The following is a 72089-nucleotide window of genomic DNA, read 5'->3' as shown; positions in this document are numbered from 1 at the left end:
CTTGTAAGATAATAATAATAATAATAATAATAATAATAATAATAATAATAAAACAGACTACATGCTTCTAACATACAGTGGCACAGATGTACATCACCATTCTAAAGGAAGAATAGGGACATGGTAAAGAGCTACTGAACCAAATCAAGACAAAAAAAGAGCAATGAAATAAAACAAACAGATGAAAACAAAGCAAAGCAAACAATAATAACAAAAACGACAACAATGAAACAGGACAAACTCCAAATCGAGTAACTCTATGTCTGATGTGAAAGAACTTAAAATGCTCCACCATTCCATCTTTGCTGACTGCAACGTAATTCTCTCTCTTGGGCTATTTCCCACTTGCTTAGCATTTCTCCTTGGCAGGTGTCACCTTGCTCTGGCAACTCTAATAACTTGGAGCCTCCTATGCAATTCAGGTTTCACCTTCACAGCTTTAATCAATGGCCTGTCTTTGTCTTCATGCATGGACTCTTCCTGCTGCATGTCTGAACTCAGCACTTTTCCTTAAACTCAAAGGGAGAGTCCACAACCCCTTTGTTTCAGTTTCCTTCTTGGCTATAAATCCAAACCCATGCACCCTAAGCTGCCAAATTGTTCTGCTTGCTAGAGCTGGAATACGACCCACTTCCTGACTTGAATTTGCCTAAGCTTTAATTTGTTGGTGATTTCCTTTGCTGCTCAAGTTTTAATTTAATTGCTTTCCCCATGTTGGAAGCTTAGCTGGTGTGTCCTTGTGCGGGGAGCACCACTCTCTTTACTCCATTTTGAATCAGGTCTTTATTTAAACATTTTATCTCCTTAAGAAAAGAACTTGGTTCTGCCATTGTAATTCCTGGTTAACTCTTTCTCTTCAAACAGAACACTTTGTATTTCTCTTGGCCATGCTTGCTCCCTTTTATTGTAGATAGTCATAAGAATGATCACTAATAACCATATAACACTTTTAATACTTGGCTGTCTTTAACTCTCCTCTGCCAATAACATTAACCCAAAACTCTTTAATTTAGCTTTGTAGATTTTTTTTTGAACAAGCAGAAAAATCAGTCACATGTTTTGCCAAAATATCACAAGAATATTGTCTAGACAAGCTGATAATAGTCATTACCTTTGAACATCATGGACTAGGCTTGCATAGTCCAAATATTCCCAGCATGACAGTCTTCAATGTTCCTACTAGAATAACCCATTAACCCCACCTTAAGGCATTCAACTGCTTTTCTTGTCCAAATTTGCAGTCTTTTATATTCCTCCAACAAACAGCATGGTCAATAACCAATTCCTGGTGCCAACTCGATCTTAACTTCTGCTTTATGAAAAGGCAACACGACTAAGGAAATGTTTATCAAAGAGAGCATTAATCTGGGGGGGAGTGTTTCAGTTTTAGAGGGTTAATCCATGATCATCATGGCAGGAAGCAAACAAGCATGACAATGGAAAAATATGAGAGCTTTAACCCGAATATTCAGGCATCAAGCAAGAAGACAGAAAGCATGCTTGGGTGTAAGGTGGGCTCTTGAAATCTCTAAGCCCAAGCCCCTGTGACACACGTTCTCCAACAACCGCATACCTCCTAAACTTTCCCAAAACAAGGAGGAACAAATTCTTCAAATATATGACCTCATAGAGGTCAATCTCATAAAATCCACCGCAAGTATACTTACCCTTAAGATATATGTATTTGCCCTCCATAAATAAAAATTCATCAGGCTAACAGTAAGAAGTTTCAGGCTAATTGAACACCTTAGTTCTTCCCCTTTCATCAGTAATTGGAAGTTAGTATCTTAAGTGTATTAATTTCAATCAAAGTTTGCTTTCAAAAATATTTGATGATGATCAAATAAGAAAGCTACTTTCAACCTTGCATTCTACCAAGTTTCTCATTTATTTTATCCTTTTAGCTTTTTAAAGTTAAACCTATTGGAACCAAAATGTAAGTACACATAAAGCCAACCAGGTGATAGCACAAATCATGTGTTTTCAATTAGATGCCCTGAGTCTGCAAGTTAATTTAGTTAGACCAATGTATCCACATCATCAACAAAAGTATTCATCATCATTATCACTTTTCAGCTGGCAGAAATTAGCAGCAGATGTTATGGAAGGTTTCCATGTTTATATTCGGAGATGTTCAGCATCCCCCTGTGAATTCAAAATAGGAAAACACAATGAATCATGTTACCCTGTCATAGCAAACCATATTTTGTATCATAATAACCATTTGTCTAACTAAATTCTGCTCAGCTTTGTTTCTCATCAAATGTAAGGGAGCCACAGAACAGTTGGGTGTCAGTACAAGCCACTGCTCAGACTCAAAAAGAGAAAGTGAATTTGTTTATAAAATATTCTGTGGAGTCCAATAAAATAGAGGGCCTAAAATTCACATGAGTTGGCTGTTCCAACATTTTATTAATGTTTATTTATTGTTTATCATATTTTATTACTAGACCTTTCCAAATTAATAACCATGTTTTTTTTAAACCACCCCAAAGTCTTAGCCACTGAAGATGAGCTTGAAACTGTATTGTAATAGCAATAGTTTGCTCACAGAAAGGCCAAAATATGCTCCCCTTATAAGCAAATTGTTTTTCTCACCATCTATTTTAAAAAGCAATTACTGCATTGGTCTTTGTATAAGAAGATGTGACATGGTCAATGTCATTTTCTCCTAAGTTTACTGTTGAAATAAAATCTTTTTCTAAATGATGTCAGTTGCATTGGCTGGAAAAAATGTCATTTAATTATAAGCCTTAAACACATTGGAAACAGTGGCTCTATTATACAGAGTTTATAAATTTCTAGTGGTGTGTATGAATAGATTAGTCATTTTAATGTGTGAGTTCTAGAACAGATTTCCAGAGCCATTCCTTCAGGAATCAAGTCACCATGGCCTTCTTTCTTTAAATCACTGTGGCAATATCATTCCATTTTCTGATGATTGTTGAAAAGTCAGCATAGTATCTGCTGGGGTATTGTGATTAAGATACATTACATAACTGTTATAGAATGTGCTCCTCTGGGCAAAATGGTCCCCATTTCAACAAAGCATCTGTGCCTACTGCAAGCATCCATCATAATCAAGCTTATTGCCATCCCTTTTCAGAGGAGGATTGAGAATGGTCATTGGACTATATGCTAAGGGTCTAGCTATTCTTCCTAACCATTTGTGTATAATTGCCCTAACTGGTCTCAGGGTTTTGGAAGATCCTCAATGATGTAAGTTATACAAGATTGGTTAAAAGTGGGTTCCATGTATACAGTTAAGGAGACTCAATCATCCAAGTTTAGTGCAGACTTCCCAATGCAACTACTTTGAGGCCTCACAAGTTCCCCTACTAACCCTCACCCACACTTGGTCAGTAATCAAATAAACTCACTGGTTCCCCAGGATGCAACCTGATCGAGACCAACTATGTCAGGCTTGGTGGCCAGAGATTTTCCAACTGAATCATCAGGCTGTAGCCACTTTGTCTGCTTTTGGTACATCGTTTTCAATCATCCTCCAACACTTAAGTTGTCTCCCTATAATAATGTACTGACTATCTTCATCTCTGGTGTTTGACGTGAGTCTCCGCAACAATCATTGAAATGATGTAAACTTGGTAAGGAAGTAATAAATCTATGGTTCCACACTTGGTGTGCTGCTAAGTCTCCTTGGAAGAGGCTTGGGATGAAATGGATGCAGACTGAAGTACTACTTAATGAGGTCGTAGTGAGCCCCAAAATGTATGTCCCCCACTATGATTATGTTCATGCACCACGTGATTGATTCTCAGTTCTTGCTATTATCTTGATTAAATCGACACTGGCATTTGTTATTCTTTGTCTATAAATGTCATGTATTTATTAATTTTACAATCCAATATTAGCCCCTCCTCTTCTCCCAGCACCACCTTGTGCAAGGCCTCCCTCATTCCTCCTTCCCCTTCTCTTTTGAGCAGGGAAGTCTCTCTCTGTATGTCACTCCCCCATACCCTCTCTGTCCCCACTCCACTGCCACCTCACAGACACACATATCAATTTGCTGCTGGACTAGGCACATGCTCTTCCACTGAGGTCAGGCCAAGTCGTCATTTATGACACAGGATCCACAGGCAGGCAGGCAACGGGCTCAGGGACAGCTCCTCCACAACCTCCAGTTGTTGGAAGACCTGCATAAAGACAAAACTGCTCATCCACACAGGTGTAAGAGACCTAGGTCTTCCCCATGCTCACTCTTTGGTTGGTGATTCAATATCTGGGAGTCCCCAAGGGTCCAGGTTATTTGACCCTGTTGGTCTTTCTGTGGAGTCCCTGTCCTCTTTGGGTCCTGCAATCCTTTCCCCAACTCATCTGTAAGACTTCCTGAGCTCCATCAAATATTTGAGTGTGAGTCTGCACCTCAGAGGACAGTTATGCTAGGTTCCTGTCTGCGAGTATAACAGAATATCATGAATAGTGTCAGGGATTGGTTCTTGACCATGGGATGGGTCTCAAATTGGGGCAATCGTTGGTTGGGCATTCCCTTAGTCTCTGCACTAATTTGAGGCTACACATCTTATAGGCAGGTCACAATGTGGGTTGAAGGCTTTGTTGGTGGGCTGCTGTCATTTCTCTCCTCTGAGAGTCATATCTGTCTATAGGAAGTGGCCATTACAGGATCCATATCCTCCACTGCTATGAGTCTCAGCTAAAATTGTCACCATAGAGCTCTGATGCTTCCCCGATCTCAGGTCTCTGACATGTCCTGGAGACTGCCCTCCCTCTCCCCAAGGTCTCCCTTCCCTCTCTTCTTCCCACCCACATATGATTGTCCCTCAATTCCACTCCTTCCTCCCACTTCCTTCCTTCCATAGACCTCTACAATTTACTTTGTTTCCCATTCTGAGGAAGATTCAACCAACCTCCCTTGGGCCCAACTTGTTATTTGGGTCTGTTGATTATAGCATGGTTATCCTGTTCTTTATGGTTAATATTCATGTACAAGTGAGGACATACCATGCATGTACTTTGGGTTACCTCACTCAGAATGATAATTTCTAGTCCTATCCATTTGCCTGCGAAATTCATGATTCCCTTGTTTTTAATGGCTGAGTAGTATTCCATTGTGTAAATGAAACACATTTCTTTTATCCATTCTTCACGTGAGGGACATCTAGGATCTTTCAAGTTTCTGACTGTTACAAATAAAGGTGGTATGGATACAGTGGAGCAAGTGTCCTTGTGGGATGAGAGAGCATTTTTTGGATGTGTGCCAAGTTGTGGAATAGCTGGGTCCTGGGGAATAACTACTCCCAATGTTTTGCTACACTTCCAAATTGATTTCTAAAATGGTTGTACAAGTCTGCAATCCCACAGGAAGTGAAGGAATATCCCCCCATTGTTCTGCAACCTCACAAGCAGGTGCTCTGAGTTTTTGATCTTAGCCATTCTGAGTATAAGGTTGAGTTGGTTTTTTGTTTTGTTTTGTTTTGTTTTTGTTTTATTAACTTGAGTATTTCTTATATACATTTTGAGTGTTATTCCCTTTCCCGGTTTACGGGCAATCATCCCTCAATCCTTCCCCCTCCCCTTCTTTATGGGTGTTCCCCTCCCCATCCTCCCCCCATTGCCGCCCTCCCCCCAACAATCACGTTCACTGGGGGTTCAGTCTTAGCAGGAACAAGGTTCCCCTTCCACTGGTGATCTTACTAGAATATTCATTGCTACCTATGAGGTCAGAGTCCAGGGTAAGTCCATGTATAGTTTTAGGTAGTGGCTTAGTCCCTGGAAGCTCTGGTTGCTTGGCATTGTTGTACATATGGGGTCTCGAGCCCCTTCAAGCTCTTTCAGTTCTTTCTCTGATTCCTTCAACAGGGGTCCTATTCTCAGTTCAGTGGTTTGCTGCTGGCATTCGCCTCTGTATTTGCTGTATTCTGGCTGTGTCTCTCAGGAGCGATCTACATCCGGCTCCTGTCGGTCTGCACTTCTTTGCTTCATCCATCTTGTCTAATTGGATGGCTGTATATGTATGGGCCACATGTGGGGCAGGCTCTGAATGGGTGTTCCTTCAGTCTCTGTTTTAATCTTTGCCTCTCTATTCCCTGCCAAGGGTATTCTTGTTCCCCTTTTAAAGAAGGAGTGAAGCATTCACATTTTGATCATCCGTCTTGAGTTTCATTTGTTCTAGGCATCTAGGGTAATTCCAGCATTTTGGCTAATAGCCACTTACCAATGAGTGCATACCATGTATGTCTTTCTGTGATTGGGTTAGCTCACTCAGGATGATATTTTCCAGTTCCAACCATTTGCCTACGAATTTCATAAAGTCATTGTTTTTGATAGCTGAGTAATATTCCATTGTGTAGATGTACCACATTTTCTGTATCCATTCCTCTGTTGAAGGGCATCTGGGTTCTTTCCAGCTTCTGGCTATTATAAATAAGGCTGCTATGAACATAGTGGAGCACGTGTCTTCGTTATATGTTGGAGCACATTTTGGGTATATGCCCAGGAGTGGTATAGCTGGATCCTCAGGCAGTTCAATGTCCAATTTTCTGAGGAACCTCCACACTGATTTCCAGAATGGTTGTACCAGTCTGCAACCCCACCAACAATGGAGGAGTGTTCCTCTTTCTCCGCATCCTCGCCAGCATTTGCTGTCACCTGAGTTTTTGATCTTAGCCATTCTCACTGGCGTGAGGTGAAATCTCAGGGTTGTTTTGATTTGCATTTCCCTTATGACTAAAGATGTTGAACATTTTTTTAGGTGTTTCACAGCCATTCGGCATTCCTCAGCTGTGAATTGTTTGTTTAGCTCTGAACCCCATTTTTAATAGGGTTATTTGTCTCGCTGCGGTCTAACTTCTTGAGTTCTTTGTATATTTTGGATATAAGGCCTCTATCTGTTGTAGGATTGGTAAAGATCTTTTCCCAATCTGTTGGTTGCCATTTTGTCCTAACCACAGTGTCCTTTGCCTTACAGAATCTTTGCAGTTTTATGAGATCCCATTTGTCGATTCTTGATCTTAGAGCATAAGCCATTGGTGTTTTGTTCAGGAAATTTTTTCCAGTGCCCGTGTGTTCCAGATGCTTCCGTAGTTTATCTTCTATTAGTTTGAGTGTATCTGTTTTGATGTGGAGGTCCTTGATCCACTTGGACTTAAGCTTTGTACAGGGTGATAAGCATGGATCGATCTGCATTCTTCTACATGTTGACCTCCAGTTGAACCAGCACCATTTGCTGTAAATGCTATCTTTTTTCCATTGGATGGTTTTGGATCCTTTGTCAAAAATCAAGTGACCATAGGTGTGTGGGTTCATTTCTGGGTCTTCAATTCTATTCCATTGGTCTATCTGTCTGTCTCTGTACCAATACCATGCAGTTTTTATCACTATTGCTCTGTAATACTGCTTGAGTTCAGGGATAGTGATTCCCCCTGAAGTCCTTTTATTGATGAGGATAGTTTTAGCTATCCTGGGTTTTTTGTTATTCCAGATGAATTTGCAAATTGTTCTGTCTAACTCTTTGAAGAATTGGATTGGTATTTTGATGGGGATTGCATTGAATCTGTAGATGGCTTTTGGTAAAATGGCCATTTTTACTATATTAATCCTGCCAATCCATAAGCATGGGAGATCTTTCCATCTTCTGAGGTCTTCTTCAATTTCTTTCTTCAGTGTCTTGAAGTTCTTATTGTACAGATCTTTTACTTGCTTGGTTAAAGTCACACCGAGGTACTTTATATTATTTGGGTCTACTATGAAGGGTGTCGTTTCCCTAATTTCTTTCTCGGCTTGTTTCTATTTTGTGTAGAGGAAGGCTACTGATTTATTTGAGTTAATTTTATACCCAGCCACTTTGCTGAAGTTGTTTATCAGCTTTAGTAGTTCTCTGGTGGAACTTTTGGGATCACTTAAATATACTATCATATCATCTGCAAATAGTGATATTTTGACTTCTTCTTTTCCGATCTGTATCCCCTTGACCTCCTTTTGTCTGATTGCTCTGGCTAGAACTTCCAGAACTATATTGAATAAGTAGGGAGAGAGTGGGCAGCCTTGTCTAGTCCCTGATTTTAGTGGGATTGCTTCAAGTTTCTCTCCATTTAGGTTAATGTTAGCAACTGGTTTGCTGTATATGGCTTTTACTATGTTTAGGTATGGGCCTTGAATTCCTATTCTTTTCAGGACTTTTATCATGAAGGGGTGTTGAATTTTGTCAAATGCTTTCTCAGCATCTAATGAAATGATCATGTGGTTTTGTTCTTTCAGTTTGTTTATATAATGGATCACGTTGATGGTTTTCCGTATATTAAACCATCCCTGCATGCCTGGGATGAAGCCTACTTGATCATGGTGGATGATTGTTTTGATGTGCTGTTTGATTCATTTTGCCAGAATTTTATTGAGTATTTTTGCGTCGATATTTATAAGGGAAATTGGTCTGAAGTTCTCTTTCTTTGTTGGATCTTTGTGTGGTTTATGTATAAGAGTAATTGTGGCTTCATAGAAGGAATTCGGTAGTGCTCCATCTGTTTCAATTTTGTGGAATAGTTTGGATAATATTGGTATGAGGTCTTCTATGAATGTCTGATAGAATTCTGCACTAAACCTGTCTGGACCTGGGCTCTTTTTGGTTGGGAGATCTTTAATGACTGCTTCTATTTCCTTAGGAGTTATGGGGTTGTTTAACTGGTTTATCTGTTCCTGATTTAACTTCCGTACCTGGTATCTGTCTAGGAAATTGTCCATTTCCTGCAGATTTTCAAGTTTTGTTGAATATAGGCTTTTATAGTAAGATCTGATGATTTTTTGAATTTCCTCTGAATCTGTTGTTATGTCTCCCTTTTCATTTCTGATTTTGTTAATTTGGACACACTCTCTGTGTCTTCTCGTTAGTCTGTCTAAGGGTTTATCTATCTTGTTGATTTTCTCAAAGAACCAACTTTTGGTTCTGTTGATTCTTTCTATGGTCCTTTCTGTTTCTACTTGGGTGATTTCAGCTCTGAGCTTTATTATTTCCTGCCTTCTACTCCTCCTGGGTGTATTTGCTTCTTTTTGTTCTAGAGCTTTTAGGTGTGCTGTCAAGCTGCTGACATATGCTCTTTCGTGTTTCTTTCTGCAGGCACTCAGCGCTATGAGTTTTCCTCTTAGCATAGCTTTCATTGTGTCCCATAAGTTTGGGTATGTTGTACCTTCATTTTCATTAAATTCTAAAAGGTCTTTAATTTCTTTCTTTATTTCTTCCTTGACCAGGTTGTCATTGAGTAGAGCATTGTTCAATTTCCACGTATATGTGGGCATTCTTCCCTTATTGTTATTGAAGACCAGTTTTAGGCCGTGGTGGTCCGATAGCAAGCATGGGATTATTTCTATCTTTCTGTACCTGTTGAGGCCCGTTTTTTGACCAATTATATGGTCAATTTTGGAGAAAGTATCATGAGGAGCTGTGAAGAAGGTATATTCTTTTGCTTTAGGATAGAATGTTCTATAAATATCTGTTAAGTCCATTTGGCTCATGACTTCTCTTAGTCTGTCTACGTCTCTGTTTAATTTCTGTTTCCATGATCTGTCCATTGATGAGAGTAGGGTGTTGAAATCACCTACTATTATTGTGTGAGGTGCAATGTGTGTTTTGAGCTTTAGTAAGGTTTCTTTTACGTTTGTAAGTGCCCTTGTATTTGGGGCATAAATATTTAGGATTGAGAGTTCATCTTGGTGGATTTTTCCTTTGATGAATATGAAGTGTCCTTCCTTATCTTTTTTGATGACTTTTAGTTGGAAATTGATTTTATTTGATATTAGAATGGCTACTCCAGCTTTCTTCTTCAGACCATTTGCTTGGAATGTTGTTTTCCAGCCTTTCACTCTGAGGTAGTGTCTGTCTTTGTCTCTGAGGTGTGTTTCCTGTAGGCAGCATGCAGGGTCCTCGTTGCGTATCCAGTTTGTTAATCTATGTCTTTTTATTGGGGAGTTGAGGCCATTGATGTTGAGAGATATTAAGGAATAGTGATTATTGCTTCCCGTTATATTCATATTTGGATATGAGGTTATGTTTTTGTGCTTTTCTTCTCTTTGTTTTGTTGCCAAGACGATTAGTTTCTTGCTTCTTCTAGGGTATAGCTTGCCTCCTTATGTTGGGCTTTACCATTTATTATCCTTTGTAGTGCTGGATTTGTAGAAAGATATTGTGTAAATTTGGTTTTGTCATGGAATATCTTGGTTTCTCCATCTATGTTAATTGACAGTTTTGCAGGATACAGTAACCTGGGCTGGCATTTGTGTTCTCTTAGGGTCTGTATGACATCAGTCCAGGATCTTCTGGCCTTCATAGTTTCTGGCGAATAGTCTGTTGTGATTCTGATAGGTCTGCCTTTATATGTTACTTGACCTTTTTCCCTTACTTCTTTTAATATTCTTTCTTTATTTTGTGCGTTTGGTGTTTTGACTATTATGTGACGGGAGGTGTTTCTTTTCTGGTCCAATCTATTTGGAGTTCTGTAGGCTTCCTGTATGTCTATGGGTATCTCTTTTTTTAGGTTAGGGAAATTTTCTTCTATGATTTTGTTGAAGACATTTACTGGTCCTTTGAGCTGGGAGTCTTCACTCTCTTCTATACCTATTATCCTTAGGTTTGATCTTCTCATTGAGTCCTGGATTTCCTGTATGTTTTGGACCAGTAGCTTTTTCTGCTTTACATTATCTTTGACAGTTGAGTCAATGATTTCTATGGAATCTTCTGCTCCCGAGATTCTCTCTTCCATCTCTTGTATTCTGTTGGTGAAGCTTGTATCTACAGCTCCTTGTCTTTTCTTTTGATTTTCTATGTCCAGGGTTGTTTCCATGTGTTCTTTCTTGATTGCTTCTATTTCCATTTTTAATTCCTTCAACTGTTTGGTTGTGTTTTCCTGGAATTCTTTCAGGGATTTTTGCGATTCCTCTCTGTAGGCTTCTACTTGTTCTCTAAGGGAGTTCTTCACGTCTTTCTTGAAGTCCTCCAGCATCATGATGAAATATGATTTTGAAACTAGATCTTGCTTTTCTGGTGTGTTTGGATATTCCATGTTTGTTTTGATGGGAGAATTGGGCTCCGATGGTGCCATGTAGTCTTGATTTCTGTTGCTTGGGTTCCTGCGCTTGCCTTTCGCCATCAGATTATCTCTAGTGTTACTTTGTTCTGCTATTTCTGACAGTGGCTAGACTGTCCTATAAGCCTGTGTGTCAGGAGTGCTGTAGACCTGTTTTCCTGTTTTCTTTCAGCCTGTTATTGGGACAGAGTATTCTGCTTTCGGGCGTGTAGTTTTTCCTCTCTACAGGTTTTCAGCTGTTCCTGTGGGCCTGTGTCTTGAGTTCACCAGGCAGGTCACTTGCAGCAGAAAAGTTGGTCCTACCTGTGGTCCCAAGGCTCAAGTTTGCTCGTGGGGTGCTGCCCACGAGTTCTCTGCGGCGGCAGCAGCCAGGAAGATCTGCGCCGCCATTTCTGAGAACTTCAGTGTACCAGGGTTCCAGATGGTGTTTGGTGTTTTCCTCTGGAATCAGTAATGTGTGCTGAGTGCAGTCTCTTCTGGTTTCCCAGGCGTGTCTACCTCTCTGAAGGTTTAGCTCTCCCTCCCAAGGGATTTGGGTGCAGAGAACTCAAGGTTGAGTTGTTTTGATTTGCATTTCCCTGATAACTAAGGACTTCAAACATTTTCAGCTATTCAGTATTTCTCTGTTGAGAATTCTCTCTTTAGCTCTGTACCCCATTTTCATTTAGGTTATTTGGATTGTTGGTGACCTTCTGAAGATCTTTATATATTTTGCATATTATCCCCCATCTGATGTAGAGTTACTGAAGATCTTTTCCCAATGTATATGTATGATTTTGTTCTAATGATGATGTTCTTTGACTTATAGATAGTTTTTAGTTTCATGAAGTCCAGTTTATTAATTTCTGACATTAATGCCTGAGCAATTGATTTTCTGTTCATGAAGTTGTCTCCTATACCACTATATTGAAAGCTATTCCCCACTTTTTGTTCTATTAGATTTAGCGTATCTGGTTTTGTGTTGAAGTCTTTGATCCATTTGGCTTGAGTTTTGTGCAGAATGAGAAATATGCTTCAATATGCATTCTTGCAGACATTATTAGCCAACGTCAATTGTTGAAGATGCTCTCTCCCTTTTCCATTGTAGGGCTTTGGCTGCTTTGTCAAAAATCAAGTGTCCATAAGTGTCCATAGCTTTATTTCTGGCTCTTCAATTAGACTCAATTGATCCACCTGTCTGTTTCTATATCAATATCATGCAGCTTTTATTAATATCTCTCTATAGGACAGCTTGAAGTCAGGGATAGTGATATATCCAGAAGTTCTTTTATTGTTCAGGATCATTTTAGCTATCATGGACTTTTGTTGTTGTTGTTGTTGTTGTTTATTTTGTTTTTATCATATGAAGATGAAATGTTCTTTCAAGATTTGGAAAGAATTGTATCGGAATTTTGATGTGGATTACACTGAAGAGTGGTTTTGGTAAGATGGCCAATTTCCCAGTTATTCCTACCTATCCATGAGCGCAGGAAATAGTTCCATCTTCTGAAATCTTCAATCTCGTTCTTCAGAGACTTGAAGTTCTTGGCACACAGATCTTTCACTTGCTTGTTTAGAGTCACACCAAGGTTTTTTTTTTTTTTTTTCATTATTTGTGACTATTGTGAAATGTGTCCTCTCCCTTATTGCCTTCTCAGACTGTTTATCCTTTCGGTAGAGGAACGCTAATGATTTGTTTGAGTTAATTTTATATCCAGCCACTTTGCTGAAGTTGTTTATCAGGTTTAGGGGTTCTCTGGTGAAATTTTTGGTGTCACTTGAGTATACTATCATATCATCTGCGAATAGTGATATTTTGACCTTTTCCTTTCCGATTTGTATTCCTTTGACTTCCTTTTGTTGTCTGATTGCTCTGGCTAGGACTTCAAGTACTATATTGAATAAGTAGGGAGAGAGTGGGCGGTCTTGTCTAGTCCCTGATTTTAGTGGGATTGCTTCAAGTTTCTCTCCATGTAGTTTGATGTTGGCTACTGGTTTGCTGTATATGGCTTTTACTCTGTTTAGGTATGGGTCTTGAATTTCTGACCTTTCCAAGAATTTTATCATAATTTGGGAAAAGATCTTTCCCAATTCTACATCTGATAATGGGTTAATATCCAATATATACAAAGAACTCAAGATAGATTTCAGAGAATCAAATAATCCTATTAAAAATGGTGTACAGACCTAAAATTGAATTCTCAACTGAAGAATATAAAATGGCCAAGAAGCACCTATAGAAATGTTCAACATCCCTGATTTGCATCAGGGAAATGCAAATCAAAACAACCCTGAGATTCAACCTCATACCAGTCAGAATGGCTAAGATCAAGGACTCAGGTGACAGCAGATTCTGGCCAAGATGTGGAGAAAGAGGATCACTCCTCCATTGTTGATGGGATTGTAAGCTGGTATAACCACTCTGTAAATCAGTCTGGCGGTTCTTCAGAAAATTGGACATAGTACTACCTGAGGACCCAGCTATACCACTCCTGGTCATATACCCAAAAGATGCTCAAACATGTAACAAGGACACACGTGCCACTATTTTCATAGGAGCCTTATTTAAAAGGGCTGTTGGATTTTTGTCAAATGCTTTTTTGGCTTCTTCTAGTGAGATAATTATGAGGGTTTTTTTTCTTTAAGTTTGTTATATCATGGATTATACTGATGGATTTTCATGTATTGAACTACTATTGCATTCCTGGGATAAAGCCTACTTCATCTTGGTGGATTATATTGTTGGTGTTCTCTTTGATTCAATTTGCAAGAATTTTATTGAGTATTTTTGGATCAATGATCATAAGGGAAATTGGTCTTAAATTTTCTTTATTGATTGTTTGTGTGGTTTTAGGTATCAGGGTGATTTTGACCTCATAGAATGAGTTTGGCAATGTTCCTTCTGTTTCCTCTCCCACGCCCCGAACCCCACACCCCTGTTCCTTCTGTTTCGTTTTTGTGAAAGAGTTTAAGGTATATTGTCATTAGCTCTTTTTAGAAAGTCTGGTAAATTTCTGCACTAAACCATCTGGTCCAGGGCTTGTTTTTTTGTTTGTTTTTTGTTTTGTTTTGTTTTGTTTTTCTGGTTGGGAGACTTTTTTTAATGACTGCTTTTACTTCCTTGGGAGTTATAGGAATATTCAGGTAGTTTGCCTGACCTTGATTTAGATTTGACAATTGGTATATGTCTAGAAAACTATGCATTTCATTTTGATTTTCCAGTTTTGCTAAGTATAGACTTTTGAAGTAGAACTAGAAGGTTTTTTTGTTTTTTGGGGTTTTTTTTGTTTTGTTTTTGTTTTTGTTTTTTTTAATTTCCTCACTTTCTGTTGTTATGTGTCCTCTTTAGTCTCTGATTTTGTTTATTTGGATGTTGTCTCTCCACCTTTTAGTTAGTTTGGCTAGAGGTTTATCTAGTTGATTTTCTCAAAGAACCAGCTCTTTGACTCTTTGAAGTATTTTCTTTGTTTCTGATTTACTTCAGCCTGAATATGATTATTTTCTGTCTTCTCCTCCTGGGTGTATTCAGTTCTCCTTTTTTTCCTAGAGCCTTCAGTTGTAGATTTTATTCATTAGCATGAGAATTCTAGATTGTTTTATGAGAGTGCTCAGTTGCTTTTTTCTTAGTACTTCTTTCATAGTGTCCTTTAAGTTTGGCTATGTTGTGCCCCCATATTCATTGAATTCTAGAAAGTCTTTAATTTCAGTTTTTCTTCTGTGACCAAGTGATCCTTGAGTAAAGAGTTGTTCAGTTTTCATGAATATGTAGGTTTTCTGTTGTTTCTGTTGCTGGTGAAGTCCAGCTTTAATCCATTGTGATCTGATAAAATGCATCTCAATCTTTTTGTATCTAGTGAGGCTTGCTTTATGACCAAATATATCATCAATTTTGGAGACGTTTCCACGAGCTGCTGAGAGTAATGTATATTCTTTTGTGTTTGTGTGAAATTTTCTATAGATATGTTAGGTCCATTTGAATCATTATCTATGCTAGTTTCATTGTTTCCCTGTTTAGTTTCTGTCTAGATGACCTGTCCATTGGTGAGAGTGGGATGTTGAGGTCTCCCACTACTTGTTTTTTAAAGTTTATTTAACTTTACTTATATGAGTACACCATTGCTGTCTTCAGACACACCAGAAGAGGGCATCTGATCACATTACAGATGTTCGTGAGACACCATGTGGCTGCTGGGAATTGAACTATGTACCTGTGGAATAGCAGTCAGTGCTCATAACTACAGAGTCATCTCTCTAGCCTCTTAGGTCTCCTACTCTTAATGTCTATGATTTGATGTGTGATTTAAGCTTTAGTAATATTTATTTTATGAATGTATGTGCTCTTGCCTTTTGGACATAGATATTCAGAATTGAGATGTCCTCTTTGTGGATTTTTTCTTTGATACATATGAAGTATCCTTTCCTATGTCTTTTGATTGCTTTTGGTTGAAAGTATATTTTATTGGATATTAGAATGACCATTCCAACTTGCTTTAGGGGTCTGTTTGCTTCAAAAACCTTTTCCAGCCCTTTATATGGAGATAACGACTATCTTTATTGCTGAGATGTATCTTTTGTATACAGTAGAATGATGGATTCTGTTTATGTATCCATTCTACTAGGCTATGTCATCTTCCTGGGGAAATGAGTCCATTGGTGTGGAGAGATATTAATGACTAATGATTGTTACTTCCTGTTATTTTGCTGTTGGTGGTGAGTTGATTGTGTGTGTGTGTGTGTGTGTGTGTGTCTTTCTTTTCTACTTGTTTTAATGCTGTGAAATTATTTATTTATTGCATGTTGTTTAGTGTAATTAGAGTTATTGGTCTGGAGGCTTTCTTCTAGTATCCTTTGAAAATATTGTTTAAATTTGTTTTTGTCATGGAACATCTTGGTTTCTGCATCTATGGTCATTGAAAATTTTGCTGGGTATTATACTCTGGGTGATATATGTGGTCTCAGAGTTTGCAAAACCTCTGCTCAGTCCCTTTTATCTTTTGGAATCTCAGTTAAGAAATCAGGTGTAATGCTGATCCACCTGCCTTATATGTTACTTGGCCTTTTTCCCTTGCTGCTTTTAAAATTCTTTCTTTATTCTGTATATTTAGTGTTTTGATTATTATGTGGTGGGAGAATTTTCTTTTCTGGTTCAATCTGTTTGGTGTTCTGTAAGCTTTTAGTAACTATATACATATCTCTTATTTTAATTAAGGAAAATTTTCTTCTATAATTTTGTTGAAGAGATTTTTCTGGGCCTTTGAGCTAAAAATCTTCTCCTTCAGTTCCTATTATTGTTAGGTTTGGTCTTTTCATAATGTAGCAAATTTCATTGATGTTTTGTGTTGTGAACTTTTTAGATTTTTGCATTTTCTTTCACTAATATATTGACTTCTTCTATCATGTCTTCTATACCTAAGATTCTCTCTTCCATTTCCTGTATTCTTTTGGTGGTGTTTACATCTATAGTTCCTGTTCTCTGTCCTAAGTTTTCAATCTCCACGATTGTCTGTTTGTGTTTTCCTTATTGCTTTTATTTACCTTTTCAGGTCTTAGACAGATTTATTCATATCTTTTAGCTGTTTGTTTTTTCCTGAAATTTTATATTTACTTGTTTCCTATTTTAATTCCTTTACCTGTTTGAATGTATTTTTTCTCTATTTTCTTAAGGGATTTATTCATGTCCTCTTTAAAGTCCTCTATCATCTTTATAAGATTGAATTTAAAATCCTTTTCTTGTGCTTCAGTTTCATTTGGATATCAAGGGCTTGCTGTAGCAGAATAGGTAGGCTCTGGTGCTGCCACATCAGCCGTGGTATTGTTGATTGTGTTCTTATGCTGTCCTTTGAGCATCTGGTTTTCCCTTGCATTGGCTGGATGGTTCTGATAGCAGCAGGACTTCCTGGGAAGGGAGGAGAAACCATGGGCCAGACAATGGAGCTCAGGATACCAGATTCTGCTGGCTGTGCAGACCCCACTCTGTAGGCTGTGTTACAGTTTTACCCAACTGGGATGGTGGGTGATTCTGACTAGGATGGTATTGGTGGAACTGGTTAGTTTTGAGGCCTGCAGAGGTTTTCATGGGGATGCAGGATGCTCATGTCCTGCAAGGCTCCTCCAGACTGAAGAGCAAGCTGAAAGATAGACAATGGGGCTCAGGGGTTGTTGGGCAACTCATCCCTGCAGGACATCCAGGCGGTCCTACTTGCAATTCTTGGCCTCCCATGGTTAGAAACTCTGTCTTATACTTTGCAGGCATTTTTGTATTTGTTTTTATTCATTTATTTACCTTGTTTTTTATCTTTTCATGTATGTATATAACTTTACTCCTTTTCACCCCGCATTGTCCTGTCTCACCCTCCCTTTGTCTAAAAGTGAGTCTCTTCTTAGCAAGGCCCCTCTGCTCCTTTTGCATTCCTTGTGTATATAACTACTTAGCATGTACAGGCCAGCCTGCAGACATGGGGTCAGAAGTTATTTACAGGAAAAAGGCCTCCATGTGCACTTTTGAAATTTTTGTGGGCCCCTTGAGTTTAAACAATGTCCAAATACAAGAAAAACTCAGGCTGACTCAGGTATCAGATTTTATATCTATTCCTTTTCCATTATCAGTCAATTCTGCAGTGATTTTCTACAGCCATACAACTTTTATAATAAAGTCTATATGATTATATTTATATAGTCATCTTAAACAGAAATCAAATATATTATCTCTTTCTCAGAGACATCTCTTTTTCTGCAATGTGACCCATCTGAATCTTTATACTTCTTTAGGTGTCTTCCCAGTCTACACTGGTGCCACTCTGACTTCTCTCACAGGTGTCTCTATAACATATTATTCTAACCATTTTTTTAACATTCATTCACTGTGGGTGTATGTGTATGTGGGTCATGGTAGTGGTGGTGTTGGTGTATGTCCATGAACATATTCCATAGCACATATGCAGTATGTGTGTTCATACATGAACATTGAACATATATAGGGTGTGTGTGTGTGTGTTATGTGTGTTTGTATACATGAAAGTATGCCATGGTATACATGCAAAGGTCAAGGACAATGTGCAAGAAATGATTCTCTCCTCCCACAAGTGGGTCCTAGGGGAAAAACTCAGGTCAACAGGCTTGGAGATAAGCACTTCTACCCACTAAACCATTTCAGTAGACCTTATTAATCATTCATAATTTCTTCCCTTCTCTTTTTTTCTGTTTCTCATCCAAATTTCCTATAATGTACATGTGATTCTCTTGTTGTTCTTGCAGGGAATCAGTATAGTGTAACCTTTAAGATGGTATCACTAAGTTGGGTCTTGTGGTATGCTGGACATCCTAGTAATATCATATTGCAAAATTAAAACTGCATAAAAGAAACACCTAGAAATGTAGCTCATTGTTAGAAATACACTCCCTATGTACATTATCCTAGATCCAATGCCCTATACCAAAAAACCTAAATGTTATAGTCGCATCCTGCTGCACATTATATAATTTATTCATACTTATTAACTTTAGAAATGTGTCAAATTAGCTCCAATATCTATATGATTTGTAACACAAGAGCTTTGCTTTGTTTTATTTCCTAGAACAGAAGATAGCAACTTAGACATAATATATACACATGCTATATTATATATATATTATATACACATGTATACACATATGCATATATACACATGTATACACATGTATATATGCATATATGTAAGGATATATAGTCATATGCAAAAAGTGTATAATATATGTAATATGTACATAATATAGACATTATACACATATGTATATATACATATATTAGATAATATATGCATATATCATATATATGTATACATACACACATATACAATAAAAATGTGGCATTTTCTTAACTATACTGTAACAGTAATGGATCAATTTCCATATTAGAACTATGTCAATACAACCTCTTATGCTACCTTAACATATTAGCTGAGCTATGTTTTCTCATGTTTCCCTGGCTTTCTTCAAAAAATAGATCTATTGCATGAATCTAAAACAAGACAAAGTATAATTGTATAAAGCACAAAGATTTAATTTCACACACATATGCACATATAATTACATGTTGCGTCCTGGAATATAAGTTTTTATATCATAGGTAATTCTTCCTCCTTAATCTCTTAACATTGTAGTATAAAACAATAAGCAAGTGGATACTTAACAAATGGTCTTAATGAAAAATGATAATTATATTATTTAGGGTAAAATAACTCTCACTGTAAACAACAGTCAAGTTAACTTCAATCAGTGAAGCTGCAATCCCAAGGAAAATGGTTATGATGCTATTTGCTGTCACGTTTTACTCAATAAAATTTTATTATAGAAAATTGCTATAATACAAAAATTTAAGTCAACATTGCAACAGATTACTTCATTGAATTTATGTTAGTAAGGAAATATCCAATAGGATTGTGACATTAAATTTTTAGAGGTAAATCTCAAAACTATTTATCACAACCTCCCCCTCACCCCTTCTAACCTTTTGGCTTTATTTGCCATAATTCCAGTGTTGGTTGCACAATAGTACAGCCACATTCTTCATTCACCAAGAAATCAGTTCAACTAAGAGTAAGAGAAACTTGGCAATGGTAATAACAGAATGAGCTACGTTCTTAGAAGAACAATGGACAGTTATCCATCAGGGAAGCACCTTAATGGACCCCACTTTGATCTCTCTTGGTTCTCTTTAGACCTTAATTAGGATGTTAGGCATTGCACTTCTGACTGTGCTCTTTTCATTTCAGATGTTTGAAAAGTCGTAAGTCTTCGAATACATATTCCATGTTGGATGAGGACGTGTTCTGAGTATGATTAAGGCAGGGGGAACAACAAAAGGAAAGGCCGATTCCTTTCATTTATGAGATAATTTAGATATACCAGGATTCTTGCCTACCTAACATTAACATAAGCCTTGACAACTCACTCCTTTTAGTGCATTTCTACTCAGTACTCTTGTGTAGACCATGAACTCCACTTTGAGTGACATATTATATACTATGTCTTTGAAAAGCATAAGTAATATGTTCTCAGGTTCAGAGACAGGACTAAATGGTATCATGAGGTATTTCTCACGAGGAGTAGACTATGTTGGTTTTTTATCAACTTCTATATACTTATTCAAAATAGATTTTTGTGTTTAATTGAGCATTCATTCTAAACTGAATTATGAAATGGACAAATAAAATTAAAGAGTCACACAGGCACTAAGATATTACTACAAGAACGTATAATTTACATGGATATATAAATGTGATTAGAAATATTTGGAGATGAAAAAAAGGAAGAATGAATCTCCTCAGAGAGTTTTTGCAAAATCAAGACCATTCTCACTTCTGAAAAACAGTGGTTAAAATACACATATGTAGACCTGGAGAAGTGAAAGAGTACTTATAGAGCCCTTTGATAATCTGTAAATATGGCATTTCTCTGTCTGCATCTCAGTAGTGGCATAGCTTAAGCAAACTTCTCCACATTGGTAAGACAGAGCTTTTATTCTCCAATATATCTACCTTTGATGAATTTTCCCAAGAGCACAGTTACTAACATCATAAAATATCATTCTTGAAGAAAACCTCATAACATTAAATACATAGGTTAGACAGGAGGGAAAAAGGAAAGAATGCTGGAGCTAGAGAGGAAGAGCAAGAGACAGGGAGAGAGAGGAGGCAGAGAGGGAGAGAAGAAGGAAGGGAGGAAAGAAAGAGGTGGGGGGGACTGAGACATCAGAGGCCTCTGAACATCTCTTGGCTAGTCTCAATTTCACAATGAGTCTGAAAAATTTGGCCCTAATAACCTCCCTTTTTTTCCCTCTGTTCCAATAGAGTAAGAATGTGCCTGGATATTGCTAAAATAAGCTGGACAGAGATTTAGAAAAGATGTTCATTCTGGGAAGATAGCAGACACCTGGGAGCAGAACTTGAGTGTTGTAAAGAGTGTCTAGTTGTGGAACAGTGTGAACTGTGTTTGAACTCGCCTCAGCACAACTTCAGTGAGCACCATTTCTGGGCCTTTAGGGACTAGAAAAGACGATGCTCAATCTACAGTCTGACATTTATGGGAGCCTCCACCATTGCACTCTATGACCCAGTTGGCAGAAACAAACACCAGAAAAAGAAAGTATATTTTCTCTCTGGGAATATGTTATGTTAGGAGATCTGCAGGCAAAGGGCACAAAAAACTTAACAGGGAGTTTTGAGAAATATAAAGTATGACGTAAAAGCCATAGATGACAGAAAGAGATCAATGAACATAAAGAAGACAGTAAGTATATTGAGAACCACACATTTATTCCATTGATTTTGAATAATATCATGAACCATCTAAAACCATGTACCAAAACAAACAGTAAATACAATAAAACAAACTAAAATGAGTTCAGTCTCACATGGAAATAGTAGGAGTAAAAGCATGTATAGTTCTTTTATAATGTTTACTTTTATTTATGTGGGGGTGAGGTCTATGTGCCACCTGTGCACAGCAGTTGTTCAAAGATGGCAGAAGCCAATGCATTCCCTAGAGGTGGAGTAACAGGAAGTTACACTTGATGTACAGAATAGTGAGCTGTGTCAAACAGAGTATAATAGGAGCTCCTGAACACTAATAACATTTCATTTCTTTATCTGATTCTTAAATATAGTCATGTTTGTGAACACTTGTTGACACACCTATGATATATATATATATATATATATGACTTTATAGATATATTTATACACAAGATCATTTTATAATCTTAAACACATAAGCATATAATCTTACAGACAGATAAAGAGTGAGAAAATTATTTGTCTCACAAAGGGAGAGTAAGAGCTTATGCATGGCTGGTGGGGGAACTCAAGGTAATCTTTAGAGCTTTCTCCCCAAGATCATGTCCTCTCAGCCAGGCCTCAGAGCCCAGGTATTCTTTCCTTTTAGAAGTGAAACAGCTCAATTATTTTCTCATTTCAGCATGAAAACAGATTCAAACAAAACCAGTGTTTTCAGAATGAATATATCTTAACTGTCAAATATGCAGCTCTAAAATTGTTAAACTACTTAATTTCATATTATATTAAAAAGGAAATAAATGTTGGTTTTACTGATCTCTGGAGATACAGAGATAAGCCCTAAGTGAGTGTGGTAAACAAATATGCTAAATAGGAGAAAGGTAGAGATCACTGTAAAACAGTGACAACAGGTAATATCAATTCTCAATTGTGTCAATGGCTTAAACAGCCTTTCTCTTTTTACATAGGAAATAAAAGAACACAAAGGGAAAGAAAACGAACAATTAACCTCTCTGACACCATCAACCACACCATTTTCTCCATCTAAAAATCTCTTTACTGTTTCCAGTTATGAAATGGTTGGGAATGATTGCATAGGAGAGATGCACAGAAAGGGCAATGAAGTAGGTTACGGAGGTGGCAAAGCTATCCACAGACGCCCACATGGGTCCATCCCACCTCAAATGCATTTCCTCAAGGATTTCAGGAAATGGACTATTCTCGGCGTGGGTTTAAATAATGAATCTAGGCATTTAGATATCACTGGGCAGATCAGAAGAAATGGAGTGTATCTTAACTGTCACTCTACTCTTGGTTTCTCTTAACAACATGATTAGTAGGGTATTTTTTTTTGTATCCCTAAATAAGCATAGTCATGGAATCTGAAAAGAGATGTTGGAGCTTTGGTGATTTTGCATCACCCCACCAAAATAGATTTCTGAGTAAAATCTTGTTGCTTATGCCAGTTTTCAGTCAACAATACTTTTAGTGTTACTCTTATTTGTTAAGTAAAATTTTCTTTTTATAAGTTGTTATAAATTAGTGTAAGTCTACTACACCTATAAGGAGGTTTATAAAATAATATATTATTTTGTTGACATACTTGGGTCCCTTTGTTACATTTTCAATATTTTTTGTCTTATCTTCCACCCTGTTTGTGTGTCTAGAGAGAAGTTTCCAACAAAAGTATACATTAATTATATAAGCAAATTAATCTACTTATGAATTCTGGTTTCTCAGATATCAAATCATATCATGTTTTAAACTAGTTCCTACAGAAGTCACCGAATATCAATTATCAAGCTCCTAAATATTAGCCTAAGAATTTTTTGTTACTTTATTGATTATAACTCTAATGTGTGTAGAAGTTTACTGGTTTTGTTTTTAAGGATAAGAATGCATTGACTTCATATTGTGTTTAGGGTATCTGTTGTCATAATCCATTTTTTATTAATCTCTCACTCATATTCATTTATGTTTGTATCTGGATCTATTTATTGAGTCTTAGTACTCTATTATTGATCTGGGCTGTATAATGTCACCTATTTGTTTCCATTAGTTTGAAACATTTAGTATCCCCCTTGGTAATGCAACCCTAATCTTTTAGCATTTTACATGCAAAATACATTCCCATGCTTAATATTAAATAGGATTAAGGGCATTTTCCTTTATCAATAGACTTAGAAATATGGTCTCGCTTGTAGACATAGTTTGAAATAATAAAACATGATTCCCACTTTCAGTAACAAATCACAAACTATTGGAAGTTAATGTTGGATATATATATATATATATATATATATATATATATATATATTCATTTTTTGACCAACAAGCTAAATATACTGTTGTGACAAATGCACTATTGGTCATAAAACAAATAAATTTGCCTTTTCTGCCTTTCTGTTGTCTTATTTCTAAAATACTTAAGTCTGTGATTCTTTTCATTTTAAAGGCATTGCTGCTCTTCCAGAATCTTCCTTCTCATTATTAAAAATAATGACTGAAACATCCACACTTTGGTATGATCTTCTTCTCGAGTTTCAGATAGTCTGTGAGTTGTATCTTGGGTATTCCAAGCTTTTTTTTGGCTAATATCCACTTATCAGTGAGTACATACCATGTGTGTTCTTTTGGGACTGGGTTACCTCACTCAGAATGATATTTTCATTTTCTATCCATTTGCCTGTGAATTTTGTGAATTTGTTGTTTTTAATAGCTGAGTAGTACAGAGTGTGGATACTACTCAATAGGGGGAAGAGAATAATCTCTGGGAAGTAGAGGGAGAGAGGGATCTGGGATGGAGAGAAAGAAGGGGTGTAAGGAGGGGACAGTTCAGATATGGGAGGAGATCGGGGAGATGTACAGATGACTGGGAATTTGAAAGTAGGTGTGTTAGCAGTCAGGGAGGGGGAACTGCGGGTAGCCACTAAAAAAAAATCCCAGATGCCAGGGACCCAAGAGGTTGGCAGGACCCAACAGGGGGGACTTTAGCCAAAATACCCAACAAAGAGGAGATAGAACTTGTAGAGACCATATCCAGTAGATAGGGCATGGCCCTCAGTTGAAGGATGGGGCCACCTATCCACCTCAAAAATATTAATCCAGAATTCCTCCTGTTAAAAGGAAATGCAGAGAAAAAGAGTGCGGTAGAAAATGAAGGAAAAGCCATCCAGACACTGCATCACCTAGGATCCATCCCATCGTGGATGGACACCAAACCCAGACACTATTGCTGATGCCAAGAAGTGCTTACACTAATGGGAAACCAGTATAGCTATCCCAGGAAAGGCTCTGCCAGAGCCAGACCAATACAGGTGAGGATGTACACAGCCAAACATTGGACTGAGCATGGGAACCACAATGGGGAATTTAGGGCAAGGACTGTAGGAGCTGAAGGGGTTTGTAGCTTCATAAGAACAACAATATGAAGCAACCAGAACCCCCGAAACTCCCAGGGACTAAACCACCACCAAAAAGTACAAGAGTACACGAGGGTATCCATGGCTCCGGCTGGCTATGTAGCAGAGAATTGCTTTATCTGGTATCACTGGGAGAGGAGACCCTCAGTCCTAGGGAGGCTTGATGACCCAGGATAGGGGAACGCTTGACCGCTGAGGCAGGAGAGCGTGGGAGGGTCGGAGAGCACCCTCATAGAGACAGGCGGGAGAGAGGAGGGGATAGGTGGCTTATGGAGGGGAAATTGGAAGGAGGATAACATTTGAAATGTAAATAAAATAACCAATAAAAATGAATAATGACTGAAAAAGCTTCCCAGTCATTAACAGCACTTGATGCTATTTCCAATTATCTGAGGATCCTCCAGATTGATTCCCAGAGTGGTTGTACCAGTTTGCAATTCCACAAGCAGTGGGGGAATGGTCCTCTTTCTCCCCATCCTCACCAATATGTGTTGTCACCTGAGTCTTTGATCTTAACCATTCTGATTGGTGTAAGGTGGAGTCTCGGGGTTGTTTTGATTTACATTTCACTGCTGACTAAGGATGTTGAACATTTCTTTAAGTGTTTCTCAGCCATTTGAGATTTCTTTGTTGGGAATTCTTTGTTTAGTTCTATACCCCATATTTTGATTGGGTTTATTTTGGTTTCTCAGGTGGTTAGTTTCTTGGATTCTTTATATATTTTGGATATTAGCCCTCTATCAATGTGGGGTTAGTGAAGAATTTTTCTCAATCTGTAGGTTGTCGATTTGTCCTGTTGGCTATGCTCTTGCTTTACAGAAGTTTTCCAGTTTCATGAGGTTCTGTTTATCAACTCTTGATCTAGGAGCATGAAACATTAAAGTTCTGTTTAGGAAATTTCCCCCTGTGCCAACAAGTTTGAGGCTCTTTCCCATTTTCTTTTCTATTAGATTTAGTGCATCTGGTTTTATGTTGAGGTCCTTGATCCTCTTTGACTTCACTTTTGTGCAAAGTGAAAAATATGGATGTATTTTCATTTTTCTACATACAGAATGCCAATTAGACCAGCACCTCTTTTGTCCATTGTATATTTTTAGTGTTTTTTTTGTCAAAGATCAAAGTGTTCATAAGTCTCTGGTTTTATTTTTGGCTTGTCAGTTCTCCAATGATCAACATGTCTATCTCTGAACCAATACCATGCAATTTTCTTTATCACTATTGCTCTGTAATACTGCTTGAAGTCAAGGATAGTGATTCCCCCAGTTCTTTTATTGTTAAGAACTGTTTTCACTATTCTTGGCTTTTTACTTTTCCAGATTTGAGAATTGCTTTTTCCATGTCTTTGAAAAATTATTTTGGGATTTTGACGGAGATTACATTGAATCTGTAGATTGCTTTTGTAAGATAGCCATTTTTACTATGTTAATTCTGCCAATCCATGAGCATATAAGATCTTTCTATTATCTGAGACCTTCAATTTCTTTCTTGAGAGACTTGCCCCATCATGCCACAGGGCCATGTGTTCCACTATGTTCATAGCAGCCTTATTTATGGTAGCCAGAAGCTGAAACCAGCCCAGATGTCATACAACAGAAGAACGGATAGAGAAAATGTGGTTCATTTACATAATGGAATACTACTCAGCTATTAAGAACAAGAACATCATGAATTTTTCAGGCAAATGGATGGACCTAGAAAATATCATCCTGAGTGTGGTAAAGCAGACCCAAAAGGACACGCATGGAATGTGTTCATGAATACGTGTATATTAGCCCCCAAATTACAGAATACCCAGGATACAATCCACAGAACTCAAGAAGGCTAACAAGGATGCTTCAGTCCCACTTGGGAGGGAGAAGAAAAAATTCATAGGAGGGGATAGTAGGGAGGAAGGGACCTGTGTGGGAAAGGAGACAGGGAGGTTAGAGGGGAACATGATCAGGTATAGGGCAGAGGGAAGAGGACTGAAACCCAGCAGAAAGAATGCAAACAGGCAACCTCTGGAGGTAGAAGGTGGGAGGACCCTCTAGAAGAACCGGAGATCTGGGAAGTGAGAAACACTCAGGACTCAGAAGGAGGGACCTTAGATTAAATGCCCTACATTGGGGAGAGGGAACTTGTAGAGTCTACTTCCAGTAGAAAGAAAACATGTCAAGTGGAGGGATGTGATTGCTTTCCCACAGTCAAAAACTCTGACCCATAATTGTTCCTGTTTGAAAGAACTGCAGGAACAAAAGAGGAAAAGGAGGTCCAGTGACAGGCCCAAATTGGGATCCAGCTCAGGGGGAGGCCCAAAGATCGGCCCTATTATTGATGCTATAGTGAGCTTAGAAACAGGAACCTATGCTGATTGCCCTCCAAAAGGCCCAACAAGCAGCTCAAAGTATCAGATGCAGATATGTATATCCAATCAATGGACAGAAGCTGGTGAGCCCTGGGTTAAATTAGGGGAAAGCTGGAAGAAGCTGAGGAGGAGGAAGACCCTATAGGAAGACCAGCAGTCTCAACTAACCTAGACCCCCAGGATCTCTCAGACCCCGAACCACCAACCAGGCAGCATACACCAGCTGGTATGAGGCCCCAATACATATACAACAGAGGACTGCCATGTCTGGACTCAGTCAGAGACTATGCACCTAACCCCCAAGAGTTTGGGGACCAGCAGGGAGTGGGGAGGTCTGATGGGATAAAGGGGAGGAGGAAATCCTCTTGGAGATGTATGGGAGGAGGCGGTGTGGGATATAGAACAGTGGGAGGGTAAACTGGGGGGGGGGATAAAGTCTGGACTATAAAAAGATTAAAGAATAAATAAATAAAAATTAAAAGAGTATTTGGTGCTCTTGCAAATGTGGGGTTCAGTTCCCAGCACTCACACAGTGCTCACAAACATCTTCAACCACAGTTTAAAAAATGGAGGGAGAACTGACACCATATTTTGACATCCACGGTCATAAGACACATTCATAAAGGCAACAAAACAGTCATGTGCATAAGATTATGTATTAGTAGAAACCAGTATTGTGCATGTCCTTTAGAAGTTGCTCAGACATCCTAAACCATCTAACATAAAAGACTCGTTACCCACATTGGTTTGCACACTGGCCTGAGAACCCAGGTCTTTCTTGCATCTATAAGCTCCAGTTTCATTTGTTTCATTCTTTTCTTTTCTAAGAGATTCAAGATACTTTAAGCACTGTTTGCCTCTACACATGTTAATCACATATGATAAATTGGATCGTTCTACTGCACGCCATTAGAAATCCCTCCTTTATGTTTTGTGCTCTGGGCAGAGTGCTCTGTAGCTACTCTAGTATATCCATGGCATCCCATAATTGTGAGTGAGGGGACAGTGTGTACAATGAACACATGAGTGACTGGGGGTCAGCTCAGTGGGACACACAGGTGACCTAATCTCAGATCTACAACGTAGAACACAGTAAAGAGAAGTACTATGTTAGTTCATGAGATGACACCAAATAAGAACTATACCATTTACACTTTTATTTAGCACCAATCAAATTGGCATTTATCTCTGCTTTTCTTTTCTGTATTTGTTTTCAGTTCCTTGTAATTTTGGAATCAAAAATGAAGTAACACAGGAGGAAAAACTTTCTGAGAATTTGAAAATTACTCAAATGTAGTTGGCTTCTTATAACTGACCTTTCCTACCACTTGTAAAGATAAAAGGCATAAAGACACTTTTTGGATTTCCTCATCATATAAATGAATTTAAACAAAATATCCTCAGAATGAAAATTTTAAGACAGCAAAAAGGAAAAGTGAAACTCAAAAGAATATGTCTTGCAATCAGCTTGTCTTGATCTTGATTTACCGGTCTTATTACTTTTATTTTTACTATGTAATGCTATCAAAGTTGAAATCAAATATTATATTTAAATTTATCTTTTATGGCACAAAGTGTATTACATGTTATTTATACACAGCATATTTGACTGACCAAAGTCAGTACTTACCATTTTACTACAGTATATTACACATTCCATTTATACATTTTTCACATAAGTATTTCATTTATTTATTTTAGGTTATGAGCACTACAAACCAATATCCTCTACTGCACTAGAAAGCGGGAGTGTCTTGACGATTGCAGACATAAGCACACGTGTACCAGACCTTCAGCAATTCTGATAAATGGACCCGTGTGGTTTTAGGCTCTGTTTTGTTTTGTTCTTTTCTTCTCTTTTCTTTCTTTCTTTCTTTTTTTTTATTTTCTTTTTTTTTCCAAATCAGCTGGGACAGGCCAGGTGACAAATGATTTCCATTAGCTTCAGTAGAATGGAAACAAAACAGATCAATACGAATGATTTGCAGCAACTTAAGATCATAAATTTCCACCCACCTTCATACATCATTTTAATATAGAAGCTTTTTCTTCTCAGAGCAAAGGAAAAAAAGTCACTAGGGAATTGCAAATTCTGGTTACAGAACACTGTCCCTGATTTAAGGTGAGATCATTTTAATGCACTATTAATTTTATTCCAACGGTACACAACAATATTATTTTAAAATATGGCAAACACTAAAAATGTTAATGAGCCATGTTCTAGAAAATTAATTTAACCTGCAAATAAGTTGTGTAAAAAACACCATAAAGTGCCTAAGTCTACAGTGTGAAGTTTTTGTTGCTATTTTAGTTTAAGACTGTCATTGTTTGTGGGAAATTGTTTCTGTAATTATTTTTCTTCTTAAGTATTTTTTATTATAATGTTTATCTGAGAAAAGTACTTTCCATTCTTTGTTCCAATAAATGTGATTTGCATCATGTGACATGGCTCAATAGTACAAAATTATAGAAGAAAAGAAAGGGATGGAGGGGACCAGGAGGATAAAACAAATCGAACAACAGAAAAGTCAATCAAAATTATTCTACAATTGTCCCTAACTGGTTTCTGATGTGGTTGTGACAAACTACAGAGACTCACAGAACACCTAATGATCACCAAGGGAGGCAGCTAATAAAATTATTTATCTATAAGATCTCTAGGCCCATAAAAATCTGAACATAAAACTGTCAGTCGTGCTCCATATACTGTAGACAGTGCTTGGTTGTACCCACAGAAAATGACAGAGCCTCATTGTGCATTCACAGGACCTCCCCAGCTGCTTTTAAAGAAAGACACTTATATGGGTGGTTCAAACCCCACACCATACTCTGAGAGACCACTAGAGAAAAGCAGCAGGGAAAAAAGCAGATGTGGGGTCTAATCAGATGGATAATACTGCTCAAATGAACAAGAAAATAAGGGGCTGACCCCAGCTTCTGCAGAACCCTAATATACTTCCTAATCATAGAACCTAGATTCATTTGAAAGAAGCCTCAGCTAAGAAAGTTTTTTGATCAGACTAACCCGTGAGCATGCTTGTGGAGAACTTTCTGGATGTTTAGTTGATCCAGGGGGGCCTAGTTCTATTCTGGATGGTAACATCCCTATATCGGGGGTCCGGAGCTGTGCAGAAAGCCAACCAAGCATGAGTCCATGAGACAGTCTGGGACAGATCCAGCAAACAGTGTTTCTCCATGGTTCAACCTCTTTGATTTTTTTTTTTTTTGCCCTGACTTACCTTAATGGTGGGCAATGGCCTTGAAATACAGGCCGAATATACGTTTACTTCTTCTAAGTTGTTTCTGATCAGAGTGTTCGATCACAGCGACAGGAGAGAAGCAGAGAGTGACAACTGATCAAAATGCTGAGAGCAACTACTGTGGGATGTTCAGCTCTAACTGATGCATCTACTACACAGCCACCATGTCTAAGGTTGACAAAATATCCCAGAGTGGGGAGCGGAAAGACTCCAAGAGTCACAGGACCAGAACATTGTCATAAAGTGATGTCTTCTATGTTTGAAAAGGAAGGTACACCCATGAAATCCCAATTTGGTTGTCAAAACAAGAGCTGAAAAATGACAATTGGCACACAAAAATGAATGGGGGAGGGTAATCTCACAAGTCCCTACTCCCAGTCGAAGAGCTATGGGTACTCATTGGTTTCAGAGAGACAAAGAGTTAGTCTTTCTTGGCGTAAGCCTCCTAATGTGTTTTTTTTCAAAATGTGTAACGGTTTAAGCCTTTGCCATATTTACTTAATATCTTTAGAAAATTACAGATCTAGGAGTCAAGATTCCTCTCATAAACAGTGTAGCTAGACTTGGCGTTGAAGTTATCTTTCTAGTATGACATGGTGGTAATGGAAGGGCCAGTTAGCTGCTGGATGAACTTATTATTACAGGGGTTCTCCCATAAGGAGATACATTATTTGAGGCAGTGGACACACTGCAGAGAAATAAGGGTGATAATACACTATTTTTAAAACACTAGGCTATCTTTCCCTTAGTTTTGAAAGACAGGGAACAGTAGTGTTGGGCAGAGGTTAAGCAGTTAAGAGTGTGCCCTTTCAAAGGATCAAGTTCAGCTCCTACATGGTTGTTTACAACCTAGCTTTACTCCATTTTCCATGGATCCAATGCCATCTCCTCACCTGTGTGGGTACCAGGTCATGTATGTGCATACACACACACACACACACACACACACACACACACACACAAATTTGAATGATCTGGATATTAACTTATACTTTAGGATGCAAATATGCTGATTTTTTTATTGTTTTCAATCCTTGAGACTTTTATACATGAATACAATAAACCATGTTATCAACCCACTTTTCTTTTATTCATTTCTCACATACAGTCTGTCCCTTCTCTTCTTCATGCCTCTTCTTCCCCTTCTCCTCCTTCTCCTTCTCCTCCTCCTTCTTCTTCATGCCTTCTTCTTCCTCTTCCTTTTCCTCTTCTTCCTCCTTTTCCACTTCCCCCTCCTTCTTTAGGATAATGCATTATGTCTAAAGAGAAAATGTTATAATGCCTTCCACTGCAGCAAGGGAAACTCAGTGGTCCTCCCCTGACAGATATGTAGTCTCTTTCCTATTCCTGGCTAGCTATTAGATATCTAGTCTATTTCCTGTTCCCGGCTGGCTGTTTGACTATAGTAACAATGAACAGCGTTGGACAAGTGTCTCTGGGTCCTTTGGTACAGCCAACAGTGGCACAGTTGGATCTTGACCTAGATCTACTCCCAGATACCTGAGGAACTCCCACACTAACGTCAACAGTAGGAGTTTGCACCCCCACCAGCAATGGATGACTCTTTCTCCCACGTCCTCATTAGGATTTGTTTTATCTTGGCCATTCTCACTAGTGTGAGGTGAAATCTCAGGGGAGTTTTGATTTATCTTTCTGTGATGACTGAAAATGTTGACTGTGTTTTTGGGTCCATCTCCGACCTTTGTGCTTGCTCCTCTCGGAACTCTCTGCTTAGATCTGTATTCCAGTTTTAAAATTTGTTTTTTTTTTCTTGTTGTCTAGTTTCTTTGTTTTTGTTTGATTCTTCATATTTAGATATCGGCCCTTTATTAGATGTGTGGTTGTTAAGCATCTTTTCCTATCATATAGCCAATCATTTCATCTAAATGATTGTGACATTTGCATATAGAAGCATTTCAGTTTCATGAGATCACATTTATCGATTGTTGTTCTTAGCACTTTTTATATCAGTGTTCTGGTTAAGAAGTTCTTTACTCTGTCAGTAAGTACAGGACTATACACAACTATCTCTTCTAGCAGATTCAGTGTATCTGAACTTATGTTGTGCGGGAGGTCTTTGATCAATCTGAATTTTTTATGCAGGCTGAAAAGTGTGGACCTGCTTACATGCTTCTACATGTAACCATGCATTTTGATCTGCACCATTTGTTTAAGATGTTGTCCTTTTTCCAGTGTATATTTTTAACTTCCTTGCCAAAAAACAAAAACAAACAAACAAAAAAAACAACAACAAAAAACCCAAACAGGTTTTGCACTGTAGTGATTTGAACATGTTTGGCCCAAGAAGTGGCTCTATTTGAAGGTGTACCTTTGGAATAGGTGTGTCTCTGTGGGCGCGGGCTTCAAGACCCTCTTCCTAGCTGCCTGGAAGCTAGTCTTTTCCTGTTTGCCTTTTGAAGACGACATAAAACTCTCAGCTTCTCCTGCATCCTGCCTGCCTGGATGCTGCCATGTTCCTGCCTTGATGATAATGGACTGAACCTCTGAACCAGTAAGCCAGCCTCTATTAAATGTCATCCTTATAAGAGTTGCCTTGGTCATGGTGTCTGTTCACAGCAGTAAAACCTTAACTAAGGCATGAGCTTATGTCTGAGTTTTAGTTCTGTTCCCATTGATCACCATTTGTGCTTCTATGCCAATACCATGCGATTGTTATCACTATAGCAGTAGAACAATTTTAGATTAGGAATGATAATACATTCTGCAGTTCCTTTATCTTTCAGGGTCTACTTTAAAGCTTCTGCACGTTTTACTTCCAGACAACTCTGAAACTTATTTCAATTCTGTAAATAATTGTGTTGGAATTTTGATGTATGTGTTCTTAAAGGAAATGTAAAGAACCCTACTTGATTAGAAATCATATACCATATCATAAATCTATAAAACATATAAAATCTGTCTTTAAAAAGTAATATAAATTGTAACCATACAAATGGTTTAAAATTAATATAGTAAAATTTAAACATGTGATCAAGTATTGAAAAGTAATTCAAGTTTATTAGTCATTAGGGAAAGGTAGAAGACTATTCTTAATAATTGTATAAAAATGGGAAAATTAGTTTGTGAGAGTGGGGAAGAGCTCATTGCTGCTCTGACCACATATAAACCCAGGCAGTCCTTTTGAGAGAAGTTTGGTATCTAATAATTAGAGGATTTGTAAAGCTTGATATTTTTCTTAGGTATATTCACAGTGGGAATACATCCACATGCAGAATCGGAAACACATAGATGTATGTTTATAGCTTTATTATAAAGGTTTTAAACTAGAAACTATTTACATATTCATTAAAATGAAAACTTATAGATAAACAGCATATTTCTATGATGAAATATTATGCAGAAATCATGAGAAAAAGAGTCAACACGTTAGTTATATTTGATAATGTAGATATCACAAATTTAATACTGAATATTTTGATCCTAATCTAGACTCCAACTAGCATGCATTCTGATGTTCCACTCATGTAATTTTGGAATGCGGACAAAATACTATGAAATATACTTAGGTGTATCTTTTGAGTGTATCTCCACACTGTGATAGAATTGCTGCCATCAAACTGAGGATAGCAGATGGCTTAGATAAAAAGAGCAGTTTATGATTGGGGTTTGTAGGTTGGTTATAAGATATTACACTTGACCTTGGTTACATGGAGATTCACACAATACATTTGTAGATGTGCATTCTAGGTCTATGAACATTTCCCTACATGCTTTACTTCAATACAAGAATGGTTTAAATTCCTCTCAGTTTCTTAATTCTTCTATATTTCTCCCTTCAATATTTACTATGGTTTGACTTGAACCTTTGTGGGTATCTTTAAGATGTTGAAGTGATATTCTTGAGAACTCCTCAGGGGAAGAGAAATTTCATAACTGGTACTTACTGTTGGCTTAGTAAAGGGAAGGTCATGTTTAAGTAGCCTGCTGGAATAATTTGAAAACATTACTTCTATAACAGATGAGAGTAACTCGATGATATAATAACCTTGTATTTTCTACATGCAAATAGCAATGTAATATGTGAGAGATGAATGACTCTGGAAACAAGATATTGGTTATTTGATTAGAGGTTGGACTGCATAGGAAACTGCCAAGAGCATCATTCCTTTTCCCCACTCACTAAAGCCATATAACACTTCCTCTGGGTTCTTTTCTGGAATATAGATATTGTAAAAAGCCAGCCACACCATTCTTTTTTTTTATTAACTTGAGTATTTCTTATTTACATTTCGAGTGTTATTCCCTTTCCCGGTTCCCGGGCAAACATCCCCCTAATCCCTCCACCTCCCCTTCTTTATGGGTGTTCCCCTCCCCATCCTCCCCCCATTGCCGCCCTCCCCCCAACAATCTAGTTCACTGGGGGTTCAGTCTTAGCAGGACCCAGGGCTTCCCCTTCCTCTGGTGCTCTTACTAGGATATTCATTGCTTCCTATGAGGTCAGAGTCCAGGGTCAGTCCATGTATAGTCTTTGGGTAGTGGCTTAGTCCCTGGAAGCTCTGGTTGCTTGGCATTGTTGTTCATAAGGGGTCTCGAGCCCCTTCGAGCTCTTCCAGTTCTTTCTCTGATTCCTTCAATGGGGGTCCTATTCTCAGTTCATTGGTTTGCTGCTGGCATTCGCCTCTGTATTTGCTGTATTCTGGCTGTGTCCCTCAGGAGAGATCTACATCCGGTTCCTGTCAGCCTGCCCTTCTTTGCTTCATCCATCTTGTCTAATTCAGCCACACCATTCTAACTGAAGACTTTAACATTTGTGGGAGTCATAGAAACCAAGAGTCATTTAAATCTCCACTCAGGACCATATACCTAAACTTGTGTATTTACTTTCTCTCTATTTTTTTCTCATTTTATTTCTTCATCTCTTTCTCTTTGCAATCCATGTAATTTTTCCTCCCTTTTTGGGGGCAGCAAAAAATGGTTCATCTAGTCAGAGAGAAGTATTGCCTATTAGGTACATAAAAATCCCACTCTCAGGCCAAAAAGTACTGTGACACGTTTGAAAGGAAAATACTGGTTTTGGACTTCAGAGCTCTCACAAGTACCAAAAATAACTGTGAAAACGTTCACTTATCAGGCACTATAAAGTCTTGTTTATCAGCATGTTCCAGCTTGGTGGTCTGTATACTCAAATAGCCACTAAAAGTATACCATTGCTCCATCATTATATTATCTCTGTTTTTATATTAATTTCTAAAGTCTATTTGTTGGAACTTAAACATATAATAGATATGTATATGTATACATATACACTCTTATATTTCACACATCAATCACACACATATCCACACCATTCCCCAATACACACACACACACACACACACACACACACACCACACACAGAGAGAGAGAGAGAGAGAGAGAGAGAGAGAGAGAGAGAGAGAGAGGGAGAGAGAGAGGAGAGAGAAAGAGAAAGAGAGAGGAATAAAGAACTACCATGCAAATTTTCAGAATAAATGTCACAGATATCTGTGATGGCTATTTTTGGTTGTCAACTTGATTCTATCTAGAATTAACTAAAATCCAAAAGTAGGCGGCAAACCTATAAGGAATTTTCACTTAATTTGAAATGGGAAGATCTAATTCTTACCATAATCTTTGAAGTGGAAGACCTACTTTTAATCCAGATCTTATGAGCTGGGAAAACTCACTTTTAATTAGGCCACGCCTTATGAGAGCCTAGATAAGGTCACAGAAGAAGGAAGCTTTTGCTTTTGTCTGCTTGCTCTCACCTCACTAGCAAGTCCATTTCTTCACTGGCATTAGAGCCTACTCCTTGGGGATTCCAGCATCTACTGAAGAACAGCTGAGACCATTCCTCATGGAATGAACAATTACTGGGTTCTTGCAGCTTCCGTTTATGTGTAGCCATTGGATTAGCTGGCCTGTAAGCCATTCAAGGAAATACCACTTCTATATGTGGAGAGATTAATTCTCTGTGTTCTGTCCCTCTAGAGAACCCTGACTAATATCTCCTCTTAATTTGTTCCCAATATTCAATGAGATATGAGGTACAAATTATGCCTTCCGGGAGCTGACTTTGCTATACATTTCAAATGGAACCATTTTAAAACTTAGATTCTGTTTATATAAGACATTTTTTTTCTAGTGTCTAAAAGTTTGATTTGCCAAAGCTAATTTTATTAACAAGTTAATGGGCTCCGTAAGTATAGATTATCATAATAACTTGTAGCAAGAGACTTTTGTGCACATTAACACAAAGCTTAAGCCTCCTCTCAAATCAACCAGTTTTCTGAATACATGGAAGGTAGAAGGGTGCCATGTAAAGGAACTGCTATCTGACGTCAGAACTACTGTGTACTTTGCATCTATTTTTCCCCTCCAGATCATGACTCTATAAGATTCTATGATCATGGAACTAAACTTGCCTGGGCCAGCCCCAGCATTAGTCTTCTTTCTCATTGGTTCTCGAGACAGCAGGGGAGGAAGAGCGTCAGAGGAGGGTAAGACTTTGTCTTCCGAGATACGGTGGTAAGACTTTGTCTTACGAGCTATTTAGGGTTGCTGTATAATAATAAATTTACTTATCTAAGTCTAAGTTACTACGTTACTGTAGCTGATTGACTTATCTAAGTCACTATGCTCTGCTACTGTAACTGACCCGCCTTCCGTGTTCCTCTGATGCCAGAAACTGCAGTCTCTGGCACTTAGCAACTCACTCTAAAACAGCAGGAGATAAAGCAGAGGATTAATTGCTGGAACCTTTTCCCTTTTGTCCTCATGCCTCTTGCTTGTCAGGATAGGGGGAAATTTGGAGCAATAAACTTCTACTGAACCAAGAGAAGTGAATAGCGTTTGCAGAAGGAAATTGTTTACATAGGCAAATATGCGTACATTTATATCAGTTCACACACAGATTCATGAATGTGCATTTATACATTTCCACTAAAACCAATTGGGACCAGCTTACATGCATTCTCACAGTTACATTCTTATACATACACATGCATACATTCTCACAATTACATACTTACACACACATTCATACTTACATATGCAATGGAGCAAAAGACCAAGCACTGGTACAGAAAGAACTCACTCAGTCTGGATGAAAAATGAGCTGCAATCTTTATTGCACAGAGAAAGAAAAAGCTTCTACCCTTTCAATGCTAAACGAATTAAACCCAAGTTTGTAATAAGGAAACTTTGTTCTCTTTAATGAGTCTAAGCCTGGCTTGTTATTAAGAAAATACCTGTTCTGTCCCATGGTAAGGAGAAACCTGCCTGCTCCTCCTGCTTTCAGCAGCTTCTTCTATTTTCCTCTTTCCCTCTGCATTCTGCACATTGCTCTCTTATGTCACCTATAGTCTCTAAGTTATTCCACTCCATTCTCCTTCTAACCTTGCTCTCTCTTCCTGCTCTGATGTCCCAATAATGCTCTTACTTTCAATGTCTTTTTGCCCAATGCCATGCCTATCTTTCTAAGTTCTTCTTGAATTCAGTTCTGTCTAAAACGTATTCTGTCTACAAACTTCTCTTCAGCTCAGTTCCTCTCTCAGCCCAGATCTCCTTAGCTCAGTCCTCCTTAGCTCAGTTACCTTTCCCTCAGTCCTGACTCTTCTCTTTGTTCTCAGGACTTAAGCATCTTTCAGAGTATATGATCACATGTGACAAAGTTCATCACAAGTTCATATAAAAAGTCAAATCATAAACTGAAATAGCAGTTTACAACAGAGAATGTTTACATATTCCAATAGGAGTAATTATCTAGCTAAGCACTCATTGCCTGTCACAGATCCACAGGTTCATTGAAGGTTTAAAACCATAACTAAGTTTTCAGTGAAGTTTTGTATAGGCAAACCCAGTCAATATTTTATCCTCTGTCCTAGCACCTATAATAAATTGTTAGTTCCCTTTTTATGACCTTTGGATAATTGTCTTACAACCTCTTGGAATGTGCTCTGAATAGGAGAAAGTCTGGTTACCATCTAAGAGCAATTAACTGGTGACACTTGAGAGACTAGCAGAGTTTTCATTGCAGCTTTGACTATCAGAAAAAGACTTAATAGCAGTCCCACTATAAAAGAACTTAATATCACTGTTATAATTTTAGGAATTCTTATAGGATCATATTAAGACTTAAGAAGTCTTCTATTTGTCTACATAGCATCACTATGAGACAGCGCATCTTCATAAATCGGCAGAGCTCTGCTGCAAAGGGGTGTGCTATTCCTTAGTGATTGTTATATATGTTTAATAATAACAAGCAGAAAAGCATTTTAATAGCAGGAATCTTTCCTAAAATGAATCCCTTACAGCCTTGCTTAATAAGGGTGAACCAGTCGCAGATTACATAATAATTCGAGGCAGGCCATCTCAGGATGATCACCTGCTAGTTATTAGCTTGTCCTGATATGGCTCCTGACATGAACTCTTGCTTGCTGTGCCCAGTAAGTTTTAAATTAGACATGTAGATGACACCATGATGCACTGGGAGATAACTCAGCCTTGAATATAAGCTACATCTCATATCTCAAGAACTTAGAACAATAACAAGATGCCCAATATACCATTAGCATTCTATTGATATTCAATGCCTGCCGAAGTGCTAACTTTTTGAAACAACTGCCTGCATCATGTGGATCATCAAAAATAATCTTGTTTCTTTTATTCATATCTTTGGTCAGAGTGTCTACTAGGAAACTAAAAACTACATATTCAGCTGGAATTGTAGATTAATGCACCCCTGACATAATTTTAAAAAGTTTATGTTCCATTAAATATAGATAAACTTTATAATTAATAAAATATCAAAGTTTATTTAGAACACTTTTTCCTGTCTTAGTCCATTTTAATATCAGTCATACATTTAGAATGAAAAAATGATATCTTGGAAGACTTGCTGCAGTGAAACATAGTACAGATCAACTGCTTATCAGGCCTTAGAAATCTCTTCCAGTAACTTTATGGAAAGCACCATCATGGAAAAGCTGCTTGAGTACAAGTGTGCTTGCCAAAGGGTAATTATTCAAAAGAGAGTATTAAGCAAGTACTTGAATAAAATGGTCCTCTCTAGAAGAATAACTGATGTGGTCATCAGATCCTCCCCTGGAATATGACTTTGTATAAGTCTATGGCATTTACTGAGCACCAAGGGGACTATCAACAATGCAGTGAGGTTTGTTCATAACATTTCCAACTAACAATAATAGATTGATATTATTTTGTATGTTTATGTTGGTGAGGAAAAAGGTTATATTTTTAATTAGACTCATTATTTTAAGTTAATATATATAACCATTACAATTATTCAAAAATTGAATATATTTCTTTTTTATTGGATTTTTTATTTACATTTCAAATGTTATCCCCTTTCCTGGTTTCCCATCCATAAACCTCCTATCTCAGCCCCCTCCCTTCTTCTATGAGGGTGTTCCATCACCCAACCACCTACCCCTTCGTGCCTCCACACCTTGACATTCTCCTACACTGGGAGGTCCAGGCTTGGCAGGACCGAGGGCTTCTCCTTTTATTGGTGCCCAACAAGGCCATCCTCTGCTACATATGCAGCTGGAGCGATCCGTCTGTCCATGTGTACTCTTTGGGTGGTCGTTTAGTCCCTGGGAGTTTGGTTGGTGGTTTTGTTGAGTTGAACGTATTTCAATGCATTTAAATGGTACAATGTTAATATAAGTTAAAAAAATACCTTTTATTGATGATAAAATTTTTAAAAGCCTTTTTTGTATCTTGAAGCACAAAGGGAACTAATAACATCTACAGATGCTTTATTGGACAACAGCACACCAAACCCTTCGCTTCTTCCTACCCTTACCATAGCGCCTTTTGTTAAACTTTCAGCATCCCTGCCTGTCCACATCTCCTGGCCCTGGTCCAAGCCCTCATGTGTTCACTGGTGGTAGAGCCTGTCCCTTCACATTCATCTTCTCCTTGGTTTGCTTTGTTTCATTAGTTCAGGTTCTATCCTTCCTCTCATGAATTTGGTTTGGTTTTGTGAGCTTCATGAGATCTAGCAAAAGATATTTATTTGTCCCTATTCTGGTGGTTGGTCAGGATCACTATGAATGCCATCATATTTCTGATTTTCCTTTAGGCTTCAGGTTCAGTTATGTTGTGTCTCCCATTTCAAGTAGGTTCAAGAAATTTAACTTTTTTCAAGGTTAATGACATTGGAGGGAAAAGAAAAGAAGGAAAATACAATTGTGTGAACATATTCAATGTTAACATTTTTTAATTTAAAGTCAGAACTGGAGTTCTGTATGAGACCATACATGTATAATCTTAGAATTTGGGAGGCTGAGGTAGGACAATGAAAAGATTGATGGCAGCCCAGATTCCAGAACAAAATCTTGTCTCAAAAACCAAGAATACTTATATAATATGTGAAGCCCTATAAAAAAATACAAATAATGTCTATTCAAGTACAATAACCATACATCTCTCAGACCACTCCACGAAAAAAGCTCTTCAGTTATCTGTCACATCAATAATTCTCCACATTAATCAATATAATATAACTCCATATTATATTAACAGGATTTTTTTAATTTACTACTTATAACAATTATATATTTATCCCCAACAATAAAAGGGAGAATAAAACTCAATCATACTTGGCATCTATTTTCCCTGACACCTTTCAATGCCAATGATTATATAATATCAATTTTTTGCCAAGATTTGAACCTTCAGAAAAGTCTATAGGCTATGTTATAAAATTTGAACACAATATATATACATAAATATATTGCATACATATATAATATAACACATATTATATATGAATTTGAAATTTATATATTAATGCATTTTATTAATTTTCCCATTCACTTTTCATATTAGCACCCAATTCAATGTGTCCGTGGTAGACAATTAATACCTTCTCATTTTAGCATTTACATTCTGTACAATAAAAAATACTGATTTTAATAACTGTAGTAAAGCTTTTCAAAGATTATTTTTTCTAAAGTTGAATCCTTATAGCAACATTGATTTTTCTATGACTATGTAAATATAATTTTGTCCAGCAAATTCAAATGTGAGACTACATTTATTTACTCTCTCAATTCAATACAATTATTTTAAGATGAAAGTAACTATTTCTTCTTACAGTAAATATATACATATATATATATATATATATATTTTGCTTTGCTTCTTCTAACCTGAGTTACCTCACCCTATCAAAGTTCTGAACTTTTGTCTTTCACATGTATTTCTTGGAAAAATGTAATTTGATGAGGATTGAAATATTCAATTTATTAATATGCAATGCAGATAGTTTTGAAAGCATTTCACTGGGCAAATAAGTAATAGTGATTTGTTGAAAGATGCTAAACAAATAATTGTTAAATAAATTAAAAAGGCACTTTGAAAGTACATTCAAATATTTGGTTAAATGAACAAATTAATCCTAAGAGTAATGTTCTGTTACAGTGAACGTATCAAGTAAGTATAAGTTATTTAAACAATTGTTAATATACTTTTGATATAAAGAGAATAAGAAAGAGGCAACTAGATCTTAAAGGTCAATGATTTTAATTGCATTGTTCATCCCACTTAGAAATGTACATTTGGCAATTATCATAATGGTTGACCACAAGTTTAATCACACAGTATTCTGTAATTAAAATTAATTAAATAAGATATCTAGTCATTAAATGCACATAAAAGTTAAACCTTAATTTAAGAGAACATTGTGCCTCTTTGAAGTACTATAAGTTATTAATTTTTTTCAGAGAAAAAATATGTCCTTGATCTTCAAGTAAATCTGAGAAGAGTCTGGATAACATCTTTGAAGGATATTGAAGGATGTTCTATATCATTGCTTCCTTCTTCTTTCTTTAGACTGACGTTTCAGCTCTTGGAGAGTTTGAACAACTAGTAGACTATCTAATGAATATAATTACTCACAAAATGACAATGGCCATTTAAAAGGGAACCTTCAAAATAAAAAGTTTGTCTTTCATCTCCACACAATCGAAGTATGAATTTCTTACAGAATGAATGCTCCTTTTAAGGCTGGTCCTTGAAAATACCTCCTGACTGGAATTAAAATAAGGCATCATCTTAATCCTAGTAATGGGGAACTTGGAGCCTGAATCGGCCATCTTCTGTAACCAGGCAAAGCTTCAAGTGGAGGGATTGGAACACCAATCCAGCCATAAGACCTTTGACCTACAGATTGTCCTGTTTCCAGTGTGTTCTGGAACTATAGCTCAGCAGAATCATTATCAAAAAGACCAAAGAGAATTCATCTAGCAACTGCTGGGAGCAGATGCAAAGTCCCACAGCCAAACATTAGGTAGAGCTAAGTAAGTCCTGGGCAGGAGGGGGAAGAAGGATCAGATGAACCAGAGGGGTCAGGGGCACCACGAGAACATGAACCACAAAATCAATTGACCTGAATTCATGGATGCTCGAAAACATCAGGGAGCACGTAGGTTTGTGACCTAGGCTCTCTGAATGTATGTTATGGCTTAGTAGCTTGGTGATCTTGTGGGAACCTTATGAATGTGAGCAGGATCTGTTCCTGACAATTTGGCTGACTTGTGGGTCCTTGTTCCTCTTGTTAGGATGCTTCGTCCAGCCTTGATGTGATGATTTGCTCTTTTTGATGCCTTTTGTGCCGTGTTTGGTCGATGTCCCTGGGAGGACTGCTCTTTGGGGAAGCAGAGCAGGGTGGTTCTGGGAAAGAGAGAACGTGGGAAATGAAGACTGGATGGTGGGAAGGAACGGGAAACATCAATCAAGATATAATACATGAGAGAAGAATTCTGTTTTTTGTTTTTTTTTATTTATTTAATACTTAATAATAATTCTTTGGTTTCCGGGCAAACATCCCCCTCCCCCCTCCCCTTCCTTATGGGTGTTCCCCTCCCCATCCTCCCCCCTTTGTCGCCCTCCCCCCAACAATCTAGTTCACTGGGGGTTCAGTCTTAGCAGGACCCAGGGCTTCCCCTTCCACTGGTGCTCTTACTAGGATATTCATTGCTACCTATGAGGTCAGAGTCCAGGGTCAGTCCATGTATAGTCTTTAGGTAGTGGCTTAGTCCCTGGAAGCTCTGGTTGCTTGGCATTGTTGTACATATGGGGTCTCGAGCCCCTTCAAGCTCTTCCAGTTCTTTCTCTGATTCCTTCAACGGGGGTCCTATTCTCAGTTCAGTGGTTTGCTGCTGGCATTCGCCTCTGTATTTGCTGTATTCTGGCTGTGTCTCTCAGGAGCGATCTACATCCGGCTCCTGTCGGTCTGCACTTCTTTGCTTCATCCATCTTGTCTAATTGGGTGGCTGTATATGTATGGGCCACATGTGGGGCAGGCTCTGAATGGGAGAATTCTGTTTTAAAAGAAAGAATTTAGGCATCTTACGCCAGTGATTCTCAGCCTAAGTAAGGGTCATGATTTCTTTGGGTGTTGACAGACTGGTTCACAGGGGCTGCATGTCAGATACCCTACATATCAAATATTTACATTATGATTCATAACAGTATCAACATTACAGTTATGATGTTGCAAAAAAAATAGTTTGATGGCTGAGGGTTGTCACAACGTGAAGAATTGTATTAAAGGGTTCCAGCATTAGGAAGGTTGAGAAGCACTGTTATAAAGAAGTAAAAATAACAATTTAAAAAAATAAAGAAGTCATAAATTTGAGAAATAGCAAAGAGGAGTCATGGAGGATGGAGAAAGGGGAAAAGGGAAGAAATTATATAGTTTTATTTTAATTTTTTAAATGAAAGAAGTAAATTTCTTAGGATTGAAAAAGTAATAGAAGAATGGACGTTAAATAAAAGTATCTTATTCTTACTTAATAAGAAATCAACAAATTTCTCTAGTACAAATGGACAGTGCCCTCACAATAAAATTAAAATTAATTTTGACTTCATACAGGAATCCAACAATCGATGTCATTTCATATCCATAGAAAACAATGACTTTAATCAGCCTTGAACCTAATCAACTTTCATTGTTGAAAGTCTCACCTATCTAAACCAATCTTAATTGTTTTGACAGATTGCTAAAATAAATTTCAAAGAGTAGGTAGCATAGGTTGAAACCAGATTGTGGAGAAATGCTAGTCCTCACTTTAGAGTCCTGAGAAACAGAAGAAGAAAGTCTGTGGGGCTCAAGATGGAGCCTATGTGGAAGGAAGTGAAATGCCACAGGAGACGCTGATTTACTGAGCAGGAAGTGAGCGACCTGTATGTTTCTTTTTTCAGCTGGGTGAGGGACCTACTTTTCTTCTTCATCAGCCCACGTGCAGTGCTGTTTGAAGGAAAGCAAAAGATAATGGCTGTTAATCATCTGGAAAAAACAATCTGAAAGTGTTGGAATCTGCTCAGCACATCCTTTGGTGACTTTGTTGCTCCACCACATTCCCATTAAAATGTAATAGTGTTCAACTACTTTCGAAAGAATTACATTTGCAATACTTACCTAAGGAAGTGTTGTTTTCATGAGGGTTTTTTTTTTTAATTCGACAATTTTATTTGTTAGACTTACAAACCATCACACGTTCTGCAAACGCCTATATCTTTGTGATTATGAATGCTAAAGAGATTGTGGTGGTTTGAATATGCTTGGACCAGGGAGTAGCACTATTTGGAGGTGTGGCCTCATTGGAAGAAGTGTGTCACCATGGATATGGGCTTTAAGACCCTCATCCTAGTTGCCTAGAAGCCAGTCTTTTCTTAGATACCTTTGGAACAAGAGGTAGAACCCTCAGCTCCTCCAGCCCCATGTCTATCTGGACACTGTCATGCGCCTGCCTTGATGATAATGAATTGAACTTCAGAACCTGTAAGCCAGTCTCAATTATACGTTGTTCTTATAAGAGTTGCCTTGGTCATTGTGTCTTTTCACAGCAGTAAAATGCAAACTAATCACAATACACAAATCACAAATCACCATACTATAATTTCAAAAATGTTTTTTTACTAATCTATCTATCTGCATGTATTTAAGTGTAGATCTAGATCAAGATTGAGAATGAAATATGTAACTATATCTAATCGATATGTCTACCTACCTATCGATCATCTGCCATCTGTCTTCATCATCATCTATGAAATCACTAGGCAATCTTTGTACTCATGATGCCCCTGCCTTAATGTAGCCGACTGTAGGAATTATAGACATATGCTTAGGTAAAATTGCTTTGAAGACTTTGACAAATCTAAATAAAGTAAAATGACAAAAACAAAAGAAAAAACTTTGATATTTTTTAGATTAATTCTTTGTTCATTGTTGCATTCTCATACATGGAATTTAGTTAAGAAATAGCAAGTGAGAGTTTTTGATCCATCAACACTGCTTTACTCATTCACTGAATGCAAGCAACATTCCAGAGAACATCTTCTTCACATTCTTTTGATATACAGACTGTCAGTTATTTTAACATGGTCTTACCCCTTTGTGTTAGTGAGGGATTGGTTTACTAAACATAATACAAAATATAATACCATAATAATTATGCAACAGTGTATTCTTCTGACATTGGTTCTACTTCTATCAAAAAATAAGGATTTCCCTAAAAGCATTTTGTCTTTTGTAAGCATCATAAAGATACTGAAATTTGGTTTTGATAGCCACTTGTGAATGCATATTTAAAATAAACCTGCAATCCTAGCACTATAACAACAGTATATTCTTTTGGTAACTGATTTATCCATAGACATTTTTGCTTGTCTTTTCTGTGCAATAAAACACCCGAAGTTTCACAGACAAAAAATGAGAATCATTTATTGGTTCAAGATTCTGTCGATTTCCAGTGTGAGTTTGCCATGGTTGGATGGCTCTGGTGCTAACATTGCTCAGTATCAGTAACCTATGGAATAATTTGTTAACACCAATACAGGGCTGGAAGTTCTCATAACCATCTGTTATAAGGCCAGTGGGTACCACTCTACGTATTAAACTAGTGTTTAATAAGTTCAGGATTTCTTTGGGGTCAGCAAGGCAAGACAAGGCAAGAGTCCATCTTATGAGCTTCAGGAGTCTCTACCTCTGTGACATCTATTATTGCTTCCTCACCCAAAGCAAGTTACATGGTCAAACCAAATGTAAACGGTCTTTGGGCTTTCAGAGAGAATTGATAGAGAAAACTGTGACTAATTTGGCAGAATTGACTCTAATTCACACTTTGAATGACTTCTTAATGAAATACAAATAAATTTACTAAGCCATGATAATGAATACATTTATATTTATAAATTTATCAGCCTTTAAGTAGTTTTAATTTGATGCCTGCTGAAAGGTAGAATCAAAATGACTTTAATTAGAGTCCTAGGACAAAATGTGTATATTTTCTTCTTTCTCAATCATAATTTAAATATTTGAAGTGGAATACTTAAGTTTACAGCAGAAAACACAAAATGTGCCTGGGCTATTCTGAGCCAATATGTAAATCTAATCATAGTATATGGGAAGGGAGGAAGCTCTCTGTTAAAATATGGAAGGACAAAATACAAGAAACATGGAAATTCAAGGTATTTTACTTGTACTATCTATTAATTCTGGCTACCATTGTCTGGGTCTTTAGCAACTTGAAACTCCTTTTATAGGAAACAGTCAGGGAACTTCCACAAGGTATAGCTAGATTTGAGAGAATGTTGAAGAAATTTATCATGAAATAATAACACAACTAATGTTTAAAATAATGAACCCCAGAGCAAATATCTCTTTCTAAAATAATATAAAACTTTGTACGTGGTGATACGAATATTGTTAAGAAAAATGATAATTCTACATTTAAGAAATTATCCAAATGAAACCTTTAGCAAAATGGATTCTAACAGGAAACTACTTTTGCAATGTATTTTATTTATGGGTATATGTGGGGGTGGCGGGGTAGGGGTGTACGCATGCCCTCTGAAGCCAGAAGAGGAAATCATGTTCTCTAGAGATGGAATTATATGTGGTTGTGAGATGTTTAGATGTGGGTGCTTGGATTAAGGTCATTTCTGCAATATGCTATTGTTTTGAGTTTTGTTTTTGTTTTTTTGAGAGAAGGTCTCTCTGTCTATGCCTGGCTGTCCTGGAGCTTGCTATGTAGACTAGGCTGGCTTTGAACTCACAGAGATCTGCCTGCCTCTGCCTTCCAAGTGCTGGATTAAAGGCTCTTACCAACACTACCTGACTACAAAATGCTTTTAATAACCGGCCCTACTCTCAAATATAGATACACAAATACACATACACACACACACACACACACAAATATATGCAGACATATGCACGTTCAACAGACATATATCACAGACTTGTTTGTGTGATATATCTTCAGAACAAGAGTAGTTGACTTTGAGACTAAAGAAGCAAGTTTTTATGTATCACAATGTGCCTGAAATAATTCTGTTCTTATTTACTAATAAAGTATAATACCCTGGATAATTATATCTGAAAGGAAAAATGTTAAAATTCACTTAAAATATTATACCAATTAGCTAACATAAAAGCAAAAAATATAAGATGAATTCTCCACATCTGCCAATTTTAAAACAATCTTGGGCTCTGGCCATGTGCTGGGCTACATAACAGGATAAAGCAAATCTTAGGATACCTGTGCTCTCTTGGTAAATTCTAAAATAAAGAGTAGAAAGTAGATGAAATTACTGTGATATTCAGAGCTGAACAAGGTCATAAAGGTTCAAAACAAGCAATAATACTTACTTAAAGTGAATAACCAAAGTAATGAATTTCATACCTTACTTTCTGTGTACTATGCATAATAAAATACCATCAGTGCTTTAGCAAGACCAGGCATCATACACTATTTATGCCTCATCTGTTTCCAGGTGACGCACTTTTTTTTCTTCTAAATATCGTTAAGTAAATTTTAACTTTAGTTTCAAGCCACATTATTAGTATTTCTAGACTATACATCTCCTTTGCCCTGCTCTAAAACTACTCAAAATGTAACTCCAAGTTATCAAGCTCGGGAAATTGAAATGGAAATTCAGACTTGGGCATTTTCAGTGTGGTTAGGAAGCATGCAATTGAAATTGAATGTTCAGCAGTAAACAGTACCAGAGCCAGAGGCCTTTTGAATTTTCATTACGCCATTCACGTAAATGATTAAAGCATTTGTGGATATGGTCTTCTCTTTCCTCTCTCAATAAGGGAAGCATTTGGAGGTATTTAGCTCTGACCCAGAAACACAATGCCATTCACACTGCAGAATCTGTGAAGTTTAGTTGTGTGGCTGACACACTATTTGCATTGTGTTTCTTACAAGAAGGAAACACAGGGCAGTGTATACTGAGATGAAAGGGAAAGGCTTTAAGCATTTAGGGGAACAATGTTCATTTGATCTTCAATTTTAAAACCTCTACACTTTATTTAGCACGATGTTCAGTTGCTATGTTTGGATTTAGATACAAATATACTAAAGTCACAAAGAGATGCGGGAAGCTCTGGTATTGATTTCAGGAGATTTCTTACCTTTTGTATAAGTAGGAAAATGTCTCCAAACTACAGAAGAATTTATATTTGCTAATAGCTCCAAGAAATGTAATTTATCAAGATTTATGATATTTAAATGACCCTGAAGACATTCAAAGAGTATTGCAGCAAAAGCCTACTAAACTTGGCACTTCATGAAGGATCTTCTTATGCTAAAATGGACAGACTCCTCACTTGGGCACAAGTGATATCACTAGATATCACAAAATGGATGGAAAGCCCACCACTCTTGCCTAATTTTGTGTTTATCTCCTTTACATAGAGTCCTTGACACTCTCTCTATATATATGACATTGACTCAAGGAGTGTCTGAACAGCCAGTGAGACCTGACATATATCCTACCAACTTTGAGGCTAACAGAACAGAGGCACTAGATAGATCCAGGAACCAAATGTCAGGGCATTAAGCATAGATTCCAGGAACTGAAAAGTCCGACAGACAGACTACACCTGGGATAAACCTAGCCATCTGTGATGTGAGGCATCATCCTGGAAAGGAGTTACCTTCTCAGAACCAGACTGATGTCCCTTGACAACAACAGCAGCAATCTCTTTGAACCACTTTATCAGAACCCAAACTAAACAATAATTAAGCAAACAACTTGATGATGTCTATTTAATTCATTCTTACAGTTTTCTTGATAAATATTTTTTTCTCCATTTAAATGAAAAGCTCATGTCAGTACATCATGAATGAACTTGGGATCATTGAATACTTTTGTTTTGTGTTTTTTTTTGGTTTGTTTTCTGTCTTCTAATGGACACATGACTTAAATTCACTCCCCTCTCCCAACTGTTTTAATGCTACTAGTTATCTCTGTAATTTGTGTGCTGGGATGGTGGCACAACATGAGGTCTGAAAGAGTCAACTCAAGCCTTTCCTTATCTGTTAAAGGTCACCTTATAGTTGGACTTAGCTACTCCTCCACTCCGATGTCTTTCATTTGAGATGGAGGCCTGTGCCTAGTTTCTGTCTCGCTAGTGCATTTTGGTAATGGCTTATTTGTCTTCACAGATTCACAACTTGAAAGCAATTTCTTCAGTATTTGCCATATCTTGGATTTTATCCCTATCGACTTAAAGGATATTTAGATGAGAGCTGGGACATTAGAATTTAAAGTTGCCATTTAGAACAAGTTAATACTTAGGACTGATGGAATGTGATGGATGTGTTTGAAGGGAGAATGTGATGCACATCATGAAGACCTCTCTGGCTTCCATCTTGCTCCCACCATCCTAATCTGTGTCAAAAGAATTCAGAAGAGACGTAGAACACAGAAGATGAGGCAGAGTACATCTCAAAGCATCATCATGGACTCTCACATATGATAGCAGTGAGGACCAAAGAGATGACAGCCCAGATCCACATATTGGATGGTCTGACCACTGGAGACAGAATAGCAAAACCCACATCCCTTTGGGGTCTTGGTTTTGTCAAGAGGGTAAGAACGAATTGTTGGAATCGCACTGACTTTTAGAAGAAGATGGAATCAGTTTAGCATTGTGTTTCATAGAATGCTTTCTAGGACACAGTTTTACAACAAAAAGATCTTAATGGTTAAGGATTCCATGCAGTCAGATACAAATATTTGCTTGTTAACAACCCTTCAGGCACCTCAAACTATGATGTCAGCATCAGAGATCATTTTCCTTTCCTTGGCTAGAAAAAATGATTCAGGTTGTAGCCTCTGAATGTCCATTAAGATGCAGCTACTCAGTCCTTTTAGAGTTCACTGACAATGAAGAAGTGTTTCTGGTACCAATGACCTCTGAGTCTCCTAATGTCTAGCTAGCTACCTGGGTATGGTTCACTCTTGATGTGTCCCCTTCAGTTCACATACTAAAACTACAATCCTCAGTGGGTTGGTAATGGAAGGCTGATAAAGTAGATGAACATGTGGTAAAACCATGAAAAGGAAGCCTCCCTTCAAAGAGTAACTATGATCTATGCTGATTTAAAGGAAAACTCTGGAGAGTTTTCTTGTGCCTCCTACCACATTGCCTCAGGATGAGCAGAGGTTTTCTATGAATTAGGCTTCCACACAGACACCCAATGCGTTGTGACCTTGGTCTTGGGCTCCTTAGTCTCTATTGCGGTGAGTAATATCTGCACCTTGTTGCAGCACTCTGGAATGAAGCAAACATTGATGTTCCTCAGATTTACAATAGCTATGACTGAATTAATACCTTGTCCTACAAGTTCAAACTTTAAGAGCTGAGTTACTAAATATAACTGAGATAGTTCTGAGGATGCAGACAACATTTATAGGCATGAGATCTGGCGAGATGATTTATGGAAGAATCACTGAAGTGCTTTGAAGAGGAGGAGATGTGTACATGACACCTGGGAATAGAGAAAGGGATGGGTTGGAAGGAGAATTGATAATGAGTGTCAGCAACACGAGGACTGGGGCTTGCTCCTCTGAGAAAGAGTGAACTGTATTTGCAACTTCCTGCATACTCAGAGAATTGAAGTTACTCTTCCTATTTCCTGTACCATTCATTATTTTCTCATAATGAATGGTATTACTTTTCCTATAATTAATGTTATGTATGAGAATGGCATTTGCTTCAAATCACTGGAATTATTAGCATATATGATATAGAACTGTGTCTGGGACTTATACAAATTTGGTCATTGGTCTCTATCAGTTGCTACATCCTAGCAAAGAAGCAAAGACATTCTATTTTGCTATAGAATAGTCATATTCTATAACTATGCTGTACAGTGGAGTCAGCTGTGGCCACTGAGAGAGGGCACTGCTGCTGGAACTTAGTCCACACAGACAAGCAACCAGGACCATCAAAACCATAGCTGATGTCCACACCTGATGAGTCCAATTAGAGCCTGCATTTAGCATATGAACATGGAAATAAATCTGAACTTTGTAAACTAAAATTCTGATGTTGTTTGTCATGCAACATTACCTTGAACCTTGTATTAGCTAAATAATTCAATACTGCCTTTTCAGCTTTAAGTTATATCATGATTTTCCCAATTACATGTCAGGGCACTGTCTGGACCAAAACCTTGACTCAATTCAAGAAAAATGAGAAAGAAATATAGAGGGATGTACATAAGTTTTATGAATTTGCTAAGAATATGGAACAAAAGAGAAGTTGCCTACATTTATTTGTAGTCCCAACAAATATCATGGCTTGTCTTTCTTTCACAATTTAACCTCTTAAAGCATTTTTATTTCTCAAACAAGTTTACATCCACAGGTAATCCTAGGAAAATGAAAATGTCTTACTGATTTGATTGACAACCACTAAAACTGAGTACTAAAGGACTATTCCTAAGACCCAGACTTATTCACAGAAAGATTTGCATTAGTAGTTTCATAATCTGTGCAATCTTTTATGATTTCTTCCACTTAGCTAAATGTAACACTACCAAGGAGAAAAATAGGTTTGTCACCAACCCCTTTTACAGCACTCTATGGAATGTCTTAAATGCAGATAAAAATTGTTGCCTCAATAGTCTGCAAAGCAGTTTAATTTAAGGGAAATTATATTTCACACATATATCAAGTAATTAGATGCAGGCACAGAAATCTGATGCACCTCACTTTCTATAACCCATTTACTAGACTTGCAAAAATGGTAGTGTTTCATGCAGATGGTTATTTATGGAGAAAGTTCTGGATGCTGATTTTCAGAAGTGCTCAGAAATCTTGAGTGCACATCATTAGACATGAGCAGAATAGGGGTATGGAAAACAAAAGCAAATTGCTATTTGCCTCCTTGCACCCCTATTGTTTAATTGAGCAGTAACCTGCTTCCCTAGATGGGACAAGAGGACAATGTGGATGAGTGAACCAAGGAGCTTACCCAGAATCCTGAGATGTCTGGGCTAGAGGCCCTTTAAGACAGAAAGCAATAACTCCTACCGAGGCAGTCTGTAGACTGCACATACGCAGGGAAGTAATAGTTACAAGTCACAGGAGATATTGACTTGCCTTCAAGCTGTGAAATCATCTCTCTCCATCACTTCCTCTGCTGCTTAAACTCTTGAGAAATCTTTACAAAAGGGGTTCTTTCTGCTTCCCTGCATTGTGGTGAGATTTGATACAAGAACAGTGCCTGGACATTTCACCAGGCACAAGGTAACATGATCGCTCTAAATGTAATTCTTAGAACTGGTTAATCTTTATCAGTGTTTCTCAACCTTTAGGTTGACCCCCTTTGGGGTTGTCAAATGATCTTTTCACTGGGGTCACCTCAGACCTTCAGAAAACATATATATTCATATTAGGATTCATCACAGTAACAAAATTACCATCCTAAAATATTAACAAATTAATTCTGTAGTTGGGGGTCACCAAAACATGAGGAATTGAATTACAGGGTCACAGCATTAGAAAGGTTGAGAACCAGAATGAGCACCAAGGCCAATTATTCTTACAAAGTATTTTTTTCCAGCAATACTTCCCAGATGGCAGGATCAAATATATAGATATTCACCTCATTTGGGACAACTTAAAAATACTTATAAGCATAAAATTTCTGCTCAGTAACATAATCTCTAAATTCACAGAGCTTTAATTTTTTGGTAGATAGAATATCATACTAGTGTGCAAATAAAAGAATTGCAGAGACGGGTAAAGCTAAATTTTCAACAGGGTGGTAGAATCACCATGTGACTGGAGTGTTCGGAACTTTGAACAGCTTGTAAAATATGATTTTTCAGCAGAGAGAGAGAGAGAGAGAGAGAGAGAGAGAGAGAGAGAGAGAGAGAGAGATGGTGACTGAGCTGGTACCTAGCACACTGATAGAGGATCAGGCAAACAAATCCATAAGAAAGGGATCTCAAAGCAAAAAGGACAATGGTGCAATTACCCATAAGAAAGAGGTGAACTTGGCATGCTCTGATACAGAATTTGCAAAGCCGGAAAGGGATGAAAACAGAGCGAAATAAACAGGCACCAAATCGCATGTGGAGTCTGCTTTCCTTTGGAATTGGGCATCAGTTCCTATGGAGATACGGGGAGTTCCAAGACGGCAAATTAACCTAACAAAAAGCCCAGTGACAGTTTATGAGAAGAGACCTCAGCGTCACAGGGGAGGGTATTCACACCACTCAGTCAGTGCAGATGTTTAAAGGCTACTCCGGAAGCACAAAATAGGCACCGGCATCTAGTACACCGAGCTCTCAAGCAGCAACTCTTTCTTATAGGGAACCCCACTAGTGGATTTCCCAGAGGTGATTCTTCATCTCTGCCACAAGGGATCTTCTTGGATCCCCACTGAGAATTTGGTAACTCTTCTAGAACAAAGCTCAGGATGTCATGGGATAACTGTTTCCCCAGAACAGATTTCAGAAGTCAAGCATGAATGTCACTTTCCAGCATGCAGCTGAAAGATTCATCGGTTTTACTATAATTGAAGTTTTCACATTGTGAGAACAGACAGAAACTTATAGGCTATTTCCACATGAGGATAAAATAAAGTTTTATTTTTCGTCATTTTTCAAATGAATCATTCTGTATAGTTTTCCTCCAGAGCAGAGAGTTACTTCTACGGTGTTTCCCGTTAGATTTAAAACATAAATTTAGCATGTAAGAATATTCTCTCTCTAAGGTTCCCTACCCCCCCCCTTGAGTCCTGAGAGTCTCTTACTTCCCAGGTCTTTGTGGGATGTGGAACAGTTGAAGGGTGAACCAGGAGGGGAATAAAATCTGCAGTGTAAAAGTATATCAAAACACTTTTAAAAAAAAGAAAAAGAAGATATCACAGATATTATTTCCATGTCTTGCACTTTCTTTTTGTCTTTATGGAGTTTGTTTCTTTTTGTTTTCTTATTGACGAACGCATTATAATTGGAGGGATGTTTGGTTAATAAATGAATAAAATGGAAACAAGGAATTCAATCCTTATCTAGAAGATACAATAAATGTTCTGCTACGGCTTACATTTTAAAAATAGCTTCACACCTAGGTTCTTTATACACAGCTAGGAACATCATCATATTAAACACTTGATTTCTTCCATAAGCACAGCAATTCACTAAAGGTTGTATGGTTACCAAAGTGATGTCTTTCTTACCAAAGCTATTGTCAGAACCAACAGGGAGTCCTAAAGTCAGTCTGGAAACTAAATGAGAGACACAATAAAAGATCTCCGGTTAATATAAACCCTTACCGCTTGTTGATATTACCTGTATAAATTAGAAAAATATTAAGTCTCAATATTTTTATTCAAAAATATAATATAATGTAGTTCAAAATGGAGAAGAAAATGAAGGTATTTCCAAGAATTCAAACTTGTGTTATAGATGACATATTCTGTTTATTTACATCATCCCCCACCTGAATCTACAGACATGTTACTTTGCTCTAATATATAATGAAAAGATAAATAAATATTAATGATATATAACACTTTACACAAGTCCACATTCTTATCCTTGTTTTGCAGATATTACATTATGATGATTTGTGTATTAAATAGAAGGATATATTTTTTTTTCATATTTTGTCCAGCTTCACTGAACTTCTAGTTAAAAAGGCTTCTCACAAAGTGGTTGACATTCTGTTAAAGTCAAGTGGTAAGGAAAAGGCTCAGGATGTCTGCGCATAATTCCTGGAAAAAAATCTTCACTAAACTCACATCTGATAGAGGTCTAACGTCCAAAATATATAAAGAATTCAAGAAGCTAACGTCCATAAAACCAAACAACCCAATCAAAAACTGGAGAATAGAACTAAAGAGAGAACTCACAACAGAGAAATTTCAAAGGGCTGAGAAGCACTTAAAGAAATGTTCAAAGTCCATAGTCATCAGTGAAATGCAAATCACAACAACCCTGAGATTCCACCTCACACCAATAAGAATGGTTAAGGTAAAAAATTTAGGTGATAGAACACATTGGCAAGGATGTGGAGAAAAAGGAACACACCTCCATTGCTGGTGGCAATACAAACTGGTACAACCACTCTGGAAATCAAGCTGGAGATTCCTCAGAAAATTGGAAATAGATCTACCTGAAAACCCAGCTATATCACTCTTGGGAATATACCCAAAAGATGCCCCACCAGACCACAGGGGCACATGTTCCACTGTGTCCATAGCAGCCTTGTTTGTGATAGCCAGAAGCTGGAAACAACCCAGATGTCCCACAGTGGAATGCTATTCAGCTATTAAGAACAAGGATATCATGAGTTTTGAAGCCAAATGCATGGAACTAGAAAATATCAGGCTGAGTGAGGTACCTCAGACCCAAAAGGACATGCATGGTGTGTACTCACTAATAATTGGATATTAGCCAAAAAAGTACAGAATACCTATGATACAATCCATAGAACTCAAGAAGGTTAAAAAGCTGAAGGGGCCAAATGAGGATGCTTCAGTCCCTCTTGGGAGAGAGAAAAAAGCATTCATGCGTGGTAGAGGAAGGGAGGGACCTGAGTAGGAGAGGGGCGGGGGAAAGGAGAACATCATCAGATATTAGTAGGTATGGGGCAGATGGGGAGAAGCCCTGAGGGCCAGCATAATGAATGGAAATATGCAACCTCCAGGGGGGACCTTCTAGAATGTACCAGAGACCTGGGAGTTGAGAGACTCTCAGGACTCAAAGGGAGAGACCTTATGTGAAATGCCCAGCAGTGGAAAGAGGGAACTTGTATAGTTCACCTCCAATAGAAAGACAGGACATCAAGTGAAGGGATGAGGTTGCCATTCCACAGTCAAAAACTCCGATCCAGGATTGTTTCTCTCTAAAAGAACTTCAGGGGGAAAAATAGGGAAGCGACTGAGGGAAAGGAGGTCCAGTTTGCCCAACTTGAGATTCATCTCAAAGGGAGGCTCCAAGGCCTGAATTATTACAGATGCTGTGATGTGCTTACAGACAGGAACCTAGCATGGCTGTCCTCTGAGAGGACCAACAAGCAGCTGACTGAGACTTACACCCATCCAATGGACTGAAGTCATGGACCCCTGTGGTTCAATTAGTGAAAAGCTAGAAGAAGCTGAAGAAGAGGGCAACCCCATAGGAAGATCAGCAGTCTCACCTAACCCAGATCCCTGAGATCTCTCAGACACTGAGCCACCAACCAGACAGCATATACTAGTTAGTCAGAGGCCCCTGACATATATACAGCAGAAGATTGCCTAGTCTGCCCTTAGTGAGAGAAGACTAACCTAATCCTGGAGAGATTGAGGCCCCAAGGAAGGGGGAAGTGTAGTGAGAGTCAGGGGTGGAGGACATCCTCTTGGAGACAAAGCGGGGAGGAAGAAAGGGATGACAAACTGTTGAAGGGGAGAACAGGAAGGAGATAAAGACTGGACTGTAAAAAAATAATTAAAAACACTATGAAAATAAGCTGACTATTTCATTTATGAGGCTCCATTCTCATAGTCTTTAGAAAATGTTAAAGGTATTTTTGGAAGAACTGAATATTTGATTGTGGGCTGGAGAGATGGCTCAGAGGTTAAGAGCATTGGCTGCTCTTCCAAAGGTCCTGCGTTCAATTCCTAGCCACCACATGGTGACTCACAACCATCTGTAATGGGATCCAATGCTCCCTTCTGGTCTGCAAGTGTGTACATGCAGGCAGTACTCTCTATATAATAAATAAATAAAAATAAAGAATATTTGAATGTTTCAAGCTCTGAATTCAAAAGGAAGGGGTATCACACTAATTAAGTATGAGACCTAGGCTTGGCTTAAAACTAGTTCCATTCTGAGTTGACATATAAAGATTCAGAATCCTAGAATACCTGTAACAGACACACATGCATGTACACTTATGTACATGTGCACAGATATAGGCATATGTAGTACATTTCCTCACATATACATTTGTGCCTGTGCACATTTGTACACATACACTCACACACTAATATGTACACGCATTCACCTAGACACACCACCCTATCCACATCCCCTAAAGTCAGACATGTGCTAAAATCCCACATTGGTCATTCACCTGGAGCTCCTTATAGCAGAGTGGTGCTTTGTGAGATTAGCTTCATCCATGTTGGGTCTCAACTGGTACTAGGATTATGAAAGTGTGCCACCATATTTGCTGAAATGAAAAATTGCCATCATGTTGTCTTATAAATAAGTGATTATGTTCCCCCCTTCATGTGTTCTATGACACATACATCTTTGAACATACGAGGCTTAATTTTGGGGATAATTAGTTTTATTAAAAACTAATGTTTCCTTATGCTGCCACCAGCGCTCACCACAGTGCATGTGACTCTCTGGTCCATGTTGCTGGTATAATTCGCCCCCCACACGCCCCCCAATGTCAGTCTCTGTGGAATACCTTATGATTGCTTTAGCTATGCATCAGAACTATTTAACCAGCTTTGCTGATTTCCAGAAACATTAAACGTTCACGGGTCTAGTTTGGTGTGGGGGTAAATAGTTTATATAGACATATACCATTGCCAAATGGCATTAAATAAATATTCTGACAGGAGTATGTGTATATATGTACTTGTTTCCACAGTGAATCCCAGAGCCCTGAACAGCTTTTGCTAAGCACAGTGGCACCTGCCGTAACACATCTCACAGCCATCACACACACACACACACACACACACACACACACACACACACACACAGTGCAGACAAAACCTCTCTAACGTGCCAATGTGTGTGTTTACGCCTCAGGATCTGCTAACACTTCCCAAGCAGAAAATATTTGCTGTTGAAACAAATAGTTCGTTTATAAATCCCCAGCTGGGCTGTGAAGGCGCTGACTTTGTTGTTGATTTGAGGAAACACCATCACTCATGTCTCGTCCAAGTAAAAATGAGGGATTTTTTTTTTTGCTCCACAGAAAGCTGTGCTATCTGAATATTAACTGTAAGCAGAAAAAATATCCATTTATATAATCATTGTATTCATATAGTAATTAATCACTTTCTTGTGAAACAAGAAACAATAGAACACTAGGTTTTTTGCCTACCCAGCAAAAGGTACTGAAATTACAAAAATGAATACAACATGAAGGTCATGGTCTCCACATGTATTTGCCTTTTTCAAAAAAGAAAACTGATTATCAAGTGAATTATATATACTTATAATGTGTAATATACACTTGTGTTTATAGAGATAAAATGTAACATTGAAGTGTAAAAGCTACATGCCCAGTGGCCAATATAGATAACTCTGTCAGCAACATAAAAAGCAAAGTTAGGATGCTCTCGAGACTTTTACTAAGGTTGTTTAATGAAAACTAAGATTAGAGGTAAGACAGCATAGATGGAGCAACAGAGAACTTCAGAAAAAAAGAGAAACACATAGAATTTACATCACATATTAAGGAGAAATTTGGTGGAATGTGTTAGCTAAAGCGAGCTGCTCCTGAGAGAAGAATAAGAAGCATAGTAGATTGGGTTGAGAGCTGTTAAATGGGAGACCATTATTAATGTTGACACACTGTTTTGGTAAAATCTCTGGGGCCTGGGATGAACTCAAAACTAAATACTTTTGTTCTGCTAAAGGAACACAGCAATAAAGTGGTTCCTAGGAACATTCTGCTATACCCACAGATAAGAACCTCACTCAGTCATCATCAGAGAAGCGTCTCTTGTAGGTGAGAACTACTGTAGATAGCCACAATTGGACAAAGTGCAGACTGAGAGTTTTTGGAACACTCAGTCCTAAATGAAATGTCTTCTAAAATCTCTCCCCACAGAATGCATTGAGATATGAGAAAGAGGAGTCAGAAAGTGTGTTAATAGCACGAGGTGATATAGGGCATCAAGAAGAGTGTAAGAGCTCAGGGTGATGTAAGGCATCGAGGAAGTAGTGTCTTCCAGACACATCAGGACTGATAGACATGTGAACCCACAAAGACTGTGGCAGAATGCACAGGGCCTGAATGAGTTCAAGTCACGTGAGGTTTCAGCACTGAGAGGAGGATGTAGATCTGATCTTCATCCCTGATCTAGAAGCTATCTCCAACTGACAACTACTGACAAAGGAAAAAATTAGTTTTCTCCAATTGTTTCTCACTTGATATATTAACCACATTTTAGGAGAGTCCACAAATGGAGTATTACATAGCCAAGTCAAGAGGAGCTCAGTGGGGTTTTTGTGCACTTTTTGTCTCACATTGCTTTGAGAATATTTTAAAATCTTATTTACCTTTTGCTTTTATATTATGATTTTCAGTTTTGTGTTTTTATGTTTTGTGTGTACGTGTGTGTGTGTGTGTGTGTGTGTGTGTGTGTGTTGTCCTTTCTCCATCTATTTCCTCATGGTTCATTTGCTATTTTGTATTTGCCTGTTTGCGTTCTAAAGAGAGAGAAGGCCTGGGGTTGGATAGGTGGATATGCATGGAGAATTAAGGAGTTCTGGGAGGGAAAACATTATCAGCGTATATTGTATGAATTTTCAATTGAAAAAGAAAAAAATAAAAGAAGTCAGGCGTGGTATCCCATGGTTTTAATACCTGCACTCAGAGGCAAATGCAGGTACATTTCTATGAGTTCGATGCCAGCCTGGTCTACAAGGTGAGTTCCAGGACAGCCAATGCTGCTACAAAGAGAAACCCTGTCTCAAAAAAAAAAAATAAAAAGAATGAAAAAGATAATAAACATGGGAAAACGAAATATAAAAGAGCACGAACCCAATCAAGGTGAAAAACAAACAAACATAAAAACAATTCTGAGATGAAGGGGACACTGATTAAGACACCACTACAGCACACTAATTGAAATATTGTATTAGCTTTTCTAAGAACATGCTCTTTTTATTTTTTTGAGGGTAGTGTTTTCTCATAATTAGTTTTTGAGGATAGAAAGTTGGCAGAGCACTAGAACTGATACCTTGGCTTATGCCAATAAAAGAACAGATCCATTTTATGGGTAATGTCTAAATATCACAAGGTAATCTGTTTGGAAAAAAATGCATGATCTTATAAGTTTTATTTGAATACATATTCTTGCACTCTAAAAATTCGCTCTACTTTTTACGACTGTATTTCTTAACCTTAGTTTCCCAAATTAACATTTACAAATAATTTTGTAATTATGTTTTAAAATGAGGATTCCTGGACCTGAGTTCATACCTACTAAACAAAATTATTGAAATTTCAACCTAGAGATTTGAGGGCTGGGAGTTGATTTAAGTGGGTGTGTCATTCATAAGAGTTTGTAGTTAAACTAAGCTTAAATGTTTCTTGTGAACATCGTAAGATGTGCCCACACTTTATATTATGCCTCCCCCTTGAAGAGTCATAGATGTTTGTGTATTAAGATTCCAGTAGCTTCTGCAAGCACTCACAAACAGAATTTAGGAACCAACATCCTAAGAACAATAGGAAAGGATGGTAGAACAAATATTTTCTGTCCCTACGAAAACAGAAACCATAAAGAAGACCAACCCACCATTTCTTGCTGTTGGTTTCTCCCCAAGATCACACTGTTACCATTCTCTACCTGACATTATCTAAAACAAAATAGCTTGGCTATTGAGAAGTTGAGACACTTGGGTCACTTCTAGCCACCTTGGTGGGTCCAGACAACATCCCACATATGAAATGAAAGACCAATTCACCCTTAGTCATTCTTGCAATGAAGCAGAAAATGAAAGGTCTAACAGGCATACAACTAAAGGGGCCTACCCTCTTCCTCTGGAGACTGATTGGCCTTGAATATTCAATGTGAAATACTCTGAGCACCCTTGTAGTTGAAGTTGCAACAAGTCACCTAACAGAATGGTCTATAAGATCGTGGAAGGTGTATGAAGCATGAGCAGGGGAGGAGAAATGCCTGAAAGACCTCGAACCTGGGACTTATAATCTGCACCAGGAGCAGGGACAGTACAATCAATGTGGTGTAACATGATTGAAAGGAGAGAGCAGGAAAGGTATTTCTAAGCACATCCAAGGCAGAAGTATAAAAGCACTGAGTAGAGTGGTACTTCAAATGGTTGTCCCCTGCTAGGGTCAAAGTTTCTATACTTTAGTTCAAAGTTTTTAGTTTGCCAAGTTGGTGTGGTGATATGTGCTATAGTCAAGTATCCCTGAGCCTACAGATCATAATTTGGATGTGTGTCTTGGCTGTCTAGGGAGCCTACCTCTAAAACAGTTCTTTTTGACATTTCCCAGAAAAACCTATGACATTTAGTCAAACTCTCCTTCCTTAGTTTAAGAATCAGCTCTTATTATTTCATACTATTCCATAAAATGTGGTTTAAAAGATCTTAAAAAAATAAGAATACTGGGGCTGGAGAGATGGTTCAGTGGTTAAGAGCACTGACTGCTCTTCCAGAGGTCCTGAGTTCAATTCCAAGCAACCACATGGTGGCTCATAGCCATCTGAAGACAGCTACAATGTACTCACATATACTAAATAAATAAAATATTAAAAAAAATAAGAATACTGTTTGATAAAACTTTCCACAAGAGCATCTACAAAAATCTTTTCTGCTTTTGTTATTTGTTTAGAATTTCCATGGTACAAGAGTAGACTGTCAGGTGAGTATAAGAGGAGATTTTAGGGATTTGGGGAAACTGATGCCTTCTGTGTTTACAGTCACAAGTGGCAGTCGCATTCTGTGGGTTTTTCCTAGGTGTATGTCTCTACAGACTAGAGGATAAGGTTTGAAGTAAAAATAAAAGTCTGCCATGGACAGTTTAGAGAAGAATGCAGGCCCAGGCTCTCATAATCCATTTCCTTTGACAATAAGTATAATGTATGCCCTGAGAAGATGTACACAGCATTACAGATTCTTCATTCCGACCTAACATTTAGAAACCAACCTTAGATTTTAATGTTTAGCATCCTGGTAACATGTTCCAGAAAACTGTACTAAAATCTAAACATCAAAGTCCTTATCACACAGGTTCATTCAAATGCCACCACAGGTGTTTATGGCCACCAATTTATAATTCGATAAACACAAGTGAAGGCAGATAATTGGCAGGGCATTTTCTTTTCCAATGTGTTAAAATATTATGTACAGAGGCTTTAAGAAATCCTACTCAAATATTAATTATCTTTACTCTCTGCCCATGTGTGTGCCTGGTGCAGACAGAAGCCAGAAAAGGACATCTAGTCCCCAGGAACTGGAGTTACAGATGGTTGAGAGCTGGCACATGGATGTTGGGTACCGAAGCCAGGTCCTCTGCAAGAACAGAAAGGAGTCTTAACCACAGAGCCATCTTTCCAGCTCTCATAGTCAAACATTCTGTTAAAATTTTTAGTTCCTTACTTAACTTCAAGCAAAGTTGGTGAAATGTTTTCATTGTGTGCAAAAATCAAAGAGTCTCGATCCTAGAATATGAAAGATACACACAAGTAGATGCAAAATAGTGAAACTATTGGCCATTGCATTGGCCATCTTTAATAAAAGCATCTGCTTCTTTTCTTTTTAAAAAATGTGCTTAATTATTATTGTTGATGTTGTTGTTGTTGATGTTGTTGTTGTTGTTAGAAGTGGTAGTAGTAGAACTTTTAGTGTGTATTTATGTTTGTATGTGTTCATGTGTTTATGTTTGTGTGTGCATGTGTGCATGTGTGCATGTGTGTATAGGTCTTCATTCATCTTTGTATGTATATGTGTGTGCATGTGTGCATGCATCTGTGCATTGTGTGTCTGTGTGCATCTGTGCATGTGTGTACATGTCTGTATGTATGTGTGTGTATGTGTATGTGCATGCAAGTGTGTGCATGTTTGTGTGTATATATATAGGTGTACATGGCTCTGTGTATGTATATTTGTATATAGGGTGCAGTGCACGCCATGACACATGTGTGGAGGTCAGACAACTACTCCAGAGCTTGAACCTCTTTCTTTGTGGGTCCAAGAATCAAACTTGAGTTCTCAAGCTTTCCAGAAAGTGGTATTACCCACTGAACTATTTTGTCAGCTTCTGTTTCTTTTTACTCCAAATAAAAATAGAAATGATTAAATACATCAAATGCTACCCCAATTAGAAGTTAGCACATTTTTTTTCAAGCTTACTGAAAGAGAAAAATGTTAGTGAAGAAGCCATTCTAAGAAAAGCCTACTTACTAAATTACAAAGATGTGCATTTTATTCATTTAATTTCAAAAGAACTTGGATACAAAAGATTTTGGGTGATAACCAGCAAAGACCCAATTAAAATTTTTTGAGTGTTTTGATTCTTGCCAGTTTTGGTGACCTCCCGGTGTGTCCTACTTAGAATTAAGATGACACAGCAAAGGAACTATCGATTCTGCATGATCTCTTGTTTCCCTGGTCCTCCCTAGATTACTCAAAAAGATACAGACTGTTCTTGACATAAAAGTTTAAGTATGGTCTCTCTGACTGACAGTGCTTGACAGTTATCAGAGAAAAACAACACCAGTGTTATTAACCCTCCCCTCATTTCAGAGATCTCCAAATTCTTTTCTTATTTCTTAATGTCTGACAAAGGTGAAAAAAATCAAATTTGGGGCAAGAAAAGGCTCTGGCCTGTACTGAGCAAAGGTGATTGGAACAGCATTAGCCCTGCTTCTTTGAAAACTGTGGATAACCTACACAGTAAGTGGTGTGAGCAATTTCAGATAAGAAAGCCTGTCAGAATTCTGATCCTCGCCCACACATTTCTGCTCAAGTTTCTTTTGCCTCTGGGAACCAAGCCCCCTCCTTGCAACAGTAATAATGAGAAAAAGTTGTGAAAAGGTTCTTGGATGGAGGGTTAGGTGATCTGAAATAAATCCCAGATAATCTTCGCTCTTTCTTATGTTATTGAAAACACTGAACCTCTGTGCACCTAAAACTCTTCATTCTTAATTCTGGGTTTCATCTGGGCTCCAAAACTTCACTCAACCATTATATTTTGTTTTCAACATTCCAGTAACTACCACAAAGCAAGTATTTGGTAATAGTGAAATAGATTGCTTCAGAGTTTAACATGTATTTGGTATTTCCTGGATCTCCAGACAGTTGTCACACTTCAACTAGATTGACGATTCATGAAAAAGTGGGTGCTGGAGAGATGGCTCAGAGGGTAAGAGCAACTTCTGTTTCTCCAGAGCACCAGAGTCTGATTCACAGAACCCATGGCAGGTGGCTTACAAACTATTGTAAATTTCAACTCCAAAACAATCCAACACCACATTCTGGACTGTGTGGGCATGTGCATGCACACAAACACACACACACACACACACACACACACACACACACACGCACGCACGCACGCACGCACACGCACGCACATGCGCGCGCACACACACACACACACACACACACATACACACCCTTTTAAAAATTCACAGAAATTATAACAAAATAGAAACCTTCAAAAGTCAAACTGTGAAACACAGAGCATCCATGGCACAGAATGAGGAATATAAAGACTTAATAATTTTAAAATGGTCTCTGTAAACAACCATATACCAAAAAGTGTTTCATTGACTAAAGTACACACACACACACACACACACACACACACACACACACACACACACACCAGTTGGAAACAATCTGGTTATCTACAGTATATGATTAGTGAATTGTGGCTTGCTCCACCATCTCATTTGTAGTGAAAACTTCAAAAACAAGGCTATGTCCCATGAATAAGTACTAAGGTACAATGCTAGATAGAAAACAGATGTCCAGTGTAACAAAATATGGCCTAATAAAATAATATAATACATGTTAACAATATAAACTTAATGTCTATTCAATAAAATCACTCTTCACAAAGATGAATGAAAGATCACATTTGGTAAAATTTTGAATAATTAATTTCTAAAATAGGAAACTCCCAATACTTAGGATTATATACAGTTATTTTCAAAATAATACTTGGTAAACAATAGAGTTCAAGTTAACCATTAGCTTAGTATTAGAGGACAACTTCATACATGTTTGTCTAAAGAGAGAAACAAGGTGAGGCAAGCCCACATAATAATTGGCACTGCTAGATATCTGGAAATGTTGGAACCATTATGGCTGGCACAGTCTAGGGAGTTCAAGTTGGCAAATCACTCTGAAAATCCTCAGGTGTTTTATGGGTGCTCAGCTGGCCCAAAAAATTCTGTTCCAATTACATATCACAAAGTGTTTTTCCTAGAAGCTCCAGAGTCCATAAGCAAGCATGATCCTTAAGACAGTGTTTGTAGAGATGATACAATGAAGACGATCTTAATGTTCATCACTAAAAGAATACAAGACAATATGCACACATTGTAGTATCATTTTGTATTCAATAGGTATCAAATACACACACACATATAGATCACACTGCAACACACCATAACACACACACACACACACACACACACACACACACACACACAAAACACCTATCAGCATGAATATTTAAGCTTAGAGAGGAGTGAGAAAAGTAAGGCTTCTGTCCTTTTTTTCCAAGATTCCATATTCTATATGCTTGTCACTATATAAAACATAGTTGTATTTCTACATTACCTTTTACATATTCTGATTGCTTTACATCAACTCTATATTTCTTATAACTTCTAACAAACTATATCGACTAAGTAATCGCTATTTTAATGCATTATTAAGAAATAATAAAAAATCTATATGTATGCAAGCATGTGTGCATGCACATGTATATGAAATGTCTATATAAGTTTAGTATGCACTATGTGTATGTATGTGTGCATGTACGTGTGTAGGACATCTTTAGATCCATGCATGTGCCTTTGTATGGAGGTCAGAGGAAGTTGTGCAGTGTCTTCCTCTGTCAGGATCCTTCTTGCTCTCTATGGACAGAATAATTCAGTGGACCTAGAGGGAGACTGGCAGCCAACAAGGCCTGGAGATCCCCCCAAATTTACCACAGCACCAGGGGTATTATATTTATGAGTATATGTGGAACCATAGCCAGTTTATTTTTAAAAATTATCATGCATGCTAGTGTTTAGAACTCTTACCCACCAATACTCAGAAATAACTTTTCTAAGATATTTTTGATCTGTGGTTAGTCGAATCTGTAAACAACACAGAGGATACCAAATGTGTGTATGTGTGTGTGTGTATGTGAGTGTGTGTGTGTTTGTGTGTTTGTGTGTGTTTAGGTATGTATGCATACATATTTTACATCTCTCTATATATGTGTATATATATATAATTATTCTGTGTGTGTGTATATATATATATAATATACATACACACATACATTAATTGTTGCATTAACAGCAGTACTATGAGATTGACAGCAAACATAGAAACACTGTAAAGGACTTTATATGTTATGTTTGTAACTAGGTGGGAGAAAGAGCAGAAAGAAGGCTAAGGTAGAATACATGAATAAAAGACTTATAACAAACCCAACCAACAAGGAAACTTGGCTAGTATAGAGAGGAAAATATATCCTATAATGAGAAAAAATGATTAATAAAATTTCTATGTGCTCCCAATCAAATTTCTCATCGAATCAACAAATCACTAGCATCTCAGGGACTAGTATAGAATTGGAACAGGATATGCCAATGTGGATGCCTCCAGTTAGAGGGCAGACGAGCAGTAAGAAGATACAAGACAGAGATGTGGGTTGGGGAAGGGTGAGCACAGACTGAGGACGACCAAAACCGAAGCAAGATGAGCCAAAAGGTGGAAGGTCTAGTAGACAATGCGACTCTTCATTTTGATTGCACAAATCATGTACTGCTAAGTTTAGCTAGACATTTGGTTTGGTTTGGCTTGGCTTGGCTTGGCTTGGTTTGGTTTGGTTTGGTTTGATTTGTGTGTAGATATTCTAGCACAGGCAAGTCTGGAGCACATAATGTAGCTAAGGATGACTCTGAATGTCTATTCTTCCTGCTTCTGCCTCTGCTCTGCTAGGGTTACAGTAGTTTGTCTGTGGGATGCTGGAGATAGAACCCAGGGTTCACATCATGGTAAATATTCACTGTGCAACTGAGCTCTTGCCAAGCTTCTTTAGATGGATGTCTAATGGAAAGCTTGATTTTATAAAGTGATGAGTCTAGGTTTATAGACTAGCTAGGAAGAAGAGCTACCTGCCAACAGTTACCATGGATTGCGAGCTTCCTAGTCTTAGGGATGCTAATGTTTATGCACAGAAAATAGACATGTATCTTAAAATACCAATCAATCTTTAAGTTAAAAGGTTGAAATAATATTTTTAAAATGCTTTGCTTTAATTAGAAATTAAATCATTCTACTTCTAAGTTCAAAAAATATTAATATATCCTTTTGAAAGGCTTGGAATAAAGTGTGCCTCATTTTGAAGCTTAATTAACTAAACTCAATTGAAATTTAAAATAAATGTATAAATTTAACATACCCAATATCTTTAAATTATTTAAATTGCTTGATCACTGAACTAAATATTCTCAAGAGATAATGTAAATTGTTTTTGTTTGTTTCTGATTATTTTAACTTTTATTGATAATTTATCAGGTTAAAAAAGTAGTTGTCCCCCTAGACCATCAACTGTTTTAACTTTATAAGTCAGCATCATTTCTGTTATGATATCTGTTAAATATCTCCTTCCTGCTGCTATACATAAATTCCATTGAACTTATAAATAATCTGATTTTCGTTTTCTTAGATGTTTAAATGCTCCTCATAGATTTAGAATAATTCATATATGAAGTTTCAAGTATCATTCCCTTAGCCTCGGACTTTAAGCTAAAATCTGAAGTGTATTTTCTTACACATTTCCGCATGGTAACTGCTCTTATAATTATTTTTTAAAATACAAAATATGGACAAAGTATTCTTTAAAACAATAACTAATACTGTAATATGTATTCATCTTGTGCACTCTATGACCCACCCTTTTTTTCCAGTACCCTATCATGCCCCCAGCACTGGGATTACATGTGTTGGCAGGGCATGAGGGGGTTTTGTTGTTCTGTTTTTGTTTTTGTTTATGTTTGGGTTGTTTGTTTTTCAGTAGTAGTGGTTCAAACTCCTCTCCACACCTTGCACAACCAGAGTCCTTATCCACTCAGACATCTCCTCAGGCTCTACCAATCGATAAATACCTCAATTGATTACCTCACTTGATATATACTTACCCATTAGGAAAAAGTAAGTTTTTGTTAAGCACTTGAATGCTTTCACCCCATCACTTGCTCCCGTCAGACTCAGAAAGACGCTTGATATAGATCTAATTTAGTTGATTGCCTTGCGACCATGTGATACCTTCTTAAAGTTGTCAGCTTGTTAAGTCTAGGAGCACCTAGGATGGGGATCATAATGAAGTATTATGAAAGTCAGCTCGGACTGTGATAATCACACCAGTAGTTTTCTTACTTGGATCAATTGAGGTGGAAAGATCCATGAGCAGTACAGTGCCACAGGCTGGACCATGAACTGGAAGAAGAGGGAGAATAAAGTGGCCACTGGGATGCTGGGATGCAGATAGAAATCACAGTTGCAAATCTTTGATTTGCATTGTGAAAGGGATTGATGCTGCTTAAGCTTCCTACTGCCCCACTCCTGACAGTGTTGTAGAGTAACCTGCAATCCTGAACCCAATGAAGTCTTTCTCGCTTACCTGGCTTTTGTCAGTGTATTTGTTGACAGCAAATGGAGATGAACTTAATATAGAAATGCATGATCAACTCATGGTGTTCTAAACAGCACCAGGAATACAACTTTTTTATTTTTTTTCTTTACTGAAACTAAGTTCTTTTCCAACGATATATTCTAATCATGGTTTTGGTTTCTCTTCCTTCCCCTCTCCAATCCTCCTTTCTCTATAGCCATGAAAATCCATATTTTCCTTCTCTCCATATTTCAAAACCACAGATAATTTTTAAAAATGAATGAAATTGGTTAACCACACACACACACACACACACACACACACACACACAAACAGAAAAATACAAACACAAAAACAGAACCCACCATGTACAAGCAAACAATAAAATGAGGCAAAACGAATGTCTATGAAAAATACTTGTAAATCACTATGAAAATCAACTGCTGTAATATGATGGGACACCTTGCATTATCTCCTCTAATATATTTTTGAACTGAATTTCTAATATATTTTAATTTAATATTCCATTCTGCGATAAAATGAACAAACTTGGTTTTTCAAATCTGTCTCTTAATGCAACACTCGTGCAATGCTCAGGACAGAATTTTTATGAAACCTGATGGAAATAACTACAATTATTGAGGAGAGAAAATGTAGCTAGTGACCCCGGCTCCAGCCTACTACAGAGGTCTTCTTGATCTAAAACCATCTGGCTAAGGCAAATAAACTCAACGGTATTCTGAGCAATTTTTTTTTGGCTCATATTGATTTGTTTCCCTTCCAAACATTTGACAGAATTCAGACTTTCACAAATACTTTTAAGAATTTTTACATAACAACTGCCAATTGTGCCTTTGTTTTACTTTTGCATAATGCATATGCATGGTATATGGTACTGAGTAACATAAGGACATGTCCATGCATTTACATACACTGTATACTAATTATCTCTTTCAAGAGACCTCCTCCCCTGATTGGAGAGCCAACGCTCATGGTTATTTTGTAGAAAACATAGTAAGTAACAAATTCTAAATCTACCAACATGCTGTAGTAGACACAGCAAGGGTAGATTCTATTGTTACCTATTTTGAAGTTTTTCTTTTAATCAATACCTTGAATTTTGACTTGTGTATAGAGGTTATTTATTTGCTCTCTTTGTGTTTCATTACTAAGGACCTGACAGGATTTTAAAATGAAAGCAAACACATTTTTATGTTTGGGGGATATCTGACTCAGTTTCTATTTAGAAAGGTATATACTTAGTGGGACTTGGTCACACACACACACACACACACACACACACACACACACACACACACTACAAAAAACTGAAGGGAAGACCTAAAGCCCCAGGGTATGGGGAGACCTGGAAGGGAGGACATCCTCTTGAAGACAGAGGGGAGGAGGAATGGGATGAGAAACTGTGGGGATGGGGGGCAACTGGGAGGAGAGCTAACAATTGAACAGCAAAAAAATAAAAGTAATTTTAAAGTAAGAATATGTACAAAAAGTTGGCTCCTTGCTATGGTACATTTACTTTTTAATAATTTAGTGACCTTACATTTAAGCCTCTCAATATGCTATGATTTAATTATGAAGAAAAATTAACTTCTAACTCTTCCTTGGAAATATCAGAGAACTTATCAAAACTATTAAGAATCTACTTTTTTTTAAAGATTTATTCATTTATTATATATAAGTACACTGTAGCTGTCTTCAGATACACCAGAAGAGGGCATCGGATCTCTTTACAGATGGTTGTGAGCCACCATGTGGTTGCTGGGAATTAAGCTCAGGACCTCTGGAAGAGTAGTCGTGTGCTCTTAACCACTGAGCCACCTCTCCAGCCCAAGAATCTACTTTTTAACTAATAATTGGCCCAAATTAAGATCTATCTCATGGGCAAGCATCAATCCCTAACACTATTAATGATAATGTTATGCTTGCAGACAGGAATGTGTTGTCCTCCACCTAGCAGTTAAGTCAGACAGATACTGACAGAGCTTGAGAACTCTTCTGAAAGAATAAGAGGAACGATTATGGGCCCAGAAGGATAGGAATTCCACAGGAAGATCAAAGAGTCAACTAACCTAGACCCTTGGGGCTCTCAAACACTGAACCACCAACCAGGGATCATACATGGGCTATACCTAGTTCTCCCTGCACATATGTATCAGATATGCAGCTTGACTTGCACAACTCCTGAACAACTGGAGTGGGGGCTATCCCAAAAGGTGTTGCCTGTACGTGGGATATGCTCTACTCGCTGGGCTGCCTTGTCTGGCATCAGTGAGGAAGGATAAGCCCAGTCTCACAGAGATTTGATGTGCTAGGAACGGGGGATTATTCAGTGAGTCCCACTCACTCAGAGTAAAAGGGGAGGGTCCAGAGGGACGAATTGTGAGAGGGGTGACCAGGAGGGGAACAATGAATAAGTAAAATAATAAAATATGATTTAGAAAAAAAAAGAATCTAGTTCTTAAAAGGAGGATCTATGTGATCTGAGAGAAGCAGGATCCAAAAGTACCTGGCATCCAAAGAGAGAAAGGAAAGCCTGCTCTGGAGGGCAGATTCAATGTTTTGTCTGAAGGCAGATGTGAGCAAACAGGAGTCGAACAGCAAGGGAAGACACAGGGATGAGCACAGAGACTGTCAAGCATCTCTACATCAAGCAACCGCAGGGTCCCATTCAGCGATGTACTGTGCCTCTTGTTTGCATCTGATTGTGTGGTACTGGGCCAGTCCTTGACTTAGGACAGACTTAATGGAGTAACAATCAGAGTACCCATGAATATCAGTTAAGATATCAATGGAAACCCACACACAATTATGTGACTACTATCTTCTCAATGTGGAGAATGAACGCATGAATCAAAATT

At 37.7% G+C, this 72089-nt stretch overlaps 1 long non-coding RNA gene across 1 annotated transcript; it reads left to right on the top strand.

Annotated features, from left to right (window-relative positions):
- The first annotated feature begins 42533 nt into the window (after window positions 1-42533).
- LOC134483937 (uncharacterized) lies at window positions 42534-50539 on the top strand. Its single transcript, XR_010061148.1, has 2 exons — window positions 42534-42635; window positions 49800-50539. It is a non-coding gene; the product is annotated as an uncharacterized LOC134483937 (long non-coding RNA).
- Window positions 50540-72089: the final 21550 nt, after the last annotated feature.

This window comes from Rattus norvegicus, chromosome 20, assembly GCF_036323735.1.
Source record: "Rattus norvegicus strain BN/NHsdMcwi chromosome 20, GRCr8, whole genome shotgun sequence".
Taxonomy (NCBI): Eukaryota; Metazoa; Chordata; class Mammalia; order Rodentia; family Muridae; genus Rattus; species Rattus norvegicus.
This window is presented reverse-complemented; position numbering and strand designations above follow the sequence as displayed.